The sequence below is a fragment of the Aythya fuligula genome, chromosome 2 (genome assembly GCF_009819795.1).
Source record: "Aythya fuligula isolate bAytFul2 chromosome 2, bAytFul2.pri, whole genome shotgun sequence".
In the NCBI taxonomy this organism is placed as follows: Eukaryota; Metazoa; Chordata; class Aves; order Anseriformes; family Anatidae; genus Aythya; species Aythya fuligula.
Window position 1 is genome coordinate 51,882,623 of NC_045560.1, and position 70,387 is coordinate 51,953,009.

Here is a 70,387-nt window from a genome sequence, read left to right on the forward strand (position 1 = left end):
CCTTCAGTTGTCTGGTTCATTCTGATTATGCATGGCTTATGTGTAACAAACCTATTTAAGGTAAACTGGTTTGCTTAACCTCCAGTTGCTCTACTTCATGCCACTGAAGTACAAGTACTTTTCTTAGCTTATACACAGTCCACATAGCATGAAAAATCCTGCTTCGTTGTTTTTGAGCTTACACAGCATCCTGCTGCCTTAGTTGCTTGGTTACAAATCATTGCCCTTGATGTATTCTTAGAACAATCTTCTGATTTCCTGCGAAGTTTTGATACACCTGCAGGATGTTTTGTTTGTGGATATCCAGTAGCATCGTCTGTTGAAGTGACTGAGATAGAACTCTGTCATGTCACAGTGTATATCTTCCACCTATTAATCATCACCTGTTTATCATGGAAAGTTTCTCTCTTAAATAACTGTATCTGTTCTGTTTCTCTACTCATTTTTCAGTAACGCTTGTTTTCTAACATAAAACGTGATAGGTTGCAACCTTGTGTTGAAAGCTTATGTTATAACACAAAGTATGCCCCATCGCTCATTGACCAGAGTCAGTATTTTACGGACTATTTAATACTGCTTTTATTGCCTTCAGTTACAGTTATATTATAAGAATATTCCTAGTCCTAGAAAAATTCTCAAATATGTTGAAGATTTACTGTATTTCCATTAATTTTTGTGAAAGCAATGCCTCTGACCTAAAAGATGAGAATATATTTAGTTGCTTCAAAATAGATTCCATTCGACTATATATCAGCACAGTTTCATCCAAAGCTATAATCAGAACAGTAGGAAGCTCAGAAAGATCTTTAAGGTCATGAAGATCAGGTGTTGTTTTGTATGCACAATCTGTATGTGCTCTGGAAAGTAATTAACATTTTCAGTAAAACATACCGGTATCATCCCTTTGTTTTCTTAAGGTGCTGGGTAAAGATTATTTTCTTGGGAAAAGGAGCTTAGCTTTGGTAAAATTTTAAACTAATGGAGTAACACCAGAAACAAAACTTATAATCCAGTTGAAAGTGATTTCAAGTTATTCTTGATGATGTTAAAAAATCTCAGAAGAATAAGATCTGGGGATTCTTTTAAATTGCTTTTTTGTTTAGAGGAGTTGGAGAAAAATCAAAGCACGTAATATAGTTTAGGATCTAAATGGGAGTCATTTCCAACTGTAAGGGCTATTGCAATGAAGGTTCAGTCCTGTTCAGACTGAAGGTTTAATGGTCAACCTAGTAAATTGGGTGGTATGTAAATGTGAAAATTGGTCATGCTAGGGAAGAGGTTCAAATATACGATCACAATCCTATGAAGACTAAAAAAGCAAATAAAGCAAATCTCCCTAGTAGGTCATATAGTAAAAGCCAAACTCACTATTCTATAACAAAATACATGGTATAAATCATGTGACAGGCTTCCAGTGATCATAGTTGTGCAAACGTAAATAATAATGCAGTGCATTCTAAACAAGCTCAAAATGGCAGGTGATTTTACCAGGTAAGTTATTAAAATTAATCAAGGCCTCTGGAACTTAATTGTTGTAGTTATCAGTCATAGGCTGTCATGAGGTAAACGAAAGCATAAACTGTATAAATATTTTTTGAAAGCAGATATAAGCTTTCATCAACAGAAAGCTAAATGCTAGAACGGATTTTTCTTGTATGAAAAGTTAACAAACATAATTGGATGACATATTTTAAGGTACCCCTAAAGGAAAGTAATCTGTGTGTTCTGTTCTAGGTTGCTTCCCTAAAGAAGAATGTGGGTCAGTTCAGTGGGTTTCCATTTGAAAAAGGAAGTGACCAATACAAAAAAAAGGAGGAAATGTTAAAAAAGTAATAATCTCTATTGCTACTTAATATAGTCTGACTCATACTCTACATTCTTTCTATTTTCAAAATTTTGCTTCACAAAGTTTATGTTGCACTCCATTCATGGTGCAAACTTTCATCCCTTTCACCCCTCTGTGTCTCACAACCTGTCTTCTTCAAACTCTAAACCATTTCTGCTCGTTGTATATTAAAAGTATGGTATTATTCCTAGAACTGTTGTCAAATAAATGTAGTGATTTGTAGCAACTAACATAACAAATAGGTGGTTTTTTGTTTTGTTTATTTGTTTTTAAGTGTTTCCACTGCAAAAACACCTATTTCAAAAATACAACTTTTTCCTCACATAAGCACCTTCTCTATCAACAGAAGTGGCTGCAGCTTGGTTGTTATGGACTGAAAGGGTTTAAAAATGTAAGCCAGTATAGCCAGTCATAACAAATGGAAGAATTTCAGGTTGCAGACATAAGCCAGGCAGCATCTTCCAGCAGTTAAATGTTGATCTATCATTTATGAAGTGATACTGAATCCTTTTTTTTCCCCTCTTACTCCTACCTCCAGATTTAGAAATGCGATGTTGAAAAGTATCTGTGAAGTTCTTGATTTGGAAAGATCGGGAGTTAACAGTGAACTGGTAACCAGGATCTTAAACTTCTTGATGCACCCAAAATCTTCAGGCAAGGTGAGATACAGATTGCTACACTTGTTTTTATAGCTCTATTCTAGTGAAAAATGCAGTTGTCTCCATTCTTGAAAGTGCGTAGTACTACTACTGCAGACATCCTAAATGTACCTGCTCAAGCTTGCTAAGGATCTTAAGGGTGAGAACTTTGATAGAAGATGCTTACATGTAGGAGCACTTGTCATACACTGTTACCACTGAAAAGCATGTGTGAAGCTAATTAGGAACATCCATACCTAAAGCCCATAAGTGGCTTCTGCCTTGTGGGTGGATGGGACAGAATGCACATAATACATAATCAGGAAAGAAAAAAAAAGTGTCAGAGCAAAGAAATAAAACATGAAAACACAGGAAAATAAACAGATGTACCTGGGCACACCACATGTTGACAAGTGTGTGTAATCACACTCAAAATGGAATTTATTGCAGGGCTGGGAATATTTGCTTTATATATTCTAATGCACTGCATTCAGCTGCCAAGACTACTAAACTATCAGTAATCGTCTTCAACAATCAGTTTTCAATCTAAAATCAATACTTAACTAGTCAGACTATTGCTCAGGAAATTAAATTTATTCCCAGCATACAGTGGTAACTAATAGGAACAAGTCAGCATATTGCCTTAGGCACGCTGGTACCAAGTGACGACAAAATGCAATTTTGTATGACCTGGAAAGTTGTCATCTAACTTGTTGCTAGAAGAAAAAGTTTGCCTTTGTGGGTAATGTAAAAGATTCCTTCTAAATTGTTCTTTCTTGTTTCCCTTCCCTAGTCCTTGACAGTGGAAGATTTGTTCCATTATGGGAGTAAAAGGGATGCTTAGTTTATAAGTGAACTTAAGTTTCATTTTACTCTGATTTACCCCTGTACTATTAATTTCTGCTTATGGTATAAAAGTCACATGTACAATTGGTCTTTTTTTTGTTATGACAATGTAAAGACCTCTGTACTTAGCATTCTTTCACATGATTTGGAGGTATTTATACATTTCAAAACTCACTTTTGTATTCCTACTTGAATAACACATCCCTGTCTCTCAGCCATTGCCAAAGTCCAAAAAAACACCAAGTAAAGGTGGCAAAAAGGAGCGCAGTAGCACTGGAACAACAAGAAAAGCAAAACGCACCAAGTGTCCAGAGATCTTGTCAGATGAATCTAGCAGTGAGGAAGATGAAAAGAAGGAAAAGGATGAGTCTTCAGAGGAAAAAGAAAGTGAAGAGGAGGTAATGAGGATTTTTGTTGTTGTTTTTCAACATAGGGCTAAAAATACTTGTCTGCAATTTGTCACTGTGGTTGTTATCAATTGGTAATTCTTGGAACACCCAAGGTTGGGAGGTAAGTGATGTTTTACTGAATGAATGGCTTGAAAGTGAAACATTGAAAAGGGACCACATCTTCAGTTTTTGAGGGATTGTCATGATTTCTTTGTGCATTAAAATTGGAGAATCAATAAGGCAAAGGTTCTGATTTTTGTATATATATATATACACACTGTACAAACCATTTGCTCTATGTCGTTTAGGAGCAGTCAGGGTTTCAAGTGTAATTGAAACTTATTCTTAATTGTTAACTTAATTCTTACATCATTTTGTGAAGATTTTATTAATATGATTTTCATTTAAAAGAGAAAAAATTCTAGGATTTTTTGAGTGTGTGTCTATGTGTGTAGGGTTTGATTGGTTATCTAGGAGTTAACTTTGAACTTAGTAGATGTCCCTAAGCTACTCAGCTGCATTGTTTCCAGATCTGGGTTCCACATTTCCTCTGGATTGTGTCATAATTTCTCTTTTAAGAGTTCTGTGTCTTGGATCACAAAGGTAAAGGGAGCAACATAGTAAGCAGCCTTACAGAGATCCCTGCAGTCTCCAGAGTGTTCTCACCTCGCTATTTGTAGTTCTTCTGTATTTTCTTTGAAATTTATTTCGGTTTTCCATAGAAGGAGAGAAATTAAATGAACTTTATATTTAAATTCAAGCTATCTTTCTATGTGCATTCCCTTTCAGTCCAGTACTTACAGAATAGGCACACGGAGAGCCATTGTAAGTGTACAGATGCCACTGATTTGTCCTTGTGCCTGAAGCATGGTAAAAAGAAATGAGAAGGAACTACAGTCTCCATCTTATGCTGTATTTTGATTTAGACAGTACTGCCTTTTTAGCTGTAATCAAAGCCCTGAAACAAACAGCAATTAGTCAACTAGTGTCAAAGAAAATTCTTTATGTAAGCTACAGAGCCTTTGGCTATAAAGTGTGACCATTATTTACTTGGGTTGCATTCCCTCTACTGCAGTGCAAGTGTAACCCTAAGTAAATAGTCTGAGTTGTAGAAAATAGTAACAAAAGTCTTTTGTTAGAAAGCTGATGTATGTAACTTCAACTGTTGATGCAAACACTGTCATTTTGACAGGTGCTCATTTTAACTTTAAAGTTTGTTCAAGGAAATTCCTCACATCTCCGTAAAACAAACTTAATTTCTAAATTTCTTCCCCCAGAAATAGTAAGTCAAAGGAGGGCTGAAATGCTAAAAGTTAATTTTATATTTGTTCATCTCTTCAGCAGTACAGTCTTCCTGCTGTGAGGAAAGGAACGTGGCTTTCAGAGCCAGGAGTCTGCTTTTAGAAACTTTTTCAAGAACTCGAGTATTTAAGGAAAAAAAAGTAAACCCTATTGATCTAACTGGGTCTTCTTTGTCTTCTTTCAAAAGGTAGGAGTTAGATGTCTGCCAGGCAATAGCTGAGTGCACTGTAGTCTTTGGAAAATGAAGCTGATTTGCATGAAACAAAAGCTTAATTACTACAAAAAGACTGTTGTGTCAGATCAGTTTGGATATAGGAAATGGTGAAGTAGTAAATGTGTACCTTTGTACAACTTTGAGATGACAGCATTTTAAAAATGCTAGGTTTATGATACTCCTTCACATACTACAGGTTGAAGGATGCAGGTAAGGTATCTGCTTTGTAACCCCATTTCTGTTGGATTCTGGGGCATGGAGTGGCTGAAATAGAGTTAAGAGCCTCTCTTGATTGCAGTTTGTTTTGTTTTTGTTTTTTTTAAATCTTACCTGGAAGTAGAAAATGTCTGAAATACTTTTGTGTGCTGAGGGAGCATAATTTTGTAAAAGCTTAAATGTGAGTGCTGGTTTTAACCTTTGACTTTGTAGCTAGTGATAGAACTTCAACAGAAACTCAGAAGTTAATGGGGTGATTATTGATTGTATTTCCTGAATTTCAACAACGAAGGTCTGAATTCTTTACTTAATCACTGTTGTGTAGTTATATAGTTGCAAGTGTGATTATAAGCAAGCAAGCTGATATAAATAGACATATTCTGGTTTATTGAATACTAGTTTCATGGGTTGTATCAGGTACTAATGGGAAAAGTGGTTGAAAGTTGTATGAACTAATCGTAATTTTTTTAGGTGTGATAGTTTGCTCAGTTGACTACACTGCCATTTAAAATGTTAATTACTTATGAATTTAGTAACTTTAGTTGATTGGTTTTGTTTTATGATGTTCCTTCTCTGTACTCCTGCTCAAGGTTTTTTATTTGTTTCTGTGAGGAAAGTTTTCAGCCTTGTCTGAAATACTATGTAAAGATTTTTGTGTGTTAAGCACGCAGTTTTGTGCCAAAAATGCAATGCACTGATAGTGTCTATATGTATAAAGACATCAGTATGTATTAATGTTCCCAATTTCCCCTGCTGGTAGTAACTTAATGCAGTAACTTTTTGAGTTTATTAATCACAATAACTGGTCAAATTAAGTATTAGCACATGCAGTTCTTCTCAACTAGTGCGAAAAGAATTAGTCGCATGTAGTCCTAGGGAGTGATAGGATCTAGAAATTAATGTGCTGGTTTTTGTGTGTAAGAAGTTTTATAAGCTAGTTACAGCTAACTATGACTTTGAGCAACCTGATCTAAAAGAAAGTGTCCCCGCCTATGTCAGAGGGGTTGGAGCTAGGTGTTTTTTTTAAAGTTCTTTCCAACCCAAACCATTCTGTGCTAGTGAATTGCAAATGGTACGTTGTAGCACAACTAAATTACTGATATCATCAAAAAGTTCTAGCTGTTTGAGTCTGTGTAGAGGAACAACGTGAAATTTAAAAAAATTTGAACATATTCCCTCTATGGTGTAGAGGTAGAAATTGAGTTACTACATTTTACTAGCAATCTGTTGATTCAGTTTGTATCAACAATGGAAATCATCCCTTCTGTTGAAAAGGGGAATGGATTGTTCAGTTAGAAACCACGATTTTAATCTTCCGTTTTCCTTCTTTATAGGCCCCTAGAAAAGCATCCAAAAGAGAAAAGTCTAAAAAGATGACTTCCAAACCCAAGAAAGCTGTGAAGGGTGCTAACGTCAAGAAGGCAGACAGCAGCACTACTAAAAAGAATCAGAACAGTTCTAGAAAAGGTAAATGCTTTAAATCTTTCCTGGTGTGTTGTCTTATAGCTTAACGGAGATGTTTATTAGAAGGCAGGTTTCTTTACCTGGTTATGAAGGAAAACGTAATCTGGTAAATAATGGACTTGCTGCTTGATGTGTCTTTCCTTGAAATGGTAATATTTTAAAAATGTTCTGTTTTGGGTATACCTTTATATAACTTATGTGCATACATATTTTACTTGCCTGATCATTGAAAGTATCGACCTAGTTCTGTCTTCTGCTGGAAGAATATTAGTGAAATTCTGTTAGTGCCTCTATAGGGACTTTAATCTTATAATTGATACTTTATTGTATATCCCGCTGCGTGTGCCTCTTACTCAGCAGCCCAATGTGGTTTTGGTAACATAGGTAGGGGTTGTATGTGCATCCTGTTGCTCTTAGTTTTCTCATATCTGACAATATACATAGAAGGTACACATTCAGTATACCATGTAGAGGTTCCAGCAGTGTTATCAGGGACAGACTGGTTTCTTTTGAAGCAACTTGTCAGAAAAGGACCTGCGTTAGGGGGAAATGGTTCCTACAGGCACTGAGCTGAGCCCTAGTGAGCAGTGTGCCCCTGTGACAAGGAAAGCCAACGACACTCTGGGCTGGTTCAGCAAATGTGTAGCCAGCAGGCTGAGGGAATTAGTGCAATTAATTATTGCCCCGTGTTGAGCACTTGTCAGCCTGCCCTGGGAGTGCTGTGCCCAGCTTTGGGCTCCCTTGTACAAGGTGGGTGCGGACAGCCTGGAGTGGAGGGAGGGCCAGCAAGGTGACAGGGCTGGAGCACACGCTGCAGGGGGTGCTGAGCAAGCTGGGCTCCTCCAGCCTTCAGAAGAGCTGGGTAAATGGGGACCGTGCTGCAGCCTGCGGCTGCTGAGTGGGAGAGGAAAGGCAAGGCAGGGCCAGGCTCTGATCGGAGGTGTGCGGTGAGAGGATGGGAAGCACAGGCATGAGCTGCCATCAGGGACGTTGCAGTTGTATGTTAGGAGAAGCAAAGCCTCACCATGAGGGTGTTCCCCCAGAAGAGGGGCCTGGAGCAGTTGTAGCATTGCCCTTTGTTGGAGGTGTTCTTGCAGGAAGCCAAGCAAGCCACTCCACTGTCCCCATTCCCAGAGGCAGCTTAAACCAGATCATCTCCAGAGGTCCCTCCCAGCCTTAAATGCTCTGACCTGCTATGAGTAAACAGCCGTGCCTCTGTCCCAGTTGCTCTGTGTTACTAATCCAGCACGTATCCGGATGCTGCTGACAGTTCACTTAATGCCAGCACCAGCACACGTATGGTACAGAACACACAGCAATTCAGACCGACTGCCCTGTTTGTCAGTGTGTTGACAGTCACAACTCCCAGTCATAGAGCTATGCTAAACTTCTTTCATAGCCTAATTTCTCAGCAGTTACCTAGCCTGTGCTGAACTCAGTTTTTGTTTGTCTGCCGGTAGTAATAATGTGATTCTGTGTCTGTGTACATTTCATTTTGCCATCACAAATACATGTAAAGCACATCTATAACATATAGCTGTACATTACATAAAGTAAGCATCATTTCTTCTTTATTCCTACTCTATTTCTGTTTTGAGTGTATGTTCACCCTACAAAAACTAAAATGTTAAGTACATCTTTCTGAATGCTCATTCAGTAGAAGTGTTGGCATCTGCTCTGACGATCTGTGCCTCCTCTGGGAGTAGAGGAACTGAGTGGAAGTTAGAGTCACTCAATCTCATTTTTTTTGTTTCTGGAAAGGATTTTAGGAGTCTTATCTGTACTTCCTCTTGGCATAGTTTTTCTGATGGCATGTTTATTTTTACAACATTACAAAATTACAAGACCTTAATGGGCAGCACTGCTGGGGAAAAATAAATCAAAACTCCTTTTTGAAGCAGATAAGTACTGTTAGGTACATAAAGCCTCGTTATAATAAACTTCTTTCTAGTTTGATAGATGAGTGTAATTGGTCCCATACTTCCTAGAGTACATACTGATTTGTAAACTAGTAGTTCATGGACAGTGATGCAGAGTCCTAAATAAAGGTAATACTGACAGCACTAGCTTTGATTTTAAAGCAATGGTCTGGCAAGATAAGCATTTTGAGGAGATCATCTGCATCAGTTGTTTGGGAAAAGTTCTGGTGACTTCTGTTTTGGGAGAAGAAGGCAGGCAAATTTAAAATCTTGTATTACAACTCAAATTATTCTTCATATTTAGAAAGTGAGTCCGAGGATAGTTCAGATGATGAACCTTTAATTAAAAAGCTGAAGAAACCACCCACAGATGAAGAACTAAAGGAAACTGTCAAGAAATTGCTGGCCAATGCAAACTTGGAGGAGGTCACAATGAAACAAATTTGCAAGGAGGTAAGCAAATGATTTTGCAATCTTTTTTTTTTTTCTTTTAGATAGTGAGTTGTCTATAAACAAACTTTTGTGATCGTTTTTTAATCAATTGTGGCTTGTGCTCTGCATAATTTTTTTCTGAAACAGTGTTTTTGCATTGATTTATTTACTTACCAACAGCTACAGCAAGGTGATCCTTAATTTTAAGTTATGCAGCACTGATGCTCCACACAAGAATGGAAATCTCTAAATCAAAATGAGCTATGTGGAAAGTAGCAGTATTACCTCCAAAACTGCTGTGTACAAAACTGCAAGTGTTAGAGCTGTTGACATAGTGCAGCAGTTTTCTACTGTCAAAGGGGGAGGGCTGTGTCCTGCTCTGTGCACATTTTTCCTGCTCACCTTGCTCTTCCTCTATTCTCTTTGAGTCCATTCAGTGCTAACCTGCCACCAAAAGATGAATAGTTGTCAGCTGAGTTAGTGAATTCAATGGGTTCAGCAAAGGAGTCATTAAGCGTCAGAACAGGAGCCAGGAAGGAACGTGGATGGAAAAGGGAAGCAACCACCACGCAGACAATACCGTTAGTTTGGCACTTCTACAGTCATTTAACTCACATGTTTGTTTTCTTGGTACTTCCACAAAGTTATCTTAAGAAAACTAAACCAGCAGTTCATCTTAGGAGAAAACTGTACATTTGTATCCTGTACAAACGTCTGTTCATGTCTACAGTCATTCCAGAATGTCTGAAACTTGTAGTGGAATAAAGTATTCTGCATTGATTGTCAGTATTGGCATCTAGTTGTTGTTTCTGTGGTATCTCTCCACACCCTAATCCTGGTGGTTAGCCAAAGAGTAGTTGTAATGTAGCACTTAAATATGTTGACTCTTATGTTAGTGACTTTGAGGATCACAATTTCACTTTTTTACCAAAAACAAATAAAACCTTTGGGTTTTGTTTTTTCCTATTATTATTTTTAGCTTCCAACCCTAATGCAGGAGGCATCTGTCTACTTAGACAGCATGTAAGACAAAACCTGGAAATTCTTAATTTTCCTGACATGGTATGATAGGCATTCCCATTCGTTTATCTGTTGTGATAATAGAACCAATTTATTTGGTGACCAAACATAAAAAAAAAAAAAAAAAACATGCATTTAATTTTTGTGATGAAAATTAGAGCAGGAAAATCACTTACTATAACAGAGGGAATTTTGACAGTTGTACTACTGTCAATTAAAACACCAATTTTTGGCCTAATTTCATTTAAGCTGCTTCTATTCATACAACACATTGAATTAAAGTAACTTGAGGTTGTATTTTTTATTCTTTTTTTTTAGGTGTACGAAAACTATCCTAGTTATGATTTATCTGACAGAAAAGACTTCATTAAAAAAACAGTCAAAGAGGTAAAGACCCTTATTGTTTAGAAAAGTTTCTATAGTTTTTTGCAGTCTGTTAAAAATTGGCATGGCATCCTTTTACACTGGTTTTAATAGCCTCCTGTATAGTATTGGAGGTACCCCAAACTTCAGTTTCTGATAAATTTGAATAGTTCTGGGGGGGGGGCAGAGTGTTTTCCTGTATTCCTCTCCCTAAAATAACTGGTCCACACCTTTTTTTTGATAGCATTTCAGTACTACTTCATGAGTTTCTTTCATAAGCAGAACTAAAACTATAGTTACAGTATTTTTGACTTCTGACTGTCTGAAAGCCATGCATTTTCTTTTAATTGCAGCCTTGGCTGCAGGTTGCCACACAAGTCATGCACTGACCATGTACATTTATAGATAACACAGGAGGTTGTATAAGCTCTGCAGATGAGAAAGCTCTGGCAATAAGAGAAAGCAAAAAGGATAAAGATAAATAGGTTTTCTTTGCATGTGCCTCTCTTCACATGCTTCTGAGAGCACAGTATGATGCTGCCTTTGAGTTTTTCTTTTTTCATGTGGCTTTATTTGCAGATGTTGAAATAATTCATGGCTGTCTAGAACATAGCTGTACCTGTGTGCTGTGCATACATATGTACGTCATTACCACCAAAAGGCATAAATAAGAGCAATCTGTCTGATGCAGGGATGTTCTTGTTTGTTTTTTGTGGTTTTTTTTTTTGTGATAGCAAAAGTAGAGTATTTTCTTCATAGTCTGATGCTAAAGGAGAGGCTATATGTAATTGGTTTTAGAGAAAGGAGAAAACTAATACACTTCTCATTTCAGTTGATTTCATGATCTGGTTTGACTGTGGGAAATGGAAGATTCCTGATTTTATGTTCCCATGGATTTGAAGATCTGATAGGCACCAGCAAAAGGAAAGTGTCTTACCCTTGTGGTATTTAGTCAGAGCTGATTCTGCTGATCTAATACAAAGAGTGTTGATGTAAATCATGTTGTGTATCTTTTTTTTTTAAACTAAACATGCATTTGATGCAGTTTTTAGTTGAACATACTTAAGTTTTGTGCATGGCAATAAGCGTTCCCTTTTTATAGTTTTTGTACATTTTGAATTGCTTTGTATAATTAGATTCATTAGACATCATAGTTTAGTCTGCCTTACTAGCTTGCAGAAGATTTTAAGATGAAGATGAGAGCTGTTTATCTGTGGATATACATGCAGAGACTGGAATATCGCAGTATTGGTTATTAAAAACTATTTTGAATACATATCCATTCTGAAAATACCAAGAGTTAATCACATGTTAATGTCTTTTATATTCTGATACATTCTACAGATGCAGAGTTATTCTAAATCTGGATTACTGTCTTGCATGTGTAGGCACTGAGACAACTGTTAGAGCATGGTAACTAATTCGCATATAGATGTTATTTTTGTACTTTTAAAAGGCTTTCTGTTGTGTATATAAAGTTATTTCAGATTTCTTTTGTGCAAATCAGTTTTTTAATCTTGTAATCTTGGAGGATTTATGACATGAAATGTCACTGTTCAGCAGTGAGGCTGTGATGAAAAGTGGGATACAGAAGTTTTGTGAAACTACAAATGAGTTGAGGTTTTACAGTGTTTTTCCCATCTTACCTTGTACAGAAATGAAACTGTAGTTTTATACTTAAGCTTTTCAGCATTTAACTTTGTACAAAGACTACAGGTACATTTGTTTCAATGGCTTGACATACTAAATAAAATCCCTCTAAAGTCTACAGGGAAATTTTCAAATTTCACTTTGTACAAAATCTTTTATTTTAGTGTCTTGATTTAATGGCTTAACGTCTCAGAAGCGGGTGTCCAGGATGTGCAGCTGGGAGTCTTGAGAGCTTTGGAAGCCCACAGTGGGGCTTCTGCACCAGGCATCGCTAAGTGTGTGGTTAAGCTCTGTTCCGTGTGCGAAAGCTCTTCTGAACCTGAGCCCTGGTGCCTCAACACGTGCAATGGTACTTTTAAGTCTGCAGTCTTGAACTTTGGCCCACAGCTTTTTGGATCAAGGTGAACTCTTTGCATAAGTTTCTGTTCTTTAGGTTTCTTTTCTCCATACACCATGTTGTTAATATGGAAAGTCCTACACTTAAAATTATGAACTACCAACAGACGCCAAAGTGTGGGCTGCCATTAACGCCATGAGCAAAGAATCCCTCTGACTACAGTATTGCTGGAAAGACAAAGCATATTTTTGAATTTTATTATTGTACAGTTGGGAAATAAAGGTTCATAAGTGATCTAAATTCTGAAAATGTTCAGCCAGTTAGATTGTTAATTATCATACACTTTGAATTTCTTTGCATATAATCATTTATAAGAAGGCTGAATGCAATGGGGGTTTTTTGTATTCAATAAATGTCTTTCACAAAAATGTAAATCAATTTTGATGATACAACATTTGCTTAAATGTATAGTAAAAATTACACAAACAAAGTTGTTGTCTCTATCTCATTTGGTAGAAATACTCAAGCCTGATTCAGCAGGCTTCTCTAAAGATATTTTTCCTGAAGTATGTGTCCTTGCAGCAAGTTATGATTTTATATCTTCTGTGATTTTTTTTCTCTGAAATATTTCAGCATAAAGAAAACTTTGTAAATTTTAATTAAAAATTCCAGAAGTTTCTACTTCTACTAGAAGTCCTGCCTAAAAGTGGTAAGTTACTTGTGTCAAGTTCCGTTGTGATTTCAGATGGATTTTCTACAAATAATTTACCTTCCTTGTGATTGTTATGTAAATACACCAGTCAGTTTTAATTATGTGGGTCAGGAAGTGTTTTTAAGGTGAATAACTTCCAAGTATAAACATTTCTTACAGTGTAAATTATGACAAAAACTTACAAAGGGATAGTGTACTTCTATTTATTGTATATGTGCATTACTTGCCATCTTGGAGTTGTGATGAAGGACTGGAAATTAACTTAGCAACCTTCAAAGGCTGTGTTTATATCTCTTAATTACAGCTAAGTGTAGCTCTCAGCTGAGAAGAAATGTCTGAGCTGTTTCTCTGCTAATTCGTTCCAGTCTGGCTGCAGCTGATAAAAGATTCCAGTTCTTTCTACAACAGCATGGAAGGCTGCAAGACAGTACTAAAAGGTACATAAAATGTCCTGGTTATCCTGATGCTGTTGGATTAAAAACACAGATGATCAGGGCTCTAGATGGTCTACAGAGATGCTGATTTAAAAAACAGTTACTGGCTAATTGCATAAAATTTAACAGAGTACAGTGTTCAGGCATGTACCTTGCAGAAGTATAAGATCATATCCTGACCATGTGTGAGCTTGGCACTTAAAGTTCATGGGACCTGCAGAAGAAGGGGGATGGAGGCAATGAGGTGAGGAAAGGGAGGAGTAGAAATTTGCAGGGTGAGGGGAGAGAGATAGGGGTGTTGCATGTCTTCAGGCAAACAGCTGAGTTGGAGTTATGGGGTGACCAACCCATGGGATACTGCTCAGTCATGTCTAACCAAGACTAACTTGGGAAGACAGCTGTAAGTGCTGTCCTACTTTCTCCAGATGCTGTAGACTAACAGCCTTCTTGGACCTGAACAGGCTGTTCATGGTATCTGTGTTCTTTCTGCATTTTCCTGTTAACAAGATACATGACAAAACAAGATGTATGAATGCCTGCGTTTAGATTAGGCACTGCTAAGCAGGGCTTAAATAAGCTTTTTGGAGCCCAGTGCTTAATCTGGCCAAGTAATGCAGTCAGCACAGGGATTGCAGGAAGGTTTATTAGATCTGTTGCTGTTTTGGAGAGAGGGTTCCTCATAACCACTCAGGTAGAATTAATTATTCCTGCTTTCAAATCAGTTGTGTGGTAAATGTGTCAGTCATGGAATGGTTTCAGTTGGAAGGGACCTCTGGAGGTCATCCGATCCAACTCACCTGCTCAAGGTGACTTTAATCAAGTAGCTCCTACTGAGTCAGATCGAAAGCATTCCTGAAATGATTGCTTTTTTTTTTTTTTTTTACATTGTTATTTCTATTATTGTTATTTTGGTTCCCATCACTTAGGGAGGACAGTGGAAAAATCTGTAAGGTACCAGAACACTTTGTCTGAAAACTTGCAGTAAGAAACTTGGTTAAAAAAAAAAAAAAAAAGGAGTTTTCTCTTGCTGAAGAATGTGAAGAAACATCTTGAGTGTTACTGAGTGTGTTGTTGTTCCTCTTCAGAGAAATATCTCCTTGCCTTTGAATTCAGAAATGATTATAAAAGTGAGTAGCTGAAAGCTGTATGTCAAGAAGTCTGTTCAGTTGGACCTTGACTTGCAGGAGAAAGGGGCAGACATGAGCCTCGTAAGGATCAACAGAAGCAGATGCAGCATCTGGGACGTAATAATGCCTTGTAACAGTGTGGGTGGGGACAGACCGGTTTCTTTCTAAGCAACCTGGCAGAAAAGGACCTGAGATGGGGCAAGTGGTTCTCAGAGGCACCGAGCTGAGCCCTAGTGAGCAGTGTGTCCCTGTAACAAGGAAAGCCAATGACACTCTGGGCTGGTTCAGCAAGTGTGTAGCCACAGGCTGAGGGAATTACTGCAATTAATTGTTGCCCCATGTTGAACACTTGTCAGCCTGCCCTAGAAGCAAAGCTGCACTGTGAGGGTGTTCCTCCAGAAGAGGGGCCTGGAGCAGTTGTGGAATTGCCCTTTGTTGGAGGTGTTCAGGCAGGAAGCCAAGCAAGCCACTCCACTGTCCCCGTTCTGAGAAGCAGCTTAAACCAGATCATCTCCAGAGGTTAGATCTCCCTTCTCACTATGATTCTATGAGAACAGATGAAATATTTCTCCTTTAATGAGAAATTTACTATTGGAGCAGCTTGCTAGTGCAAAAGCAATTAAGTGTTGCTCTGAAACATCCCAGTAGGTGTAGGGTGGCAAAGTAAAAGAGTAATAGGCTCATGCAGGTGCAGTTTTGCTGAAATTCAAGGGTGTTAGACAAAGCAATGAGCTTAATGTTCTTTGCCTAATGAAAGAAAAACAGTCTTTTGAAAACAAAGAAGAAGAATGCCCTCTTAGCTATTCATAAAACGTTCATGGTAGTACTAGTACTTTTTATAGTAATAAAATATGCTGTCCTGGGGGAATCTTACCATCTCAAGCCCACACTTGGTAAAAACCTAGCACCTTACCTGTTCAGTGTGTAGGAGGATGGCAGCATTAACAGATTTGCCTCTCTTTTTCACCTGACATTGTTCATGGGACTGCAGGCAGTCCTAATCTCACTACTTATTTCACTCTCATTTCTGAGATAGCTCAGCTGCCTAAACCTAACATGGAAAAAAAATCCTTTACACCAGGTATTTTATTTGAAGGACAGTCATAGGAGGTGAAGGGGGAAGTGTGGTGAAATCTACTAATTATACTTAAATACTAGTGCTACTTTTAAAATTTTCTTATGTCTTAAAGATTGTCTTTCTTAGAATGAAGCTACCATTCTTCAAAACCAGTGTCATGCATAAAGAAAATAATTTCCTGGAGGGGACTCAGCATTAGGAGAAATAAACAGGTCATCAAGGTACACGTTGAACTGCGAGGGCAAAGCAGTGAACCTGCCATGCAGTAGTGCTTTCACTGTGTCAGAGCTACAGGTGTTACTGCTTGAAATAAGCTTTTAAAGAAGACAGGATTTTTTTGTCTCTTGTTTGTTTGAAGTCAGTTTTACCCCCAAACAAACATCTAACCCCGCCCCCCCTTCAAGCAGAACAAGGTAGGTAACTGTTATCAGCATTTTTCACTGGGCAAACATTTCGGGGATGCCTTGTTTGTATTTTAAAGGTTTGTAATGCGTAGTCAGGCTTCCACAGCTGTATGTATGCTTCTAGTGATCTGAGCTAGTAGGAATGTTTCAGGACTGTGACTTCACAAAGCATTCATGCTAGTTATTCAATGAAAAGCAGTAAGTGTTTCTCTGGTGATCGTGTAGCTATTTTAATATCATAGTCACTGCTTCTGAACAGTTGTCCTTTTACCCTAAATTTTGGAATTATAAGGGAAATAATTTGATATGAGCTTAAGTACTTTGTAAAGTTTGGAGGCAAAAGATACTATTTTGGTATTGTCCAAGTAACAGCAAAATTAGTAGTTAGTCCTGTGCTACAGCTGAGTTCTACTGAGGAATTGTTTAGCTGTAAGAATATGCTAATATGAAATCTTAGAGCAATATCAAGTTTAACAAAAATGTAGGCTTAGCCACTAGTTAAATTTCAAGAAAGAAAACAAAACACATCACAAGTGCCCTGTGGATACTTTCCAGTTTTATTCTGCTGCCATAACATAGTCACACAGAAGAGTTGAAGTGTAACAGATCATGCTCTGCATTCAAATATTTTTGATAACATTTAAACAAACCTCAAAAAAAATTCCCTTGTTCTTTATTTGCAGGGAATAAATTAATTAAACACAAAAGTAAAACACATACATGCTTGAAATAAAATTTGACATAGGAAATTAAAAAATTGGGGGGACATTAATTAAGAATGAAGCCTCAGAACCAGCCTGATGTTCTTATATATTTTAAATCACCATAAGCTAAAGTGGAACATATTTTATTTACTCCTCAAACTTAAGTGCAGTACAACTCTGTTTAAGTGCCTTGGCACAAAAATAATATACAAATAATTAATAGACTAGGCCATTGATAAATGCATCATTTCTTATTTTTTCTTAATGCTATAAGAAGTGTGCAGCAGCTGAAGCCAAATGTGACAATATTTGTTCCTGTCCATCTCTATTTCCTAGAGTGCATCACTTATCTACCTACAGAGCCTGTAGGTAGATTTAAAACCCCAAGTACAAATTAACAGGATGGAAGCACATGCCTAAAATAAGCATGTTCATGCAAGCTTTCAACTGTAGAAATGGAAGCTGAGCTCAACTTTCCAGGCAGTTCGTTCTTAAATACACAGTGGGCTTATATGCTCTTATGGAGCTGACTGAAGTTTAGACCAAAGTCAGCTGTAAGCAGCCACTGAATTAATGTCTTGAGCTCATAGTAATAAGCTTTTTTTTTCCTCACATTCACAAGCTCCACTCCTATTAATGTTTTTGCATGTAATAAACTGGGAACTCAAACATATACAGCTCTCAGTCTTCCCTAGGTGCTCTGTAAGTGGGCTTGTAATATGTGAAATTAACAAAGTGCAAATGATTACCAAAAGCAAAATCTGACATTTGATTATCTTTCATCCTCAAAGGATTTTGTCTTGCTTCTTATAGCCTTTAAATTACAATTTAATACTTGGAAATACTTTTTAAACTGTACATATTAGCCTTTATGTAGAGAAAAAATTATGAACAGTTACACTTTCCCTATTAATCCATATAATTCAGCTTTAAGAAGCAGAACAGAATATATATCTGAAAAACATCTAGTTATATAAACATCTTCACCTTGTAAATTAAAGATTAAATAAAGATATTTAACAATATCCTTGCTACTCTAAAAACAAATTTTAGGTATTTAAAAAGAATTGCATTTATTCAGTAGGATTTTTCTTATGGTTGCTTTTGTCTTTTTCAATGACAGTTTTATGAAAATAAGCACTGTAACATAAAAAAAAAAAAAAAGCTTTGTGTCACTCTTACATGAAGAGATTAAAAAATGAAAAAGCCTATGCTTGAGAATGAGGGAAGGAGAAGAATAAGTGCTTAGTGGCCTTCCAGAAACATGAGCTCTGCAGTAAAGTTACATGGAAGGCATAATGGAACAGAACTAAGAGTTGTTGGTATTTTTTTTTCCATTACTACCATTTTAGTGGAACAGTAATACAATAGATATTCTGGTTGTGTCTGTCCTACTTCTATTAAAAAATACTTTGTCTTCCCCATCTCATGGAAAAGCTATTAGATAGATGCTTAGCCCTTACTGAATAACTCCCACAAGTTGCTTTTAATAATACTTTAACAACAAAAGAAAAAAAAATCAAGTCAAAGTGCAAGCCACCTGGTTTCAGCCCTTCATAAAGTGTTAATATTTTCCCTCATTCATCTTAACTTATTTTTTAAATATAAAAGCTGAATGAGCCATTAGGAACTTAGAGTCCTTCTTTACTCCTTGCTGTACACTCATGTCGGTAGACATCCTCTACTCAGCCCAAGTGAATTTGGAGTTTTGTTTTCAAAATTATTATAGAAATATAATATTTTTAAGATGTCCTATTTCTAAATGATCAGAAGCACTAAGGAAATCTAAACTTACCCTATTGTAACAAGGATTTCTCTGAGTAAAACAGGGAGAATATTTAAAAGAAGTTTTTAAAATTATGTAAAAGTTTATTTTTCCTTTCAAGTTTTTATAAGGTATAATAACCTTACTATGATTGCACTGTAAACTGTTCCAGCAGTCTGATTTAAACAAACTTGATATTCCAAAGCCTAAGTGTTGGAGGCTAAGAAACTGAAAAAATACTGTAGAAGAGGTTATTGATTACAAGTGGAAAGAATGATAGTTGAGTTCATTCCTACAGTAATTCTAGAATTTGTCTAGGTTATTCAGGTTTTTGGGAGCAAGTTTGAACTCCTCTGAGCATAATTCACCTGAGAAGCACAGTTAGTGGAAAACTTGTATTCTCGTTACTAACTGCCAGCATTTTTAATGCTGTATGTTAACTTAGTCTTGTTTTAATCTGACCTTCTGAAATGAAGATCTGCAATAGTGTGACTTGAGCCACACAGAAAAGGACTCACAACAGAAGTTCTGTTAGTTAAGCTGTGGCCAGGGACTCCAATGTCACTCTTGCTAGTAATATCTTAGCTGGAAAGAAAAAACAACCCCAACAATAAGTATTGTTAGGGCTTGGAAAGGGGAAGCAACAACAAAATAGGAAAAGGAAGATGAAGATTTTATCTTCAGGTACCATATGCTATTAAAGTACCATTTAGAAAAAAGACAGCAAATAGGAAACTTGAAGATAGTTTTATCCACAGAAAACAATTTAAGATATATCTGTAACCACAAAATTTCAGTACTTAAAATGCTGCTATTTTGCTCGCTTCTCGAACCCCACTCAAGTAAGCTCCTGTAACGGTCTGAGGAAAGTGCCTGTTCGTGGCCTGTATTAAAAAAAGACAAAGTGACTTGTTTCTAAAACTATTAAAACAGCTAGAATTTCAGTTTCTAAGATCAGTTATGTTTTCCTTAAGCAAATACTGACATTTTAAAATGGTATGGAAAACTTGAGTGAAAGTATTTAAGAGGAAAGACGTGATTTTTGGCAGCATCAAGATCTGCAAGCAAGTCAGTCTGTTTTATTGTCTGTACTTCAGCGAGACATGTAACTGCTGGTTCAATATAGAAGGCACCTGTGCCATCAGCAGCGTGCATTTGTTACATTACCCACAAATACAGTAACAGCAAGATAATTTGACTAAAAAGACAAGTGGAGCATGTTGCCTTGTCATTTTGTTCTTACGGTTATGCAGTTTGCTCCCAACCTCAGATACTTGGCAAGCTTCCTGTTCCCAATAATAGGAATTAAAGAGGGGTCTGTGTCAAAATCAAGAAACATCAGCGTATTTGTGTAATAGAATATTTATATGCTACCTCTAAATTAATAAGCGTTGGCTAACAAAAGATGATCTTTCATAAATAGTTCCCCAATAACCTTAAACAAAGATACTTACCTCACCAGCAAAAAAAACTTTTCCTTGTATGTCTTCAGCTATAATGTCATAAGCTTCACCGCTGCCTCCTGTTCTTACGAAGCTGTATGCCATCTGGAGCCATGGATCTTTGCTCCATCGAGTAACAAAAAACTTTACTGGGTCTGGAACCTCCTGTGTAATCAAGGTAAAGCTTATGTGCTACACAGAAGAGCTCCTATTTGGATAGCTTTCCATAATCTTTAGAGAATGGCAGTATTATTACAACACAGATTGGATTAAATTCCAGAATTAAATTCTAGGCTTCCTTTGGTGACTACTGGCATAATTTTTTTTACTAGACATGTCTGATGGCTGAAACATTACAGTTGCACTGTTTTGAATGCAACAAATCTGGATATTATATCTAGAACTACACAGAAAAAGAATCCTGTTAAAATAATGCATAGTCTTGCAAACATGTAAAATACCAGTATCAACATCATTCAGTATGTTTGTGTGTATAACATAAGCACTTTACATCTTAGTAAGGCACAATGCTTTGCATGTTCTAGCTTGTTAAATCTCAAAATATAATCTCCATTTTGTGGATTATTTTATTCCAATGGAGAAATAACATGTCTAAAATCAGAAAGTGAGCTAGTTTGAAAGCTAGGTTCAGGGAGAAAACAGAAAACTAAGGCCATAGTTGAACCTTGAGAGTAATACCATCTATTCTTTGTCACACTACAGCATGTAAATTCCACACCGTTCTACCAAAAAGAGCCTGAACAACTGTACGAGGGCTCGGTTAACTACAGCTGTGTCTTACTCGTAAGGAGTTTGTGATAAATAGACAAAAATACCTCTGTCTCTTGCACGACATCTGGTATCAAAAACAGACTATTCCGTTCAGGTAGCACCCAAAATACTAGAGTGCAAGCAATCGAAACAAGAGCTGGCCAAACAGCTACATATGGCAAGTTGCATGGACATCCCAGAATTGGTACACCCCTAGAAGCCACCTCATCTTTGCAAATCCTGCAGCACTGTGGACAGATGGCTGAAATTCACAACTGCTATAAACCACGGGAACAAAGAGGAGAGAATTGTCCTTCTGGGCTAGTGCCAAAACCCAAGACCTGTTTGCTGCCTGTATGTAAAATAGCAGGTATGTGGACTTGCATTGCCATGATTCTAGTAACTGTAAAGCTGTCACCAAAAGTTTGTTCAGCAGGTAAAGGAAAGCTTTTGGATGCCAAAAATCTTTCCAGGATTGTTAGTCCAAGCATTCCCTGAGACCTAACTGCTCAGAGTAATTTAACTGCAAGATATTACAGTCCATTAAATAGAGTGCAAATAACATTACTAAGTAATAACCTTCTTCTTGCCCCAGATTTATCGGACTTTTCCTATTAGTGCTTATCCTGATGATGAGCTGGTGGGGAAGTAAGGGAATTTTTACTCTATTTCTTTACAGTCAAGCTAGAGGGCCCTTGACTGATCATCTTGCTTGTACCTCCACCCCCAGGTATCTCAGGAAAGGCTGTTTCTTATTAAAAGAATAACCTTCCCCCACACAGACACCTGCATCTAATTTCAGTGGCTTTTTATGCTGGAGGAAAAAAAAAAATTATTATGCTTAGAGCTTTTATGATGTATTAGAAGCAGGGATAACCAACAAAAAGTTTGGGAAAAAAATGACAGTTTAGGAGTGTATTACCTTCCTGAAGTACTGATTTATTTTAATTGTCATTTTTAAAAGCACTTTGAAGGCAAGTTCATTTCTGGTGTTCTATTCAATACGTTTTTTCCTTGGGACGGATCTAAGAAATCTCAATATGTATTTTTTAGACAAGAGACCAACTGTTGCTTTTACCATATCTCAAAGGATGCATATGTCCTCAAACACACAGAAAAATTAAAAATCAAACAGGGAAACTTTGGTACTTTAAACATCAGGTAACACAATCAAAAGCTTTGTCTGTTGGCAAGTTAATTCACGGTTTTTAAGAGAAGAGGCTTCTCTTACCTGCTCCTTAAACAGCTCTCGAAGTACAGTCATACACTGCTGCAATACTTGTTTATCATCTAAATTCTTAATGGTTGTCACAGCATCTCCAGTGACCACTGACATTAAAATGCTTTGTTTGCCCTAGAAACAAAACATTAACATATTGCATCACTTCAAAATTACTAGTTTAGGTACCTGGAGTGCTGCATCCAGGTGTGGGGCCCCCAGCCCCCACAGAAGGATGTGGGGCTGTTAGAGAGGGTCCAGAGGAGGGCCACAAAGATGCTCACAGGGCTGGAGCACCTCTCCTGTGAAGAAAGTCTGAGAGAGCTGGGGATGTGCAGCTCTTAGAAGAGAAGGCTCTGGGAAGACCTCACTGCAGCTTTTCAATAAAGGGGGTTTATAAAAATGATGGTCAGCGACTTTTTGCTTGATAATTTTGTAGATAATGATAGGAGGGGGGGGGGTTAAAACTGAAAGAGGAAATATGTAGATTAGAAATTAGGAGGAAGTTCTTCACTCAGGGTGGTGAGGCACTGGCACAGGTTGCCCAGAGCAGGTGTGGATGCCCCATCCCTGGAGGTGCTCAAGGCCAGGCTGGATGGGGCCTTGGGCAGCCTGGGCTGGTGGGAGGTGTCCCTGCCCATGGCAGGGGGGTTAGAACTGGGTAAACTTTAAGGTCCCTTCCAACCCAAGCAATTCAGTGATTCAAGGCTAAGTCCTTAGCATCTGATTCTGGCCAAAGAAAGGAAAGCTCAGTTCTCCTGATGCTTCCTTTCATTTCAAGAAGTTTGCTATGATTCATTGGAACAGGCTGCCCAGGGAAGTGGTGGAGTCACCATCCTTGGAAGTCTTCAAAAGACGTTTAGATGTAGAGCTTAGGGATATGGTTTAGTGGAGGGCTGTTAGCGTTAGGTTGGAGGTTGGACTTGATGACCTTGAGGTCTCTTCCAACCTAGAAAATTCTGTGATTCTGTGATTCAGTAATTTCAAAGATTAAATAGTGACTATAGAATACCACAGGCTGTCAAATCTATTAAATTCCCCCTCTTATCTATAAGGCAATTCTTCTGTTACTAAACTTGATAGCTATCAGAGAATAGTTATCTATTCTATTAGCTGTAGATAGCACACTGAACCTCACGTAGAATGAGCTCCTAAGTATTATGGAGAAAACTTCTTTACAGAAAACCATATACAGGTATTGATATTGTAGTAACAGAGTGCAACCTTCACAGGAGAGTTCTTTTTTTGGTTAAGTCATGGGATTACAGAGTGACTTTTAACTGATGCCAAGTAATAAGCAGCACTTGTTAAAGCATGAGAAATTGTGTGTAGGGTGCCTGCTTGGAACTGTCAGGGAAGGGAAACTGTGTCAATACACTGGTTTGAATCGTTTTTGAAATCAATGGATTTGGCCTTGCAGAGCTCAGTTTCATGCAAAACCTATTCTTTGTTTTCTGCTGCTTCACACAGCCATTCAGGCCACTGCAAGCCAGTAGCTATTAGTAAACTGGCATCAACTTTTTTAGGTTTAAGTAAGGAAACAAATGTCCTAAACTGGAAGTGACTGGCAGACTTTCCCATATTTGTTCATCTGCAGTTAGGTGTTACACACTTGTTTTCAGAATAGCTTTACACTAAAAACATTAAATTTACTTGTATATTATTTTGTAGACAAATCTGGGAAAACGCTGCCATTTATTACAAAGTATAAATCAACTTTTTCTTGCTAAGAAGTGATTACACTTCTTTTAAGAGTAGCAGAAAAAAAAAAGTGAAGCTTTCAATTTTCAGTAACTATTGTACCAAGATTACAAACTGTATTTCTAAAAGGACAACAGAAAATACAGATGGTGTATGATACCTCTGGATCCATGTCATAGAAGACGCTAAAAAGTCCACGTTGGCTGGAATTGGGTGGAACGTGGCCAAAAAAATCAGCTCCTTGAATTTTACTGTCCCAAAATCTATAAGGAAACTGCAAGGCGATCTAGAGAGAAAGAAAGAGAGAGGGAATCAAATAATTTCATACTACAGAACTCAAAACTGTTCTTTTGCCCTTTTCCACTCAATTAGAGGCATACAGATCTGTAAGGGGGTCTCAACAAAGACTGTATGGGCCTGTTCACCCAGGGGAACAAGGTGGGAAATAAAACTGAAGTCCCAGAAATTGAAAACAAAATCAAGTTCACAATTTAATTCACTATGGAAAATGCTCAAATTCGGCAGAGTTTTTACAAACTTAATGCAGAACTCAGAATTACCCACAATGGATGGAGATCATTGAATCTTGCCTTTAGATTTCCACACTGCTATTGTCTGGTTTCTGGCATTACTTCTGTTACTATTTTGTTCTAACCACAGACCTTACAAGGGATCTTTTCACGAGCAATTGTCTTTTTGCACTGGGAAAATGTAGATTTTACACTGGTCAAATACACAGCTTTCAGTATTCATCTGAAGTAGTTCATATATTTGTTAGGTCAAAAGGAATGGGAATAAGAAAATATTATGAGAGTTTGGGAATATCTAAAATCAATGTAAGGCTTGCATAAAAAGTTTAAGCTGTGAAGTGATTCTGCAAACAATTTCTTTTAAAAAACAGATTTGAGTTGGGAATGCTATGAAATACATTTGATCCTTGCTAGCATTTTTCTCTTCTGAGCATTTTAACAATGTACAGCGTGCAGGTTAAAAAAGAAATGAACACAACTATTTCCACTAAATTTCTCAAATAGTAGAGAAATAGAGAAAAGAAGCAGCTCTACAAAATGTTTCTTTCCATGCTTCCTTTCCCTGTCCCACCCCCTCCAAAACTGCATGTAACAGATGCGTCACCGAAGATTTTTGGCTAGAGAATACAAGGAAAACCAAATGTCTAGGTGAACTCTTAGAAATGCACAGCAAAAGCAACAGGGCCAAAGCAGCCAATGTTTCTGTGAAAAGAAGCTGAAACATACTCCAAATTTCCTTACCTTCTCAATGACTCCTGCTCCCAAACTGTTAATAGCTTTAATTTTTTTTTCTGACAGTGGAGGATTAAACTGAATGGCGTTTTTCTGAAGAAGGGCCAGTGGTACGGTCACTAATACCTGAGAGAAATAATTACAGTCACAATAGCAGCAAAAGCTGAACACTGCACTTAAGCCTAATGGCATCCTCTTAACTGTCTTGGATTTTTCATGTAAGATGCAGCATAATACTCACCAGACGTCTCAAGATTAGTGTCTGATCTTACTGAGCATTAGATTCAGGTGAGAACAGGTCCCTCAGTTCACTCACTGGCTTTTAAGCTGCAGTCTGCTGAATTGCTTGTATCACTGGCTAACCATGCTGCTAATTTTAATACCTCCTGTAAATTATAGTCATTGACTATCAGATTAAAAGAACTGTCTTTCTGAAAGGAGGAAAGATGTGTTTTTGTTGTGTTTTTGTTTTTTTTTTTTCCCCTTCAGAGATTCCCACTCTTTAAATTTTGTTCAGCGACACAAGTGATGACAATCCAATTTTGATCACATTTAGGTATCGTTTTTAAAATGCCTAAAATATAAATTATGCAGCACAAAACAGATGGGGACACAGGAAATAAGGGTGACTGAGAAACATGGGTTGTTGAGTCCAGCATCCCAAAGGGAAAAGTTTCATGGGGTAGACTTACATGTCAAGTGGGGTAAAGCTGAGTAGGGAATGGAACAACAACAAAAAAAAAACATCTGCCATCCTAACTGTCACTTCAGAGACCAGATAAAAATCTATGTGATTCACATTTTTATAGTGCTAACTTTATAGACCTTAGCTCTTTAAATCAACTAGTACTCAAAACTCAAGCATGTGGAATGAAAAATATATTCTGGGACACGCAAATACAGGTCATTGGAATATACAGGTGAGTTTTCATCTCTGAGAGAGTAGAAATTAGACTAGAGAGTCTTCTGAGGAAAAGGGAGGGGGAAAAAAAGTACAGGTCCTGTGGTCAATACTGCTCTTGTGTTCTCCAAAATCCATAAACTTGAAGCATATTGGTTACCTTTTGGGTTCTCCACACTGTTCCTTCTGCAGTAGTGACCTGTACTTCTTCACCCGAATAATCAATGCTCTGTACCTATTGAAAGGCAAGTGCAAAAACATTATGCTACAAAATCTATATGTGCAATATAAAGTCAGACAAGAATAGCTAATATAGCACCAGTCTGCAAACTAGTTAAGTACAAATATCCACAGAAATATTGAAAGAAAGGAAAAAAAGCTTCTATGTAGCTGAAAAAGAAAAATCATGATTCTATCATACCAGCTTATCACATTATGTTTAAGTACAGATGGTCCTCAGAGAGGCTTTCCAGAAATAGTATAAAGTGTTCCTTACTAGAGAGTTCATTACTGTTCATTACAGTATTCTTTAAAAATTCAAGTTAGTTAAAGTGATTTTTTATTACTGTATACCTTTGACACTGCATTCATCAAATACTATGATTCAATTTATATAAAATTATTAGACTGCACTCCATTTAGACTACATTTAGACTGTAGAAATACAGCTGTGTTTTCAGTATCAGAGATTTAATATAAGTAGTATTACTTGATGCTAATGGCAACATCAATAATTTAAATTCTGATCAGTCAGAAACTTAACTTGTCCTCTCTTTTCTTAAAGCTAAGCTGGAATAACTGCAGCTGCAGATTTACCTGGTCGAAAAGAATATAAAAGATACGATGTGGTGTGTCAAAGTAAAGCAAGGCAAGTACTACTTTAACATTTTCCACACTTACTGGGAAATTCAACCGGATGTCCAGTCCTTCTGCCAGTGTATCAATCACTGTAGAATACCCCACAGTTAGAAGAGTGTGATCTCCAGCAAACTGGGCAAAAAATTCGTTATGGTCCCACGAGCGTGCAGATACCTGTGGGCAGAACATAACTAGCTGTCGCTACTGGTGAGGTGACATGGGTACTAGCAGAAGTCACACAGCTTAGAAGAAGCCACCCTAATTCCCTTCACAACCCGAGGAGGGGGGAGGAAAGCACAGCACAATAATATATTGCAGTGCTGACAAAAATAAACTGCGTATTTTTCTGAAAACTCTAAATGGCATGTAAATTGCTGGATTAAGAAAAGTAATAATATGAGTTGGTCACCAGCACATAATTTATAGTTCTGCTTAGGACAGGAAAAAAAAAAAAAAAAAAAGAAGTGGTACAGAAATTCAGGTGGATAGTAGTTGATTTATTTCAGTTTTCTCTCTCCAGCAAAGCAGCCAGATTTTACAGCCCTAAGACTTCCAATAAAAATTGAAATACTTCCTACCATGAGAGGGAAATGAGATATTAAAAGATCTCAATATATTTTTTCTCTAACTTTGCAGATTTTTCCATGATATCTTTCACTGACAATAGTGATATTTGCACTAAGCAATCACTACTTGGCAGTTAAAAACCTGAAGCAATTCTCCTCAAACTGCTATTGAAATGCCAATTCCTAACACTGCAATTGCATTTACCTCATGTTTTGATTTTCAAATCAACAAGAAGATAAGTTTTAGCATCTGTCTTATTTCCCCTGGGTGCTAATGAAGTGGAAAAGCTTGACAGATCAAAATATTCTCCATTGATTGTCCTGGTATAACACTGTCTTGCAGATTTTTGTTATTTCTTATATGCTTCTCAGTTCCGATCAGATTTGTGCATCTGCACACATCAATCAGCTCTCCCACTACCAGCATAAGTTTGACCCTAAACATCTCTAACCCAAGCAACAGGATTGAGTAAATAACACACTGCAAACATCATCATACTTTGATATTTCCTGAACCTGCTTGGTTAACTCTGAAGTCGCGAGGAAAGCCAAGTATCACATAGGCAACAGAATACCTAGGAGTGGTGAACTGGGGCCACCGTCATGGTGTTGGAACACTTCAGAAGTTAAATGCTTTTATTCTCAAGATACCTAGCAAGGTAGAGAAATACCTCAGTTTTTAAACACAACTGAGAAGCAGAAGTCACACACAACATCTGAGGCCGAGTAACTCTTGTGAATTCTACCACCCAGATTCTCAGCAAAATGCCCTGATTCCACTGCACCAGCTACTCACAACTTCTAAAGTTAAAGAGGATATCGCTGCAAGCACCTCGTGAACTCCCTTTAGATTACTTAAGGAGGTGCTGGAATTTGCGTCACGATGCTTTTAAAGAACGGGTTAGGGATATAGGAATAGTTTAGGGCTAGCTGATTCTTCCTTGGGGCCACGGATGAATCAGATAGCTTGTCAATGTCACTTGCAACGCTATTTTCTATAGAGCTCAACCATGTCAAAAAACAGCTGTCAAAACTCACCTGAGAGAGATTGCTGCCACAGGCGTACTCCAAGTTACTGAGATGGAACTGTAGTACTTTTTCTTCCAGCTCACTGAACTGGATACCAGACTCCTGAATGAAGGCTTTATAGATCTCCTGTATTTTCTCTGTAAAAGAACGTGTTTAAAATAAGAATATATCATGATTCATCAGAAGTCCTACTGCATTTCAGTATGCTATTCTCTGGATCACATGATTTTCAAGCTTACTACTAGTTTGGACTAAGATCTTTTTCGTCTCCCCCAGAAAAAGAAACACAAGATCCTTCTGGTGATAAAATGTAGCTCTGTTGCTTAAACATAGGTTTCCCTACTAAAATCTTTCAAAAAGGAAACATACATAATTTCAGGAAAAAAGGAAAAAGAAAAAAAAAAAGGTTTAAAAGATTTGTTTTTTAAAGGGCAACAGCATAGTCGGGATAGTCAATTGAGACAGTAGAGAAATTAATTGTTTAGTTATCAATGTACAGTTGAAGATATTTCAAGGAAAAGAGCACTTCAATATAACAGAGAATCCTTGCAAATAAATAATTTTTTTTAAGTTAAGGAGATGAGAAATTTGATCCAGAGTTCACTGAAGACCACGGGAATTATTAATTCTGCCTTACTGAGCCCACAGTGAAAAGATTTGGGATGCAATCATTTCCAAGCAAGTTTTATTTGTTGTTGAATATACTTGCATGCTGTAAGTGGGAGGCATTACCAACAGAGATGGGGACATTCTTGGCAGTAAAAAGCTTTGATCAGGCTCTTTTTTAGACAGATTAGTCATGATGAATAAAACTAATGGCTAGCTATATCCTGCTTTGGTAAGAAACAAGTCTTTTGAACTGCTATTGCCATTAGTTTTCTGTATAAAAAAAAAAAAAAAAAAAAAAAAAAAAAAAAAAAACCTACATCTTGAAAACAAGATATTACATTAAAAGTAATACAAAATTCTAAAAGCCTTCAAATTAGGCCTCCTTAAAAGTTACACGTGACATTTTAGTCTCTGTGTATATGGTAGTCAGTCAATTTCCCTTCGTCCTCCTGAGAGTCACATTATCACTGCTGTATTTAAGGTCAGATGTGCAGCCACACACTTTTAAAAAGGGCCAATGTAAAAGACAATTTAATACAAAACTCTGAATTCTGATGGTTATGAGCACAGCCAACATCTTCACTTTTAAACACATCTCCCACTTACCACCAAGAGGAACATCTTGATGTTGGGTTTTATCTTTTCTCCACTCAGAGACAACATCTAGGATGGCATTGAAATGAAAGTCCATACGTTTATCAATAGTGGGATCTGTTATCCTTCCACCTTCCTGGATCAAGTCACATTTCTCCCCTAGTTTGTGCATTTTAATGCCAAGCTTAAGAAAAAGACATTTTATTGCTTTTTAAATATGGAAAAACTACAGTGCCTAGCCTGCTCAAAGTTATTTAAAGAAAGGTGAATCCCTCAGATTTAAGCGATGTCACTCAAAAAGCATCCATGACTTTAAATAATTAGTCAGATTAACTCAGACTCTCATCCTCCTAGCACTGAAATACCAACAGCCCTTCTATCCCTTAATTGTCAACAAACCATGTCTCCCCACTCCTCCATCCTTTTCTATATCGTGGATTCTCTGAAACCTAGTCTCCAACTTCCCCATCAAGTCAGGGGCTAGAACAGAGTTGTTGGGTCTGTTCTCAGTCACGATGAACCAGTTTCCTTCATTTTTACCTTGCCTTATCTTCTTTTTGCCATTGAAATCAGTTCTTCTCCACAGCTTTCTGGTAACTTATCCCCCAACAGTTCCCTACGAGTCAGGAATCAACAGGATGCATCTCGCCAGATATTGCCCATTTTGTTAGCAAACAAGCAAAGAAAGAAACGATTTTGAATTAAACCTAGTATCTTGCTCTGCTTGTCCAGCTTGTATCAAACACCCAACAGACCTAAGTCAGAGAACAGACTGTATGTTCCACAGTCGGTCTGGAGAAAATAGCACTAGAATAGCTCTAATTTCTTCCTAGGGCCTTGTTAACTTGAACTGCACCCCAGGGTTTTTTTGCATACCCTCACATATCTCCAAGGCTGTTGCTCACCAATGCAGATCAAGATAGAGCTGGACTTTGAATCAAAGATGACATCAAAGACCACATGGGAATGGGCACCCAACGTGTATTCAAAAGTCATCGCTCCTCACCTCATAACTAAAACGTGACTTAGAACCAAAAAATACATTTTTGTTCTTCATGACACTGTAGAGCACTACACTGTTAGAACAACACGGGCTGGATGCGCATGTCTTCCTGAACAAACTCCAGATTCAAGGTCCACTTGGGGAAATCCTGCTTCCTACTCAAACAATCAAGCTGCATTGCTTCTGCAGCAGTAGCTAGTAAACTTATTAAGTGTTATTTGTGCAGAATCAAACTAGAAATACAGAGGCCAAGCCGAGGCAAGTCTATCATGGACACAGGTATTACAGCAGCACAGCAATGGCCTCCCACAGTAAAGCCCTTCTCAGCTCCGAGGATTTGCCTGTACTAGAATCAGCGGACTACCAGGAGCCTTTTTACATTTTTATCTCCAGACAAGGGCAAAAATGTGGTTACTTCTGGTTCTGAAGCTGAAGCCACCCTAGCTAGCTTTACATAAGGTGCCTGAGATCGTTCCACAGCCCTTGTCTGTCCCCAGCTGTTACCAAAGATAGGATAGCAATGTGGAGTTTACTTAAAATGCAGAAGAGCATTTTAATCATGTCATGAAAAAGGACTCCCACCCTTACCCACCCACCCACGCCTGGCTTTTAACAACACTTTTGCACTAACGATAATGCATGGCCACGGTAGGGAACCCACTTGCTCACACATTAGTGCCATGGGGTTGTTGACACATCCGTTGACAATTTGGGCGCCTCTTCCAACGGTGACTCCCGTGAATGTCTTATCATCCCACACTCGGCCACCAATTCTGTCCTTAGCTTCTAAGACAATGACCTGTGACAGAATGCAGTTTAGGAAATTGTGAGGCATGATTATAATAAACATATCTGCTCAACTGCAGAGCAAGGCGGAAAACAAAGCAAAACTGGACAATCAAACTAAAATCCATCAACACTAACAATCTTAACACTATTTTTGTTTCTTGATATAGCTCATTTATGCATTTAAATTTTAATGTAAAGGTTATTCTTTAGGATATATATACACACATAAAATAACTGATACTTTAAAAAGCAACCGTAGTTTAAAAAAAAACAACAAAAAAAAACTTTTTTTAAAAAGGTAAAGACATATTTGGAAAATCTAAAAATTGGAGTTCAAGGTTTGCTAGAGACTTTTAAATACAATTATCTGACTACAGTGTCCACCTTAGGACCTCTATAAACCTTTTGGAAAAGTTTATTCCTGTGGTATTCCGAGAATACTTTATTGTCATATTTCTGTCATTTACACATACTTTCTTCAGCATCCACCACTTATCATAGTCAGACACAGGATACTGGACTGAATGGATATTTTATCTGACTGAATATGTTTATTATTATTATTTACTTTTATTATATTTTTGTCTTTAGATAAGTCTTTAATAAAAAAAAAAAAAAAAAAAAAAAATCAATCTGTCCAGAACAGCAGAAAGCAATAGGAAAAAATAAAGACAATGTAAAAAAATAATTACAATATATTTCATATATTAAAAAAAATGTCCTGCCAGTTGATAATTACATATTTTACTGCAGGAGGGCTTTCCACAGGACTTGATGGACAATAAGGCTGCACTGCAATTTGCTCTTCAACAACCAATGAATGAGATAATGGCGCAATAGGATCTGGGGTTTAGCTTTAAAAAAAAAAGTTTAGGAAAGTAACGTGCTCATTCATTTCCTTAAGCATCAGTCCTGCAACATTTCATGCACAAAGAGTCCCACAGATTTTCATAAGAACACTCTAATGTGTTAAATTATGTCAACATGTAAATATTGTGGGATCACACCGGTAATGACAAATAGGAGGGGAAAGGGAGATGCACATTTTTAAATTAAAAAACAAATAGGTACATTAAATTGCACAAAGGAGAGAAAATGTCCTCTCTTTTAAACATCCATCATCAACAGTTTTACTATTTGGACATGAATATCCCTGTCTTCCTTATGCTCCCAACCCAAGTCTGTGCAAAATATTCAGTACTTGCTTTGCTGGATTAGAAAATAAAATTTTGCTGGATAAAAGTAAATGCTGTCTTTAACAGCAGCTTTACTCAATAAAACCCTAGATTTCACAAATTAATTAGAATGCCCTATACTTAGATGTTTATAACAAGAATATTGTTATGCTATTATATTTTCAAACATTTTCAAAGCAGAAGTCTGTTTTTTTCAAGTAATGTACTCTCAACTTTCTTACCTTAATTCCAAAGTTGTGCAGTTGTCGAGCTGCTGCTAATCCTGCTGCACCAGCCCCAACAATAATGACAGATTTCTAAAAAATAATAAAATACTTAAATAAATATAAATAGTCAGAGCTAAAATAGAAGTGATCATTGCACACAATTCTTGCTAAATTTTAAATACCCACAGATTTCAGAATTTAAGTGGTCTTGTCCTCTAATGTAATCATTTAGAAATGATACTGCATTTAATATACAGAAAAGGCCAATTGTAGCTTTGAAAAAAAGTTAAAGTTTTTAGGCACTTTAAATTCAGATGTCTTGATTTCTTTTAACTGGAACAGCTGAAGTTATCAGGCAACTAACATGCTTTGTAACAATTTTAATCACAAATTGGGTTGACCAATAAAAACTATTTTATAAATTGTGACCACACAGAAATATGCTTTCCATATGTAAATCAACTTACTATTTCTAGGAGGTAATCCATTACAGAACATGTTCATTCTACAAGTTTCTGTGTGCTGTCATACAGATTGCTACTCGTAAGGATGTACCCTTTAATCATAGCTCTTGCAACCAGAGAAGGAAATTCGTGTTATATTCTATGGAATATAATATGGAAGCTGTGGTGTGCTACAGCATTAAGCCACAAGAAGAACCGAGGCATACTGAATGTGGTTCCCACAGTTCCCATCCATCTAAAAAGCGAAAATCCACGGGACTGGACTTCATAGATGTCTGGGTGAATACAAACTGTGCTGGCAGACTCCAGTGTCTGTAATTTCCATAAGCACTGAAGGCAGATGTGGAAGGATCACGTGAAAAACAAGCAATATGTTTGCTTTTAGATGCAGTTATGACTTAAATGACAAATAATGAGAAAAAAGAAAAAAAAAAAAAATACGCACCATGTAGTTTTATAGCATTAATAACACAGGGATTTTTACAGCTACTTACATTGTGGTATTCTTTAGGAAGAAGATACTGGTCAGGACTGACTGATAAAATCCCTGTATTAATTAGTCCTTTCCTCGTCATAAAATAAAGTATCCTCTCCATTTCCTGTACACAGCGAATACGCACAAGCCCCCGTACAATGATATGATGGATACATTTTTGAGGAGTAAGAGCCTCCTGTAAAAACAAAAGACACAAAAAAAAGGAAATGTTGATAGCCAAATATATTTAATATTTTCACATTGGCAGCGTATTTAAACTGTAGACCAGATGTTAAGGTTAATCGTGACTCAGAGAGGTTTCTGAGAGCATTTTCAAAGCAAGTTTTATGGAAGTTTCTTGCTAGCCAGCTGTACAGACGAAGGTAACAATTTATCTCTTCCAACCTTCCTGGAGATAGAAAGCTAGATGGACACAGAATAAAAGCATGAGTCTAAAAGAAACTCTTGCAAACTCCACAGTATGCTCTATGAATACAGCAGTGGCCTTGAAATCCATCACAGACTGCAAAATGAATCTACCTGGTGGCAATGGTCAGTGGCATTCTAGTAAAATCCACACCGAAATAGAATTCAAAATAAAAAAATAGATCAGTATCCTAAAGCTTCATATTAATCAGGATATCAGTATCTGAAAGCTTCAGTATGTGAAATTCTAGCTGGCTTTTGAGTTCATTTATATTGAATATGACAGAGGCAACGCGACTGAAGTAGCATTGTAGTGTTAACATAAATGAAAAGACAATCATGCCCTTGTCAAATGTTCATACAAAAAAAATCTCCAAAACCTCCAAAAACACCTCAACACATCCAAAACATTGTTTAGAAATGTCCAAGCGTCCCTTTAAAAGCTAATAGCTGGGCAGACTTGAAAGTTTTAATGCTTATAACATTTTTATATGTGCTGCAAAATAAGCTAGGCATTAAAACTGGAGGGGAAAATAAATTAAAAAAATGCATAAATAATAAAAAAGGAAAAAAAAGTCTTAGAAATGTTTTCCAAAAGGACAGGAACAGGTTTTCTGGTGTACAGGATATATCTAAGAAGAGAGTCTAATCCCTTTGCTCTCTTCCCCTCAAAATCTCCACATCCCATAGCAGTAGCCATTATTTGTAAGCAAACAAATTAACTTCTAGCATGTCTTACCTTGCAGTTTGTGTACCACAGAGCCAAAATCAGGTTTCTCAAGGCCAAATACATGGTCGGGTCTCGTGAATATTCTGGGAACTCATAGAGCTCATCCAGTTCCATGACATCCGGCCTCACACAAAGTGCTTTCCCACATTCATTGGGCTGGTAAAAAGGCTGGAAATATTTGTTCATTCCTGCAACTGAGTAAAGACACATGGAGAAAAAAGAAAGAAAAAAAAAATGTCATATTCCATTGTATCTTTTTATCCTTTTCCCTTTACGAGCAGCGAAGCATCCCAACCTCTAGCCACTTTTGGAATGATTTCATTCGTATCACTCTCCCCTCTTACCCTCCAGGCTGTGTGGTGCTAATTATTGTCCTGGTACCTGATGTGTCTTGGACCTATCAGAGCTTAAGTTTTGCTAAAGAGAAACACTGTGTGCCCTCAGATGCCGTGACAGGTCCAACATGGAACAGGATCTGAATTCAAGTCCAAGGTCTAGCACCACTGTACCCCTGAACCACTTTCATCTTCAGCTCCCAACACCACCCAGGGTGAAGAGTAACTACAAGTAATCCTCCTCCATGTGCAGCAATGGTAGCTCTGCGTAATGAAGTTGGTTTTCTGTTTGTTAAGCAGATAAGCATCCATTCAATAGAGTAGTGGATTTATTTTCAGCACCTAAGGACAGCAAAGGATGCTAGGATGAGACAGAAACTGAACTTTCCTCAAAGCACTCCCTCTGAGCTAGCATTGAAGTGCATCATATGGATGAGTATGGGAATTCTGCATTACCTTTTTCCGTGCCAGGCCTATTTTGCAGATCAGCACACCCAGGCTATCAGTCTCACAGAGATGTTATTAGCAAAAAAGTTAACCTAAGCTGAATCCAAGTGCCTTAAGAAACCCAATCCTTTTCTCCAAACCCCAAGGATCGCCAATATCAAAACTAGCAGAATCACATTTTGTTTTTATAAATCTTTGTTTCCTTAAGAAAGCAAATGATTGCTAAGTACCCACATACTAATTTCCCATTTGTATTAAAAAAAATAACAGGTACTAATCCAAAAGCCTACGAGATCTGTGATTACACCTTAAATAAACGCCATGAGAAATGTGTTACCTTTATCTTACACACAAATAAATTGCAACAAAGAAGTACAGAGGCAGTCACACAGAGAGGGTGTATTAGTGCTGAGAACAGAACCGGTGTTTCTGAGTCAGGAGCACTGTGTGCCTTATAAACTCGGTTATAAGACAAAATTCATCACACCTATTTAAGCAACAGAGCCCTGCAGATGGCTCTTACCAGTCAAATTAGGCACGCTCTTTAGGTGCTCTAACTTCACAAGGTTGGATTCACCAGGTAAACGATTAGTGCTGGTACAGGATGGACTCATGCCCACGCAGTCTGGATAATATGCAGCTAGAAAGGGAGCTGCCACACTGTCTTTCAGCAAAGGAGGGAGTATGAGCATGGAGTACCACCAATGGTCTGAAACTTCAGCCACTCTCTGGCCAAGCGGAGAAGTGAAGGAAAGAGGGGAGAAGAGAACACGTCAGTACTTTGAAAACGTTGGAAAATGAACCAATTCCCCCCTCCCTCCAAAACTGAGACCAAAAAGCACTAGAAGTACCAATCTCAGAATGGCAAGTCAAAAAGACATTTTCTCTCCCTCTTTCCCCTTCCTCAGCCTGACACAGAAAACCTGCAGTCTGAACATCTTCCTCAGAAACAGAGCTGAACCTTCACAAACTCCACGCCCATGTGGAAAGCAAACAGATGAGACGTACCATGATGATAACCTATGCCTCATCAGGCCCTTGAGAAAACATTTACAGTCACTTATGCATCCAGAAATCTGAACTTAGAAAAGTCTAAACTGTTCAATTTTATTTAGATTCTGCTATCCCCATCCAAGACCTTCTAAAACCCTAACAAATGCTAATGATTCAGCCTTGTTTACAAAGCAAACATGCATTAAGGAAACAAAAGCACCAAGCTCCTCCAAGAGTCAACAATAATCTTGGACAGGTGTCCTGAGCCAGAGGTACCTCAGAGACACTTGCCAACAACATCTTATTGAACATCAGATCATCCTCGATCTGAAATGCGGGGTTACACGGTCATAAAGTCATTGTAACACCAACACACATCAGGTTTTGTGTGGTGGGCGAGAGGAGAGAGAAAACATGGTTTGGTGTTCTTTTGCAGCTTTCAAAAAGAGGAGACTAGTCTGACTAAAGATAGAAAGCACCTGGAAGACAGGGAAATTTGGGGGTGGGGATTGTTTGTTTGAAAGCTGGCAACTGAATGCTGTTGTTTTGCCTGATCAAAAGAGAGGATTAGGAGAAAACTTTGAACCACTGATCACAACCCAAAGACACCAAGAACCACCTGAAATCTAACTGGTAGCGAGGGAAGAGAGGAAAAAGATGAGAAAGTGGAAAGCCCGAGGCTCTGTTGCAAATAGTGTTTGACAGTTTCCTGAGCAAAATGCATAAATGCTACTAAAATTGGCCAAAGGACAAAGAAAAGACATATGCCATGCTTTAGGGCTGGTTTTATATTCTAGAATAAATGAGGAGGAACAACCACTACTCACCAAGTCCTCAGGCATGGAACACTGGTCTGAGCCCTCCGTCTGAAAGAAAAGTCAATTGAGTCAGAGCTATTCTTAGGCTGTGCGACAAAAATTCAATATAAAACAAAGCAATTTGGCTGTGGCACAGTTCCTTAAACATAAAAACCAAACCAAAGAATTCATTAGTGTTAGCTTTCTGTAGCACAGGCGCTTGTATTAGTAAAAATAAATACTAGAGAAATGTATAGTTAAAAACACAACACACCATGAAACCAAAACACCCTAGAAAATGTTTCTCATTTGTTAAATAAAATAGTCTCTACTGACCAGACGTTAAGATATAGGTCTTATTCCATGAAATGGAGTGGAACACTGAAACAAACAAATTGGGGAGGGAAAGGGGGGAATTTAGAGAGAAATTCTGGGAAGATTCCACATTTTTCAGAGAGAAAATCTTCCAGTCTAGACTATAAAAACAAAGTTCTCTCATTTATTTTAAGAATATCACAAAGTTCCAAGATGAAATGCCAATCCTTTCACATGGTCAGTGTTTTCATGTTATGTTTTTAGCTATAACAATTCTATGGCACTGTAAGGACTCTCAAATTTCAGGAGTTACCTTCAGGCCAAAACTGAATATTCTCCATTTAAAGCCGCATGACAAACTTGCTAAAAATTAATAAAAGCTCATTGAGCTTTTCAAATGTTTTCCTCAATAGTAAAGTATGGCCAAACAAAACAAAACAAAACAAAACACATATTTTGGTGTATGTCTATTTTATACATGCTGATAGTCTTTTAGTAGCTTTAGAATGAGTGATTTTACAGTTGACTGCAGACAGAAAGTATTTCAGATGCTTCTTTCTTGATATTTTCACTCAGGAAACAAAAAAAAGCCAAACAGCTTGTAGGCTTTTAAGCCATGCGGCTCTCCAGGCCATCGGACACTTGTTTCGAAATTAGAAACATTAAGCAGCAAAACAAGAAGTAATTTATGTCTGCAAACAAGAAAAATGTACTTGTTAGTTTCAGAATGAGCAAAAGTCTTCTATGCTACCTTGGTGGAATTGTTTAGTTTCATACCACATCTGTATGTTTTTGCTATCTGTGGTGTCAGCTGGATTTCCTTTGTCAGCTGACGCCATTTACCACATTCTGGCTTCGTGCACTGCACCTACAAGTCGAAAAACAAACATGTTTTCACTCGTTACTGACTGATTACAGATAAGGTTAATGAAGCATAACTAGCTGATCAGAAAGAAGGTAGACATGAGGAAATTGTTAAACACAATTGTTAAATTCATTCTCCTGTAACGCTCAGGACATCAGTAAGACGTTTGGTATACGTAAACATAAATCTTGGGTCAATCTCCTGTAAGACTGTATTTCAATACAGAACCTAACTCCAAAATTGATTCAATACCCAGTTACACTACTGTCTGCAGTGGGCTTTCCAGGTGTTGCTGCAAAAACAGATCATTTACTATTTCAAAAATAATAATATTTTTTAAAAAAAAAACTTCCTTCTATTCCCGTATCTCCTCTTCTCCCTTTACCAGGGAAATTATCTTGAGCTTTTCCCAAGCCCTCTTATACTAGAAAGCCCATCTGAAAACTCAGCTGACATACTGCTTGATCATACAATATCAGAAAGTCTTTCAGGGCAAGAAATCAGGAGAAGATAGAAAAGAAGGGGCAAGGGGAGCTCACTTAGGCATCAGAACAAAACCGCATACCTTCTCAGGCTACCATCACACTGAAATACACCCTCTTACTTAAATCACTCTCTGTCTTACCCAGTAAGGAAGCTGTTGATCAGCCATGAAGGCTTTTGGACTGGGCTCGCTTTTACCATTACTTGTCCAAATCCTTTTCCAGGCAGTATATTTCTCATAACCATCTTTATGGCTAAGAAGAAAGAGAAAAGAATATAGCAAGCAGTCGGAAAACTGAATGATCTATTTCATTTTAGGCAACAGTGGTTATTTTAAAATTAAACATTTTATATAAGGACAGAGAAATAAGGCTGCAGAGCTCTATATTTTCCTATTAAATGCAGAGGAAGTCATGGCTCTTATGATAGCAATAAAGAGCATCCTGACCGCTATGTCCTCTTGATAATGAGCAGACTTCCTGGAATCTGAAGTCTGAAGAGAGCTACAGGTACTGCTGAGCACACAAGTACCCGAGAGCCTCAGTAGAGATGGACTCGGCTCCCACACAAATGGAAAGGAGCTTGGAGCCTGAAGTGCTCTCTGAGACTCCAGACACTGAACTGCAAGCGTGAAAGCCACTCGCTGATTGTGGTCGTACACAGAGGCAAGTTCTCCTGAATTCACATTGTAGCGTGAATCTGCTAACTAAGAGAAAATGGACGTACTTAAAGCTCTTCTCATCTTTTAAAATTCTCTGCTGTCATTTTAAAAGGGAGGAAAGGTTCAGAATAACTGTCCCTACAAAACACCTTGCACAAAATAACTGGTTTTGTTCCTGCTACATATTCATGTAGATGATTAGTCCATACAACACCTGCAGTTTTACCACCAACAGCTAAGTGTAACTTCCGATCAAGCAAGCACAGAGGACAAGACTTAGTATTATACATATGTATATTAGGTTTCAGCACTTGTATCATCTGTCAAAATTTAGTAAGAACTGAAAAGGCACAACCTTAATTGGCCAGTCTACCTTCGGTAATAGTGGTCAAAGCATTCATTGCAGAAGTGTTCCCCACAGGAAAGATGATACCATCTCGATGTATAACCATTTTTAGCACATCTGTAAAACAAGAGACATAGAAATAGCTTTATGAAACATTTCAGAAAAAAAAAAAATCTCTTGACAATAGCACATTCTAGAATGTGAACAATATCTTCAGGACAAGCCAGGCCATTATGTTCCATTCATGAAGGCTGACTTGCACGAGGCACTACAGCCACACTAATAACAATAACGAGAAGATCATTTCAATTGTCTCAGACATTTCCAGTTTCCGAACTAAGCAGCACCAGATGCAAAGGAGGCAAAGCATACACAATACACAGTTTTACAGTTGGTCTGGCTTCCAGCAACTTCCCTCCAACAATGGTCCACTGAGCCTTTCTTTAGTAGCCTTTAAGCAGATGGTTCCTGGACACGAAATAGAGTTGCTTTTACACTATGTACAGCAACACACAAAGCATTTTCCAAGTGTCCTTCTCTGTAGGAACTTTACCCTTCTTTTGCCTTTTTATTTTTTATTTCATTCTGATCTTAGTGCAGGGGTGAGAGGAAGTCATTTCAATGAGCATTTTTCGTGTATGGGTAATCGATCGATTCATAAGTGATTACATCTAGTCCCCAGAACAGCTGACAGAACTATACATGCAAATCTGAACGCAAAACAGATGTTGCCTGATTTTTTAACGTGACCAAGTTGGCTGCAATTTTAACCCAACGAGAGGAAACCCTGAGGAATCCGTTACACATTCTGGGCATGTATTCCTGATACACTCTTGGAAAGAAATATCCATTACCAAAGATTATATTAATTACGCAAAGCGATCACTCTTCACTTAGAAAACTCTCATTAAACTCAATGAAATAATTCAAACTCATGAGGTAAAAAACAGTGGCCTAAGCTACTAACTGAAATAGCTAGAAATGAAATGATCTCATGTCAAATAAATGATACTGAAAGCATATATTCTAGGGGAAAGATATATATCTACCACAACATTAAAATAACACTTCAGAAACATGACTATGCGATATCTGTTGTTTCCTAAATAAAAAGCAAATCACCAACACAGATTTCTCAGGTGTCTGAATTATTTTACATCATTGAAGAATAAATAAAACAAGGAAAGTGTGCCCCAATTAGCTAGGGAGGGGATGATGCCATGTAATTACAGTCTGCCTACTGCATACCGAGATATAATATCTTTCTCATTGCAGATACTGAATGCACAGTACTGACAAGATGCATCTCCGGGGTAAGAATGCAAAAGGACTGTCCAAAAGTCATGAACGACTTGAGAACAAAGAGTTCAAATAAGCACGATTGTCTCCCAAGACCTAAAACGCGAAGCTGAGACTCTCACTTCAGACTGCAAAAACATTCCAAGAAATTTCTGCATTTGTCGGTTTCTGCAGTACATGATGGTTTCATTTTCCATCTCAAAAGCACGTTTAGCTTCCTCAGGCTACCCTTGCATGCTCTCAGTTTCACAGAAGCAAGGTGTGTTCCAGAAGACACCCTTAATAGCATCAGTAATCTTATTCTAAGCTAAAGACACGCTGTATCAGATTTAGTAACTTGTGCAGAAGAAACATATCCACAAAAGGATAACTGTGGCACTTACCTGGCATCTTAAGTCTCATCTTACTACCATTCAATATTCTGTCTACATTTAGAAATGAAGGGATATTTCAGAATGCAATGAAAATTCCAAATTTCAACTGCAACTTTAGAGAAGTCTATGAAAAATCAAATTAAAAAGGAACAAACCTTTCAGCTGCACTGGCAAAGCAAACGGGACATGTTGCGGTGCATCCAGCTTTTTCACACTTCCTATATTTCTTCTCTGACGCGTCGTCGTCATCGTCTGCTGCCTCAGCCGCTTTCTTCTTCACCTAATAAAGAATAGCTGAAATCTGACCAGAAATGACACGGTTGCGTTTTACACACAGTGGTGTTCAGATAGCTTTGCAGGTTGTGGCATAGCATTGAAAGTTTAAAACGATACAAACAAAACTTTCTGAATCCATTGTGAAGTAGCTGCAGCATGAAACAGCTGTCAAAGTAGGTCAGTTTTTCTACCAAAAAAAAAAAAAAAAAAAAGAGTAAGGATGGAAATATCATTTAAAGCTAAAAATGCCTTGCCCTAGCTTAACTGATGCCACTGAAGAAATTATAAGCAAAGATTCTAGTTCAAATCATAGTTTAAGCTCCATCACATGTTAATGAGTAAGGCCTCAGGCGTTCCTTCTATTTCTCCTTCAGAAAAATCTCTTCTTCATATACTTATTGATATTAATTAGTGGCAATCTTCTCTGCACATCAAATAAAATATTAGGGCCGTGGGGGGGATGACTCCAGATACAAAGCTGTATACCATATGCCTCTTCTAGGCCTCAAAGGTACTGCATATTGTGTTGTTTTAGGTCTCAGTCTCGATTGGCAGACAGCCTTGTTTGGCTGCACAGAAAACTCTGATTGTATTTTTAACACATCAAGAATTTACTAGTTACAGCGAGCATTCCTCTTTTCTGAATACTCTTCATAAATAAGGAGCTTTGACTATTTCTTCACATAGTTAACAAATTCTCCCTCTCCCTGGATAAATACTCTGAGATGATCCACAGTAAAGCATTCTTTCTTTATAAACATAAACAGGAAAAATAAAATAAAATAAAATAAAATAAAATAAAATAAAATAAAATAAAATAAAATAAAATAAAATAAAATAAAATAAAATAAAATAAAATAAAATAAAATAACCATGTGTTTTAAAATTGTTATAAATACCTGTCTTCCAGAACTCCTCAGAGGAAGGTTGTCTGGAGACTGGTCTGAAGAACATGTCTTTTTCTTTGTTCGTACCCTTCCAGTTGACATTGTACTATTAGACCTGGGGGGGAAATAAATAAATAAATAAATAAAGCAACAGTTAAGGAAAATTTAAAATTAAATTGATTAAACTTGCAGAGCTGTCTAATCACCACTCTTAGAATGCTACTTCAGTCAGAGTTACCTAGATAAAAATCCGTTTACCTCAGCTATCAGTTCAGGGGAGAAAGGAGAACGAGGCACTATGAGGCACTATAAGATTGAACAACAATCTTATTTTAAACTAAATTCAGAGTTAAGATTAGATCCTGGAGTACATCCTGACAGGCTATTCCAGATCAGCATACCCTGGATTTCAATAATCTGATTTGTGTTTGCTTTACGTCAAGATCTGGACTGGAATTAGGGTTGGCAAAGTGAATAGACATCAGTCCATAATGTAAGCTTTGAAATACCAGTCTCCACAATGCTCTTCCTACTAACTACTGATTTATTGGTGGCAAGAGATTTGCACTGCAAAGCACTTTTCCAAACAGCCTGATCAAGAGATGTTTAATGCCAAGTGAAATACCATTTCCTAGACTCTCCTGTCTCACACCCTCCTGTAAAAAGGCATCAGAATGCAAAGCCTAAACAGCTGCATTTGCATGGCAATTTTAGGCAACTGGAATATCACAAACTTAGTTATTAAACATACTTTGGGAGAAAAAAAAAGAAGTTTAACACCACAAGATAGATCTATACTTGTCTTTAACTACATTGGTGGGAAAAGGAAGACCATAGTTCATCATGCAAGCTGGAAAGCATGTAGTGTGAGAAAGCATGCCAGAGATATGAAAGCACATTTAAAATGGCATTATCAAAGGCGTTCTTTTTGCAGGGGATAAAATAAAATAAGGAAAGCCTGGAGGAAGAATTAAAACTAAATGCACTCCACCACACAGAAAGGAAATGGAAATAAAACCCTTGTACTACAGCACTGAGTCACGAAGGTTATCTTGTTGCAGTAGGGACTAGTTTGCAATTTTTATTTTTTTATTTTTTGAATATTTCTGGAATTTCTCAATTCTCCCTGTTGTTCCAGGCCGCATCCTCCTCGTTCAAGCTGGGATGTGCTAGCAGTAGCTACGTTCACGAATTTTGCCAGAAGTAAAGGTAGCAGGAGGAGAGAACGAGCACCTTTACGAAGTTTCAAATGAAGCTGACATAAATCAAGTAAGTCGCTGCTTTATTCTGCCCTCAAGACAGAGGGAATTGATTTGGGTGCAGAAGGGAAGGGAAGATTCACACAATATATGTGAGAAGGGAAATGAGTTTGGACAAGCCAATACAAAAATTAATATTTTTTTTCCTATTAAATATATATATATATATATGTGTGTGTGTGTATATATATATATGATTAGAGGGGAAAAAAAGGCAATGTTTACTCCCCCACAAAGCCAACAATGTTCCACCACAGCTTCCCCCACTGCACAGGGGTGGATGAGGATGGAAGGAGAGACAGGAGAGCCAACTGCTGGCATTTGCATGACATTTCCCCAAAGCACTGTGTAAAGCCCCAGGAAACGGTGCCTGTTCTCCTCTGGGGCTGTCCCTCTGGGTCCGGGGCACAACAGTATGGCTTTGTATCACCTTCGTGTATCCTCCTGGTGGTGGACACTAACTAACCTTCCCTAAATACTGTTGCCTTTCGGGCAGAGGCTCTGTCCTCCCCGCTGGCCCTGGCTGGTCTGCAGGTGGTCGCAGGAGAGGTGTGAGGATCCCAGGAGGCACACCGGTGCTGTTTCCTTGCATTTGTGACGGTGGGAGGGGGAAAAAATGAGAGAAACGAGGCAGTTATGGCTCGCTCAGAAGTTCTCTGAGGATGTTGAAGGCTCAGGCAGGCCTCGGGTTTGGCAGGGCGGAGGCTGGAGGTAAGGGAGCCCGAATATATCTGCGCTGTCAGTGCTGCCCAGGGACGAGGAGGTGGGCAGGAGGCGACCAGCTAGCTGCAGGAAGGCCATTGTTATCCAGCTGCGTGTCACTTCGTCCCCAATTCCCCTCCAGAGACCCCACCGGCCTCACCCCACAACCCCCGGCTCCTTGGAGAGGGAGCAAACAGCGCGCACCTCACGGAGCTCGGGGGCTCTGCGCCCTGTGAGCGGGGTCTTGCTGGCTCTGCGCCCTATAAACGTGGTCTTGCTGGGTCTGAACCCTATAAACGTGGTCTTACTGGCTTTGTGCCCTATAAATATGGTGTTACCGGCCAAGGAAACGCGCCCCATGACAGGGGAGAGGGGGACACACGGCGTGCCCCTCGCGGCAACATTTCGCCCTGCCTGGCCTATAGGGGAAAGCCCCGCGGGGAGTTGACAGCAAGTTTGGCTTGGGGGGAGGAAAAAATAATAATAATAAAAAGAAAAGAGAGGAGAAATAAATTAAATAAAAGACAGGAAGAGAGAGGGGAACGGGAGCGAGGGGCCGCGCACACCTCCACACAGCTCGGGGCGCCGGCCCCAGCCCCGACCCCAGCCCCCGGCCCCGGCCCCTGCCAGGTGCTCACCTCAGCGGCCGGAGCCCACATCCACGCGTGTCCGCGCCGCCTCCTGCTACAGCTGAGGGGAGAGGGAAGGGGAAGGGGAGAGGGAGAGGAAGAGGGAGGAAGAGAGAGGGAGAGGGAGGGATGGAGGGGGGCGAGGAGGTGAGGCGGGGGCGCGCTGCACCTGCCCCGCCGCCCGAGGGGGGAGAGGGGGCACTCACTCACCGCTGCGGCCGTCCCCAGCGCCATCCTCCTCCCTCTCCTCCTCCTCCTCCTCCTCCTCCTCCTCCCTCTCCTCCTCCTCCTCCTCTTCCGCTCAGCACAGCGAGAGGGAGGCGCCAGCACGGCTCGGTGCGGCCCGGCCCCGCCACAGCCCCCGGTCCCCAGCCGGGAGATGGAGCGGGAGGGATGGGGCTGGAGACCCTTTTGGGGAGGGGGGCACTGCAGGCAGCGCAGCGCTCTGGCAAAATAGAGCAGGGCTCGTGTGTTGTGCCGGCTGACCCTGGTTTCTCTCCTTCTCCCACAGCCGCTGGAAATGGACGGCGCTGCTGGCGTGCCCGCCGAGCTGCAGGGCGGCCGTGCCCAGGCGGACAGGGTGCTGACGGCGCAGGACTGGCTGCACAAGTGGGAAACGGGGGCGGCCGCCTTCCACAAGGAGCACGGGCACCCGTACGGCACCGCCGCCCCCGCCCCGGCCAACGGGGAGAGGGGCCCGGCCAACAAAGCCCCCTAAAACTGCAGGGGTTGTGTAGGGAAACGTGGGGAAACAGGCGCTGCCGGGACGTTAAAATAGCCCCGTGACATCCACTTGTTAAAAAATAGCAGAAAAAAAAAAGAAAAAAAAATCGTTGCATTTAGAGATACTGTGTTTTAGGTTGGATGTTTTAGGTTGGATGTTAGGAAGAACTTCTTTACCGAAAGGGTTGTGAGGCATTGGAACAGGCTGCCCAGGGAAGTGGTGGAGTCACCATCCCTGGAAGTCTTCAAAAGACGTTTAGATGTAGAGCTTAGGGATATGGTTTAGTGGGGACTGCTAGCGTTAGGTCAGAGGTTGGACTCGATGATCTTGAGGTCTCTTCCAACCTAGAAATTCTGTGATTCTGTGATATTCCACCTTAAATCACGTTTTAAAGTTTAGGCGACCTGGCTAAAAGCCATAAGTTCTCTGCTGCAAAGGCTCCGCGCTGCTGTCATGAAAACGGGGCCTAAAGCAGCACTGGGGCAATTATTGTGCCCTGGGAGAAAACCCAATTATTCTCCTACAGGAGAAAACCCAATTATAAGTTCTTGTAACCAACAAAACTTACACTTCAGGCGTGTATCGATGATTGATCCAGGGGCTTAATCATCATTCTGTTTAAGCTGCCTGCCGTGGCCCGCTTAGAAGTGGGTAAGTTGGGTTTGTTTACCCGAGAGGGCGAGCAAACAGAAACCAGGACAAATTTGCTCAATAGAAATGAAGTTCACTTTCCGAGAAAATGGAAGGTGAATGTTCATAGCTCTAGCTTTTACTTCTAATAGCATTCCTAACTGGCTGTGTATCCCATCGTGGAGTTTGCGTGTTACCTTGTAGCGCCTGGCTCTTGGTGGGCCAACGCAAAGTGAAAAATGTCTGTTCTTCTGCAGGCTGCTGAAGAAGTACCTGGACATGCTCTTAAGTGGCAGGAGTGGACTGAGGATATTTTTCCCACTTTGTGGTAAAGCAGTAGACATGAAAAGGTATGAAACGGCACAGGTTACAACAGCAAAAATCTCAGTGATGTGGGGAGGGAGGGAGGGAGAGGGGGAATTCCCAGCCCTACAACAGCTGGCGGCAGACTGGAGGCTTGCTCCGTTTCATTTGCTGGCACTTGGTTTAGTGGTGTAAATGGGATGGCTGAGGAATAACCTGAGCATCCCTCTGACCGCCCTGAGTTCAGCCTGGGGAATGCCGGATTTGTGACAGACAGAGTGGCAGAAGCCGTGCCCTAATGGCTGCTTCATTTTTTGGCGATGCCGGCTTAAATGGCTCCTGGTGAGCCTGGTTGTGCCAGAGCATGTGCTCATGGGACCATGCGGCATGTCACACCTGGGAGTTTAGGTGATTTGGGCTAAATACTTCTTTTTTTTTACGTTTCTTTATGTTACTTTCAATAGTTGTTGGCTGGGTTTTAATTTATTTTTAGGGGCTGTGTAAGCCTGTGCTGCTCCCTGGGGGTAAAGGACACAAGTCAAATCCACCCCAACTGATCTACACCCCCCAGTTAGCCCCAGTGACCACAACTGGTCATGGTGATGGGTTCTTAAGCTGACCACAGGCCCCGAGGCATGCCACTGCCTCAGTGAGGACCCTCACCCTGCTGCCTTGTCACACTGAGCGCCACTGCCAGGGCAGTCTTCCTTTCCACTGCGCTCATAGAAAGTAATGATTAAGCGATGGGATATAAATAAATCTGCTGAGACCCCATCATCCCCTTAAACTCTGATTGTGCAGGGGTGGTGTTCAATAACATGAAAACTCCAGAAAGAGGAGACACACCAGTGCATCCTAGAACCAGGCTTGAGCAAGCATTTCTCTAGCAAATACATATTGAGGTGCACGTACAGTAACGGCCTGAGCTGTGGGCCTCAGTAAACCTGGGACCTCTCTGCTGCGTGCAGGCTGGCTGACCTGGGACACAGCATTGTCGGCGTGGACATCAGCGAGCAAGCGCTGAAGGAGTTTTTTGCAGACCAGGGCCTGCCTTATTGCGAGGAGCCAGTCCCAGGGATTGCGGGAGCAAAGAAGTTGCAGGTATGTTTCCTGCGTTGCCAAATGGTCTGGTGTGGTCAGCCACGCAATGCAGGCATAACCGAGCAAACAAGTCCTTCTGCTTTTATGCCACTGTCTTGCTGGTAATTGTTCATTTCTCCTAATGAGGTCTGAAAAGAAACACTGGGTTGTAGTTTTGCACTGAGAAGTTCTTGTTTTGAGCTTATTACTTTGTCTTTCTTTTCACATAACTTTGGAAGGCCTGAATATGAAGTTTAGAGGATAGCATATTTCAAAATAGGACAGTCACATGCCTTGATAGATCAGAACCTCTATGGAAGGGATCAGGAGGTGTACCTTGGTTTAAAAAAAAATATATTATTATCTTCATGACACTTAAGTGTATATTTAAAGATGTAGTTTGCTGATGAATGTCGTTTCTCTTTCTTTTCATCCTAGAGTACCTCTGGAAACATTTGTCTGTACTGCTGCAGTATTTATGATTTGTCCAGGTAGGAGTCCACAGTGTGTTCTACAATTTTCAATAATCAAATATGTTCATACTGTCAAATTATTTTATTTGAACCAGATCCTTTCCAGAAAACTCTTATTAACTTGTGTGAAAAATGTGAATAGCCAATATCCAACAAAAATTACCCCTGCTGTTGACCATTAGGTAAAGATGGCAACTAAATATCTTTAAATGGGCTTGTCTAAGCTGTCATCTGAAAGTTATAGTAAACTATGTTTGCTTTTGCAGTAAAAACAAATTGCATTCAATATTATTGATTGATTCTACAAGGCAAAATCCTAGCACAATCCCTTACTCAGAGTAGCTTAGTGAAAGTGAAGAGAATATACCAGAGGTGTTGTCTTAGACAGCTTTTCCCGTAATTAAGTACTAAATATATTTTTTCCCCAAATTATTTGATTAAAGTATTCATGAGTAAGCTGTACCCATTGGTTATGTGCCCCATGCTTTACTTATACTTTTCTCAGTGGGCTTAGAGTACTTAACATCCCTCCAGTTTATGTCCCTTTTAAAATATTGTCAATCAGTGACTGCACGTGCCTTTAAAAACATGGCTCAACTTATTAAAATCTTCTTAAGGATTTTAGTGCTAAAATGTCCTTATTTCTTATTCGTCCTTTATCAGTTACAAGACACAATGGAAAATGCAAAATATTTCAGCACAGTCCACGCTACTGTCTCCAGAAAAATATTTCAGCCCACTGTTCTCTGTGGCCTCAAAGTCACTTCTCAGATCTTGGGGTGGCTTTGCACCTGACTTCCTGCTCAGCTGCCAGCTGGTGGGGAATTTTGCAGAGATTACACAGAGTTGTACAGAGACTCTCATGGCCTCTAGCATAGAAGACTCTGCCTTGGACAGTAATGCATCTGGTTTATTTGTCCCCAGAAGACGTTCACAATAGGCGCGTGTAAGTCTGTCCTGAAATGTCCCCAGACCTACATCAGTGCTGGGGTAGCTGGAGACTGGAGAGCATGCAAGAAAGGGATGCTTCTGGTTTTGAAATGTATCTTGAAGGAAGCTGAAGATGCCCAGTGTCCTCTGCTGTAGTTCCTTCCTCTTGTATTTCTTACTCTGACACAATTTACCCTAGAGTTTAAGGTTTTGGTGAGGTTATGTGTGTTCATACAAACAACTGTCAGTAACAATTTGTTCCCTGGCTGTTCAATTAGGAGGAGGAGGTCAAGTCTTGATCTTTATGTGGATGGGCTTTTCAGGGAGTCAACATGTACAGGAATAATAGGTCGCTTAGGACACAAGAACACAGTGCTTGCTTTATGGTCCCCTTTGTATTCATTACTGGAGACCAAAGTCCCCTAGAAAATAGAGTGCTGCGAAGACTTCTGCTGTTGCAGCCGTTTGGTTCAGAGTGTGGATATAAGGAGTCTTGCAAAAATGAACACCTTGGAACGGATGGGCAGTATATGAAAGCGACTTTGTAGATACTGCCTGGTTTCCTCCTCACCTTTCCCCCATGATGTAGCTTCTTGCTGTGTCGAGTCCTGTAAGCCCCTCTAGCTGCGAGCTGACAAGCTGCCCAGGGACTGCTCGAGCTTCTCGTCTGCAGTTTTTGAAAATTTTTGTTCTAAGTTCGGTAGCAGGTAGCATGGTAAAATCTCTAACTTCCATCGTAATACGGTGGAATGATACTACGAAGTAAACCAAAAATAGGTAATTAGTGAAAACTTCAGTTGCTGTTAATGGGCCCAGTAGATAGGTCTGTCACTCACAAAACAAATTGGCAGGTATGTGTTCTGGATGTGTGGTTCTGTGCTGGGTGCTGCTCTGACAAAAGCACAAACCTCGTTCCCTGCAGCAGTCAGCAGATACCTGTGACTACAAAAATGCACACACAGTTCTAGTTTCTATGTACAGACCATTTGATTAATTACCCAGTAATTATGGAAATTAAACTTATTTCTCTCTTGCCGAGGCTGGCCTGCAAACAAATCCTTTTGATCTCCTCGCCTGGCATTCATTAGGGGAAAACTCAGATCTGCTTGTGACCTTTGTCAGAATGAGACATTTCAAAGGCTCTTGCTGGTTAAAGAGTAACAGGAATTACTGCTTTTTGTGGGGACTCTGGGAGGTGTGTTAAACAGTTATGTTACACAATCATCTTACGTTCTAATACAATTATAGCTACCAGACTATAAATAAAAATTGCTTTAACCGAAACTACTAAACGTGTGCAGGGATAGCAATTCGCAACGTTATTACCAAAAAGAAGTAGGATTTCTGTGGATATGTGAATTGCTGTTTTAGATGCTAATTTCTATTAATCGTAGTAGTATCTAGACTGTCATCTCTCATGCTGCATGTCGTATAAACTTATAGCAGGAGACAAAGTGAGGCTGAAGTCTGGTACAGTGAAAGGTAGATCTGAGAGGACTGCTTCCTAATAGCTTAGCTTCATCCTGATGGAATCAGGACGAAAGGAAGCCGTGTACCTTTCTTCCATTTTCTCCTGGCTTGGTTCTTCTCATAAGCAAATGGGATGTAGAGGCAGGCAGGGAGCACCCAGATGTTCAGGAGCTCCTGAGATCTGGGTGCCAGGGAAAGGCTGCAGTGTGGGGCTGCCCACGGCCTGCGATGTCTGTAGTCCCTGGTGAAATCCATGGGGAGCAAAGTACCTGCAATGCCTGCGTGGAGCCACCGCCACTGTTCCAGTTAGACCAGATGAGAGGTGGAAAGAAAAAAGAGGTGCAAAAAAACTGCAGGGGTTTTCCTGAGGTCTTGCAGCAGACTCGTCTATGCAGAGAGAACAGCCTGCAAGTGTCAGAAAATGAAGTTTGTCACCTGCCCCCTCATCCCCACTGCCTGTTCAGCTGTCTCTTTAAAACCCTCCTTTCTTATAAGAGACTGCTTATTTAAATTAGGTGCTTGGTCTTGGCAAGCTTTGAGAGGAGTCAGGAATCTGCAGTGTTATCGTGTCTGATCGCAGCAGAGCGGGAAGTACAGGCTCAGCTTCTAGGTTAGACGCCAGAAACTCAGCGATGCCATTGCAAAGAAACGAGCAGCAGGGCAGGGAGAAGTGAAGACAGAGGTGATGCAATTGGACTCAGACACTCTCCCAGTAGGCAGAAAGGTATTGCAGACTTTTTTTTTTTTTTCCCTCAGTAAGTAAATGTATTTCAGACTTCCTTTAAAGTTATGCAATTTACTTTATTTTTACTTTGCTCTCTAATTTCCTGGTTTAATAATTACCAGAAACAAGGCTTTTCCTGCCTGTAAACATCCTCATCTCTAGTGTCACCCTGACTGCTCTTAACACCCATGAGTAAAGGCATTTTCCAATAGTCTGGGCTGCTTGCAGGCTTTAAGTAGTCAGTGAAGCCGTCTGCCAGAATATTCAGGAGCAAAAATGATGTCTGTCACAGTGTTAGACTGAGGCAAGTACCACAGTAACTTCGCTTTTCTAAGATTAAACAAATTGCAAACTGAGGCTAACTGTCCTGAGCACGTGGCTGGGGATTGGGGTGTTTAAAATTACTGGGTGTGCTGCGCTCAGCAATCCTAAAGCAGTGAGGTGCCTTCCTTACCCTGTGTTTGAAATCATGTGTGGGTCCTAGAAGGAAACCATGAGTTAACAATGTCCCAAATGTATGTCAGTGCTGCCTCAGGGGTCACGGCACGTTGTGACTGCAAAAACACCAGACTTGTATCCCGAAAGTGTTTAAAAAGTGTTTCTTCCCCCTGCCTTGTCTCAGCACACCCTGGCAGTGGGGAAATGCCAAGCAATTCCAGCACCCCGTGCTATCTACCATGGCAGGACCACACCAGAGGGCTTCTTGCCACCCAGCTCATAATGTTCTGGGTTGTGAGAAGGCTGGATCCTAACAACAAATCGGGTCTGCACAGCCAGCTGGAGACTGCTGCCGACTGCTCAGAAGTATCTGAGTAAGGATGAAGGTGCCTTATCAGTATTTTTAAGCTTTTTTCCCTCATCTTTCTGTAGTGCAATTGTTGGCAAGTTTGATGGGGTTTGGGACAGAGGAGCTCTAGTGGCTGTGAACCCATGCGACAGACCACGGTTAGTAAATTCGCTTAGCAGTTACTCTTTCCTCTAATGTATCCAGTGATGCAATTTTGTTACCTTCTGCCACCTGTCGAGAAGCCCTCTTTCACTGAGCAGAGTAACCTAAACAAGTTTTTTTTCTGCCCTAAGCATCAGCCACAGCTGCAGAGCGTGGTGCTCTAGATTTGTGAGCTTCCTTCAGGAAGCGGCCCTGCCTCTTGGTGGGAAAATATGTGGTTTGTTGCAACCCAGAAGCAGCAGAGCTGCAAGTCTCATCTGAATGTTATTATTTCCTTTTCACCCCATCTGCGTCTCTTCCCTCTCTTCATCTTCCCCTCACTTCTCTTTACTCCAATTTTTCATTCTTGCCTGCAGCAAACCCAAACGTAGTTTGACCCTGCTCCCAGGATTTTTGAATCAGATACTTGAATCCAAATAATTTCATTCTGAATTCAAATAATTTCATAAATCGGTCTTGTGTTCTGTACTGTGTTCTAGACTGTGACGGATGAATACGGTGTTGGTTTTGAGAAGAACATGGGAAATAAGAAATGCTTTTTTATCAAAGTGTCCCGAAACCTTTCTTTGAGATGTTTCATGAATTTCATGCTCGTGTATCTCTGCTGAGTTTCTGTGCGGGTCAGTTTGACTTGTCTCCACGCAGGACTACATGTTACTTTCTTTGGTGAATATTTTGAATGCTGTGTTTCAATGCTTGTGCAGTTCCAAAATAATAAAGTATCACTATCTCCTTTTAGCTATGCCAGTCTGATGATCTCCCTAATGGAGAAAAATTCTTCTTATCTCCTCGTTACTGTTTTATATGATCCAAACAAACACGAAGGTGAGAACTTTGCACTGTTCATGTTTTGGTTTTGCATTAACAAGAATTGTGTAAAGATGTATTAGATATATAGTAGGATCTTCCTCAGCTTTTTTAACAAACATGGTCTGCAAACATGGCCTGCATATGCCTGGAAGAGGTGGAATTCTGTATGGCCATGAAGTGTTTTTCCTTATTATAACTTTTATTACATGCCAAAGTTTAGTTTTTATTATATTATTGTTATCATTTTAATCACAAATTCACAAAAGATAGATTTCTTGCTGCTTTTGATCTCTCCAGCATAATTACCCTTCAGGGAGAAGGTCTTGTTATCATTAGCCACAATAGCCTAATTCACTGCTCTCCCTCTCACTATTCAGCTTTTAGCTTTAATTATGCCGTTGCACTATAAAGGGATTATTGGCCCGATTCACACACGGCAGCAAGAGTGGTTGTATCCATGGTGTGTTTGTGACCTTCCCTCTTCTGACAACGTGGCTGCCTTGGCTGCAGCCTGGAGGTACTGCAGCAGCAGCAGCACCTGAAGCTGCCAGGGGGTCCACCAGGGTGCCTCCAGTTCTCCTACGTGGTGTTTCTGGTTCCTGCAGGTGGTGCTGCTCACAGGGGCTGCGGCTGGCTCTGGCTCTCCTGTTGCAGTACAAAAGTTTGTCTCCTCTCTGATTAGCTTCACCGTTTCCTTTCCAGGCCCACCGTTCTATGTTCCTGAATCTGAAGTTAAAAGCTTGTTTGGTAAGTCATGGTTCAGCTCACCCCCAGGATGTTTTCCAAAACACAAAAATGGGTTTGTGTGCTTCTGTCTCTGCAGCGAGTGACCAAGTCATGTGTTTGCTACTTAGATAAGAGATGGAGTCATGGAAAAACAATGAGGGAAATAAAAATCACGTTGCCACAAGGTTTTTGCTGTTAACACAAATTCCCACATTTTCAAAAAATACAAGGAAAACCCTAGATGCAGTCGCTGTCTCTTTTCTCCCCATGACTTCTTTTCATTCCCCCAGGATTCAGACTGCACACTGTGGTCTCATGGCTTCAGTCTTTCTCGTATTTGACAGTTTCATCTTTCTCTGCACCTCATCACCATCTACCCTGGTTTTAATGCAAGGCCTTTGCATATTAGTTCTAAAGCTTCTGCTGTATTTTTGTAGCCCAAGAAGAAAAGTAAAATGTCCTGCTGTAGAAATGCTAGATGTGCAACTCAAATCCATTAACATATATATATATATATCAGAGTTGTGTCAGGGAATTTTCAGTATTGCTCATGATATGCTTTGCTATTGCACTTCTTTTAATCTTACATCTTTATAAGACCTCTGCAGTGTCCGTACACAGTGAGTCATTGGCAAGGACAGTTTTATTGGTCTCTTTTGCAATAGGATAAGTTTTCCTCAGTGCATTTGTGTCACACAGTTAGGGACATCTGTACATAAGGTTTTGTCTTCTGCCAGTTTGTTTTCTTCACTGACTTACCATTCAGTAATTTGTTACTCTTTCCTCCTTTTCAGGCAACCACTGTGAAATTAAGCTTCTTGAAAAAGTCAGTGACTTCTCAGAAAGACACAGGCGATGGGGACTGGATTATTTTCTGGAGGTTCTGTATATACTAAAGCTTGTAGCTTGATTAAAATCCATTAAAACAACTTACCTCCCATCTAGCTTTCATTTTTATCTCACTTTTTAAAATGAGACACGTTTCGGGACACTCTTAAAGCAGGCTTCAGTGTACAGAAAAATGTCTGAGAGACATCTTCAGTTTGATTTTGCTTTCAAAGGCAACTCTCCTACATAACTGACTTCAGTACCTTAAGATGTGCATAGCTTTTCTTTAACTTCACACACAAGCAATTGTTTTTTGAGCATTTCTTTTGCAGCAATTCAAATAATTAGGATTAAAAAATAAATAAATGAGGTCCCTTCTCTGTGGCTGCCAGTAGCTGCTGCCTGTGTGTAGCTCTGCAGGTCCTCCTCGGAGGCTCGTGGCCCTGGAGTAATGGCAGCTGCTGTTCAAACGCCGCTCACCTTGCACCACCAAGGGCAGCTGGGCAAGAGAGGCGGGCAGCTGGCACGTTTTGCTGCTCTCTGTCCCCGTTACGATTACAGGTTGAGAAACGAGCTGGCAACGAGCAGGCAGGAAGTCTTGGCAACAGCCGCCATGGGGGAACAGTAATCGAGTAGCGAAGAGAGGAGGGAAGTAAATGGCTGACAATGAAGGAGAGAGTCCAGGAAGAAAATGTTCCTGCAGTTGCTTGCAAGCATGGTGCTGCTTCTTCCAGAGCGCAGCGACCAGCAGGCAAACTGGCAGGGGGCTGCAGGGCAAGAGGAGTCAGAGAAAGCCTGTGGGGCTTCTGCGTGGTTAGCTGAACACAAACCCTTCTTTGCAGGTCTTTGATCATTGCCATAGGGGTAATATTGCAATTTTTTAAATTACAGAACTGGGGGCTCTGAAAGCTCTTTGTCCTGGCCTTGGTGGCTTATTTAAAAAAAAAAAAAAAAAAGGAAATGTATGATTGCAATGTAGTATGTTGCCATTTATTAAGACTAGAACAAGAGGAAAAGCTACGTGCGTTTTTAATGTTGCAGTCCTAGAGCTGCAAGTGGGTCTGATGATTTCAGCACAGCTGTCCCCAACCTACCGCCTCTCCCCCAGCCCACAGCTCTCGATATTGCTCACAGCCACTGGGAGCTGCTTCAGCACCAGGTCACCAGAGAAGAAAGAGATGACAACGATGCTTACAGTGCTACCTTCTCGTAGCCTGTGGGCCGGCGTAAGTTGGGAGCTGCTGGCTTTGGACGTTTTCACTTCAGCACAGTTTGGCAGCTACCAGGTTAAAGCATCTCCTCTCTTTCTGTCCAGATTTTTTTCTCCAGGTGTGAGAGCTGTTAAAACTGATCTCAGGTTTGGGGAGGTGTTGCAGCTGTCCCAGGTGCTCAATGATGCTGACCCTGGGGTCCTGCGCAGTGCTCCAGGAACGAGGGCTCGGTCGTGCTGACAGGGTGTCCTGGTAAAAGAGCACGTGCTGCCCGTGCTGTGTGTGGGTGCGAGAGGGAAAAGTGGCTGCCAGCACTTTTATATTAAAATAAAATTAAAAAAAAATAAAGTAAAATAAAGCGAAATAAAGCAAAATAAAATAAATATTTCCCTCACATTTTCAAAATCTTCCCAGAGGGGCAAGGGGAATCGCATGCAGCGGCGACTGCTTCCTCGCCCTGACAGAGGCACAAACAGCACCAGCAACCCTGAGGTAACTCAGTAGCTGGACATGTGTATGAATCTGATGCATGTTTTATGTGTATAACTCGATTTTATTGTGATTTTAACAGAGACTTTTGGTATGGAACGGGAACCCTGTGACAGGCACACAAACACTCCCTCCCAAAACTGGGGCTCCCCGGCGATCCTTAAAACACCTCGGCGCGGCGGGAGGGGAGGCTGAGGGCTGGGGGCTGAGGGCTGGGGGCTGGTGCCGGTGCCCGCCATCGCCTCAGGGAGCAGCCGGGGGAGGCGTGGAGGCGGCGGGGCCGCGTCCCTCCGCCGCCCGCCCGCAGGGGGCGGCCGCCCGGCCCCACAGCCCCGGCATGGCGGCGGCGGCGGGGGAGGCGGGCGAGGCGGAGCTGGGCCTGCTGGAGTGCCGGGTGTGCTTCGAGCCCTACGGCCCCGGCGGGCAGCGGCGGCCCCGCAACCTGCCCTGTGGCCACGTCCTCTGCCGGGGCTGCCTGGGCGCCCTGGGCGGCCGGGGCCGGCTGGAGTGCCCGTTCTGCCGGCGGGTCTGCGTGCCCGCCGACACCAGCGACTGCCTGCCGCTGCTGCAGCTGCTCGAGGTGCTGGGCCCGGCTTGTGGCATCCTCCCGGCTGCGGGCAGCGGGGCCCCGGCGCTGCGGCTGGCCCTGGGCGGCTGGGGAGCTCTGGTCAACCCCACGGGGGTGGCGGCGTGCCTCAAGTCCGGGCGCTTGGCGGTGGCCCACGACGGCAAGAAGAGGATCCACGTCTATGGGCACAGCGGGTCCTGCCTGCAGCGCTTTGGGGAGCGCGGCGAGGCGGGCTGCGACGTCAAGTACCCGCTGGACGTGGCCGTCACGGCCGACGGGCACGTGGTGGTCAGCGACGGCGGGGACCGGGCGGTGAAGGCTTTCGACTGGGAGGGACGTGGGGTGCTGGCGGTGCGAGAGGGCTTCTGCCTGCCCTGGGGCTTGGACGCCACCCCGGAGAGCGACGTGATCCTGGCGGACGCCGAGGCAGGGGTGCTGTACCGCCTGACGGCCGACTTCGGGAAGGGCGAGCTGAAGAAGTGCCAGGTGCTGCGGGCCAAGTTAAGCAGCCCCAGGGCGGTGGCGGTCTGCCGGAGCTCGGGGGCGGTGGTGGTGGTGGAGCACCTGAAGGGCAGGGGGCCCAAGGGCAACAGCAGCCGGATAAAGATATTCAGCGCGGACATGGATCTGGTGGGACAGATGGATAGCTTTGGCCTCAACCTCTTCTTCCCCTCCAAAATATACACCACGGCCGTGGCCTTCGATAAAGAGGGCCGCATCGTAGTGACAGATGTCTGTAGCCAGGCCGTGATCTGCTTAGGGAAGCCTGGGGAGTTTCCCATCTTCAAACCTCTAATTAGCCATGGGCTTTCGTACCCCATAGGACTGACTTACACGGCAGACAATTCCCTCGTGGTGTTAGACAGCGGTGATCACACGGTAAAAATATATAGCTCCACCTGAATGGGCCTAGGTTTATACAGCTCTGTCTGCTTTTGGCCACAAAGCAAGCAAAGTCCTGGTCTTACAGGTGTGTAGGGAGGGGGTATTTTGTGGACTTGACTTGAAGTGAAGTTACCCTCTTTAACCAGCACGCTCTGCTTCCAGCGTAACTCGCATCAGATCCCTTGCCTACCCACAGGAGACAACCTCCCCGCTGCAGGCCAGTCAACAGTGAATCAACCAAGCGATTTGGCATTTAAAAACTATTCCATGCCTTGACAAGCAAATATTCATACTACTTTTTGCGAAATAATAGCAGCGTCTGGAATGGAGTAATCCAGGACTTGCAGCTGGGAGAGAGAAGGATGCATCTTTTGGTTACCGTCATCAGCATCTTGTCTTCATTATTCTTCGTTAAGCATGAGAGTGACAGAATGGTTTCTGTAGGATTTCTGCATGAGAAAGGAGACTGACTGGATGAACTGGTGGAGAAATGGCAGATTCGGCTCAGGGTCATTTGATCCAACCAAGGTGAATTGCAATAGAGGAGCTATCAGCAATTAGTGAGTTACAGGACGTGGATTGGCTCTCAAATTTTTTTTTTTTTTTCTCCATATTGGGGAAATGCACTTCTGGATGCACTTTTCTTCATATTAGTTTATTACCGCCTTTATTAGAGTTGTGCAGAAGCAGCTGCATTTCCTGTATAATGCATGAGCCTGTGTCTTCATCTAGAGGTAGCCATGTGCATGGGCAGCTTTCCCCAGCAGCCTCTCTGAGTATTGGTGTTTAGACCACAGGTACTTCTGCATATACAAAATAGAATTGGCTTTGTCACTAACACAGGTACTCTTGGGAGATTTCCAACACTACCTGCATTGGTCTCATAATTAATTTAGTACTTTTGCACCAGTCTTCAAGATTCAGTCGAAAACTGAAATGGTGTTGAGGAGTAATAGCAGGGAAAGGGGAACATGAGCCTTGCTTTTTCACAGCTTCCAAAGGAGGTTTTCTTGATAGTGAATACACAGCAGTTTAGGTCATTTTATATTATCCTGAAAGCAGTTTCACTGTGGACATGAGTTCTGTTGCCTTATTGCACCATGGAAATTGAGTTATAAGGGAATTACTTTGAGAAGGATTTAACGCACCCACTAGAAGTCACTGCTGCATTTTTAGGCATTTCTGCTCCTAAAGGAATTGTTTAGGTGGTTCAGCACTAAAAGGAGGTTAGATATAAATGTAAATGCTTTATGAGGTAGAAGCAAGTAGATCAAAATTGCATAAAACTTTTTGGTCATGTATGTAGTGACTGAAAGCATGCATATTAACTAAAGACACTTGAAATTCACAGGTAGTCTTTCTATTTTGATCTGGCTTTTGGTCTGGCTTTTTGGGCAGTTAGTAACTGCATGTATTGCTGTACCAGAGATATTCCAAATATTTCAAACTGAACCATTTTTAGCCCTCTAATTCAGACAATGTATTAATCTGTCTCATGTTACCATTTATAAAAGAGAGCAAACAAAACTATTACAGCTATATTGCAGCTATTTGTAAAGGCTGATTGAACAGTGACCTGCCAATAAAGTGTGATTTGCTTACTCCTATGCTGGGCAATTTATTGAAAGTTTCTAACTCCTTTTTATCACAGTTTTCTCTGTTACAGTTCAATTTCTGTGTTGTAGCTGCTGTATAGGTGGTTTCTTTTGTTTCCTTTGGAGATATCCTGCCGAAGTTGTAGGGTGATTTGTTGCTGTTGGAAAATACATGGGCCTGCACAGCTGGTCTAGTGCCAAGCCACGCAGCAAGTGTCTTTGGTGGGACCAGAAATATCTCTCGGATATTTTGCAGTAGGAGGTATCCTGCCCTGCCTAGGAGCCCTCCTGAGGGCTTAAGAAGGAAATTTACTCAGAGAAGCAGCCCCCTGGCTTATATATGCCTTTCTAGGTGCCAAGACAGCTGTCTTTGAGGGATATAAAAACAATTGGATAACACTTCCTTTGGGGAACCTCTGTGTTTCAAAATGCGTGTAATACCGTGTATGCTTTATTCATACATCATTATTAGTTTATCACAATAGCAGTTGTGGGACCCGGACACTTCCTCTGTGAGCTCTCATCTCCTCAAACCTTCCTCTGCACCAGGAGCTTGTTTTTCCTGCTGATCTCATGGATGGGCAAGTTTCCTAGTGCCTGCTACCATGTAGGAAGCTTACTAGCAGCTGAAATGCTGACTTTTGAGTATTTGACTCATGTTGTTTTAATATACACAAAATCTCCCATTTGTTGCCCATTCTTCTCCTGTCTGCTTTGATATATAGCTAGAAGTCACTTGTTGTTTGGGTTTTGCGTTATTCTACCTGCTAGGGCAAACCAGCTGTCTTCTACCTAGTTTGCCCCACACCATGTCCTGCATTCTCTGATTTACTGACTGCAAGCAAATGCATTTTTTATTTTTATTTTTTTATTTTTGGTGAATGATGCTGTTTTCTTTTTGCTGTAAGGCTTGGTATTCGGCATTGTTCAGCACTGCATCAAAGAAACCACTGAATTCTGTTTTAATTCACTTGATTTGGGCATGCAAATTAAGAAGCTTTAAAAAAAAATACATTAAAATTATGTTAAAAGCCTTGAGTTTTTCAGGGAAAACCTGAAATCTTTCTTTAATCACACAAGAGGATTTAAGAGAGAGATCCACCAATACGCATATAAGAAACTAAGAAGTCTTTTTTTTTTTTCTTGCACTTACCTCTTACTTTTTTTTCTTACTCTTGCGTCTTACGTTATGCATTTATGCACATTTCCCCATAGCCAATTTAGATACCTGTTGCCTTCAGGGTGATAACTTAATGCCGTCTGCTTTTCAAAGACCTACAGAACACGCATTGCGTCTGTCTGTCTGGTAATTGGTTGGAATTTAGTCAAATATTTTAACTGAACAAAAACTTGGGTTCTGGGGGAAGGATGGAAAAGGATGAGGGGCTCCTGCCTGAACAGATATAATTAGGCAGATGATGATTTTGGGGTTCTACTGGGTGTATTGAAAATGGGGATAGCGAGATGTGTTCTTTCCCTCGAAAAAGAGCGCTGGGATTTTCACCTATAATATGGGATTGTGTCTCGCTGCTTTACTGATAATCATCATCGCTGCTATTTAATAAAAGAATCTGACCTAAGCTTTGCATAATCCCCTGCACCACATATTTTAATATTATGGATTGCAAACAAATGTAACAGACAGTATTCCCCTGCTATAGGTTGGTATGTCTGCTGCGCACACACACTGCAATTTCTGTTTGGTTTATTTTTAAGCTCTGATCTCAGATTGCTTTCGTTGCATATAAATATACTTGGGTGTGTTTACAGTGTTTAGCAAGGTGTCAGAGGAGTTTCACAGATGTGAATCAAAACTGTGTCCTGTAACATAACTTTTGTTTCATTTTGGTTTTGCACAAAATATTTTCTGATAAAGAATATAATTATTCAGCTTGGTGAATTAAAAGAAGAAAGAAAGAGGGAAAAAAAAAAAGTATAAAAAGTATAATTTACTTTTGGCCTTTGGCTATGAGTTCCCTCAAGCCACATTGCTGTGCACATCAGTTTGATGTTTATATTTTCATGACATGTGTCCGTAACATCCCCGTAGCATTTTTTAATGGGGACTTATTTCAAGTAAAGAGGAGAGCTCCTGTAATGTCAAGCCCCAAAACCACCAAGAGTTTTATAGAGCGGTGTCCGTCAAAGTGGCGACCTGAAATACAGGAAGCCTCTCCTTCCTAGAAGGGTTGAGAGAGATAAAAAAAAAAACAACTTTTCTCCATGTGACTGTGCTGGAAAAAAAAAATAATAATAAAGGTTAAGAGAAATATAGGAAGGCAAGTTATTTTTCTGTAGAGTGCAATGCCACCATAACCCATGTTCCATCTTAGAAAATTATTTTCGGTGTGGTGAAGTTGCAGAGTTATGAAAGATGGAGCATTATGGAAGAAAAAGCCACATTTTCTCAAGTTCCAAGCTGGTTGGGTCTGTGCAGCACCAACCCCCTTCTTCTGAGAGGTGCTGCCAGTTCTGGAGTCACTCATCTGGTCCCTCTCTGTCTAGCTAAGTCAGTGCTGTCCAGCTTAATTAACACTGGAGGAAGGCATACCTGGGCTGTGTTCCTCCATCAAAGTGAGCATTGGCCATACTTCATGTCCATATTACATTTTCAACTTGATTATCTCAACTAAATGTGCTAATAATAACAGATTTGTATGTGATTCTGTCACACAAATATGCAGGTTTTCTCTGGAGTGTTTCCCTAATATAACCAGCCCGTGATTTTCCTGGACATCTTCAAAGCTATTGAACACAGGAGAGGTTTTTGGTGAGCAGACGATGCATTGCATGGATGCCTTTTTTCCAGTCCAAAGCTTTCCAAGAGATTTAGAGATATTTTTGAACTTGGCTTTCCAACATCTCTGTGATGCAAACACAATACAAATGCTCTGGCCCTGCAGTTGCAGACGAGAGCTGAGAATCGAGGGAAGCCTTTGGCAGATGAGAGGCTAAATCTCAGACTTCCCATTACAAGGTTGGTGCCTTAATAAAGGAGGGAGAGTCTGTATTTAATTATCCTCTTGTTGGGGAGCTGCCTTCCCGATCTTGTAACAAGTTTTGACATTTTACTGATGGTCTCATTGTTACTAACTCCTTTGTTGTTTCCTACACATGATGGAAATTCATACTTTTCAAAAATACAATGTATTCCTAGATAATTGCTTCCAGCGTGCTCCACGAGGCTGCGTGGTTACAGAGCTTGGATGTGCTCTGTAGGAAGGTGTCCTGCTATGAAGCCCCATGGCAGTGATCGAGTGACTTCATTTGGAGGACAGAAAGGAGGAGAAGAGATTAACTCCGAAAATGAGAAAAAAAATAATGAAAGGTGTCCGTGGCTTAGGCAGAAGGCAAACACCCACCAAATCGGAGCACACCCATAGTTCCAGCTAAGGGAATGCATTCTTAAGGCATGAAGCATTTCAGCCTGGAAAATGGACAGGAAGATAAGGGCAGTCACCTCTTCATTAGCATTGAACTCTGGCAGGGGGAAAACCTACTTCTGAACAGATTTCACAGCCAGAATTACGCGCTTTTCAGATGGTAATAGTTAAGAGAGCAGTCTATCACTCTAAACACAGGAAAAATCTGTGGGAAATGAAGATGTGGAGCAAATTGAGCATTTTAGAGAAGTATACTCCCTATAATCAAATAAATACGTAACATTTTTGTGAAGACCCTTCTTAATGTAGGCAATTTTCGTTCCTTCTTCACAGGTGAGCACTATATGGAGCCGTGTGTTAAGGTAAGAACAAATTCTGGTTTTATGCAATATTTTGTTTTTTAAATCATGAAAATACTTCTTGTCAGGAGACTCTGTAAAGCATTTTTAATACTCTACACCGATATGCTTTGTAATTAACAAACCGTAGACAATATTAAACAGGATATAGGTCTAGAGAGGTAAAACTATAACTTGGAAAATGAAGCAATTTATTTTGAGAAATCTGTAAAGATGTTAAAATATACATGTGTCCTTTATCAGAACTTTAGTTAAAATTTATAATAGAAAGAAATAGTGAAAGAATTGTCATACCTACGTAATCACAAAAGGTATTTACTGGTATTTGTTCTGAATGTAAATAGATAAAAGACAAAATACACATGAAACTTTTACTGCTCACCTAGCATGATTTCCCAAATAATGGGGACTATGGAATTTAACCAGTATTTGCCAGAGTTTAGTAACTAGTGACCTGTGGTGAAAGGAAGAAACAAGGACCGCTTGTCTTGTACTATCACAGACTGAGAACTTAAAGTGAGAAGGAATATGATGTCATTAAAGATATGCTTTATAAGAAATCTGTCAAAAAAGTTAGATGGAAGTATTAAAATTTTAAAATAGCCTTCTTAGAAAACTGTGTGACTGTCTCCTTTGGGTGTCATAGCCCTTAATTAGGTAGGAAACAGGGCTCTTCAGTGAGCTCTGCATCAGTTTCCACTCATCTTACAGCACGATGTTATGGAGCCTAAAGTATTTCAAATATGTATGTTATTCTTTTTCTGTTCTTATTACTCCTTACAGTGACTTGTTTGAGTTGAGGCTCAATCTGTCATAAATAGTTTATATGTGCAGTGATGAGTACTTCAAATGGAATTGTCCATATAAATAAACGATGCAGGACTGGGCTTGAAGTCAGGGAGATTTGGGCTAGTGCAGAGGTTTGCCCTGGAGAAGTCTTTGCAGCAGACTTTATTATGACAACTTCTGGGAACACTGGGTTGTTGGTGTTTTTTTTTTTTTACATGCTGAAAGCCCTGTGCATGTTTAGAATATGTTATAACTAATTATGACATTCTTTCAACATCAGAAATCCTTTGCAAAGCAAAGCTAACATAATGGCTTAGCTTTTCATGCTCATTTCTGTGTAAGACACCGAAAGCCTTGGCTGGTTCCTAACAGTCCAGCTGACTACGGGGATCGGTGCAGCACCTCCCTTTCGGGACATGGGGTTGCTCAGTAGCCTGACAGACCTGGGACAAGGCTTACTCTGAGCTGTCAGCAGTGGAGAGCTTGTACCTGGACTGCTCTTGCCAGTCTTGAAGAGGAGGTTATTGGCAATTGCCAACAGTTTGAGAAGTTGCCCTGTTTCCCTGTGGTGGAGACCACACGGTCGGTTCCACCTTCAAGAAGACTATGGGAAAGGACTTCCAAGGTTGCAGGGCAGTTAGACACTTCTTTCACATTCTTTCACAAAAATAAATTACATTCTTTCACAAAAATAAATTAATTAATTAAAAATTGAGGTTGCCCCAGGCTCACAATTAGAACATGTGCTCTATTTAACTCTCTCTCTCTCTTTTTTGGTGGTGATCATAAAGCTGCTCAGTATTTGGATAATATCATAATTAAAGTGAAGCCAATATTGTTCTTCCCACATTTCTACCATGTTGCAATTGCTGAGATAAAAAATTAAAACACCCATTTAGAAATATGTAAACTGAAGGCAGGAGATTTTCTCTTTCTTGTATCTTTCACTGGAGAAATAAAAGCCATGCAGCTGAATTATTTTCAGACATACGTATCGAGCGATAGACAGTCACTCTTTCATTTGTGTTGAACTTGAGTCTCAAGTCTTCTTTTTCTTGATGAGAAGTCTTTTTTTATTTTCTGAAATTCAACCATGTTTTTCCTATGTCTGACTTTTGCATAGACCTCGCCCATTCTCCATGGTTCAATGTTTAGTCCCTTGAAATGTCTCCCAGAACCATATTTCTCCTTAGCTGCTGTTTAGTCAAGCTGTGTGGTCGATACATATGCTCACGCCACTTTGACTTCAGAAGAGGGATTAATCCACCCAGAGGTTCAGTCCGTATTTTGTTTTATTTGTGTTTCTTTCCTAAAACAGCCTTTCATCTTTACTGTCAGACTGAAGGGAGGAAACCTCGGATCACAATGTGAATGGTGGGAAAGGACGTAAGTCATTCAGGCAACGTGTTCTGGAGACAGGCAGGCAAGTTTTATTAAAGGATGCACGAGGGTGGAGGACTTTACAGTTAAATTGTGTGCAGAGCAACAGCTTTAGGAACACTTCTACCCCAGGTCCTCTTGTGCAGCTTTATTTGTGATAACGATTATGGGAAAAACTCAATTAGAAGTCAACAAATTGCAGGTCACTGGCTTTTTGGGGTTGTCTGTGATAGCAGCAGTCTGGTCCCAGTGACCCAGAGGTCTTCCCTGTAGTGGATTATGTAGGCAAGTCCCGTATATTGTCAGAGTTTCCCTGTCAAATGCTGGTGGAGACAGAACACGAGAAGCCTGGAAACCTGTGTTGGCAGCCTGTGCCTCTAAATCTATCTCCTTGAAAAAATGCACACCCAGTGGTTGCACTGTTTGGCAGTCTTCAATCGAAAATGAGGGCATGACTTTATTTATCTTTTTTGATTATTGGGTGATTGTATTTGCTATGTTTTCTGCAGTCTGGGGAGAACTGGCTGGAGAGACTGATTGGGTGTTTTGCTTTTTAAATAAAAGACCTCTCTGTCTTCTTATGCACTTCAAGAGCACCTTCAGCGCTTGTTTCTGCCTTACACAGGAACTGTTAAACTTAATGGGAATCTTCCTGTTGATTTCAGTAGGCAGCAGAAGGAGCCAAGATCCGTCCTTCTGTTTGAACAAACACAGTGCCACCCACCTCCTCTCCCTAGGCTTTGACTCACTCAGCTTCCTTACGTGCAGACCTCCCAATGCTCCCTGTTCTCCTCTCTAATCCCTTTCAAGCAATAGCTTCTTTTCTTCTCTGCACTTTAGAGAGATGCACACGTTTGGCCAGAGCATGTATTTGCAGGCATCATGAAAAAATAATTGCGTAAGGAGAAATTTTGGCTTGGCCAGCACCATTACCAGCCCAGCTTGCTCAGTAAGCACGCTTGGTGGATGCACTCCTCCCTCCCCACCCTCCTCCTCCTCCCAGGAGCTGCAGGAGGGGCAGAGCCCAAGTCCCAAGCCCAGCAGGCGGGCAGCCAGCAAAGCTTAGCTTCTCTCTGAAAGCAGCAAGGGGACTGCGACCGAGTGCCAAAGGGCTAGTGGTAACGCTGCGCTCCTCTTCTGACAGGCAGTTGCCACACATCAGGGCCATTTATATTTACAGCTTTCTGATTCACCCCCCCTGAGCCTCTGCAAACAGAGCCTGAGTGTTGCTGTGGGTTAGGCAGCCTGCTAGCAGCATCTGCTTGCTATTTGAATGGACGCTGAGACTGCAGACAGGGTTTCTTCTACCTGTAATAAGACAGACATCTGCACTGAGCGAATGCATGGCAATGGTTGTGATGCTCTGGGCAGTGCCCGTGCACAGGACCCCTGCTCACTGGTGTCCTTAGTCCCCATTCGGGATTCACAGCCACAAACAGAACGGCAGGGATCTGCTGGAGGGGTGCTCGCATACCAGGCATTCCTTGTCCCAGTGATGAAGAGGGGTGAGAGCTTGTGGGGCAGGGGGAATAATAGGAGGGTTGTCCTTCCCTTGGGTTTGCTGGGGCCTGCCTACTGATTTGAATTGTAAATAATGTTAGGAGCCAGCTGTGGTCGTTTGTTGTTTCTTAGGATAAGCATCTGATTCCTACAAAACATATAAAGGGGGGGAAGAAGGAAAAAATATAAATCTCTACTAACTTAACAGCAATCTCTTTTCAGAAGTTAGTATTTATATTAACAACATGTAGCAATATCAGTTTATATTTCCTCCGGAACTTTACCATCTTGCTTTTTTAACAGTACAAATCTTTTTCCTTCCCTTTCCTCTACCTATAAACTATTCTCATCACCATGATGTTGGAAGGCTGTGCAGAGGCATGTGTCTGCTCAGGTCAGCAGGACAGGTTCTCAGCTGTCACAGGCACCTGAGACAATCAAGCTTGGTCTTAAAATTAATTAGATGTATTGCTGTGGTCTGAGTGAGCGGTCGTGCGTTGTTCTGGGGGCCAGAAGTCAACTCACTTACAGCCCGAGTGGGTTCCAGGACAGGATCACAGGATCACAGACTGCCTGAGGTTGGCAGGGACCTCTGGAGCTGATCTGGCCCAGCACCTAAAGGAGGACGCCCAGGATCACGTCCAGGCAGCTTCTGTGGATCTCCAAGGAGGAGACTCCGCAGCCTCTCTGGGCAGCCTGTGCCAGCTCTGTCACCCACGTGCACAGCACAGAAGTGCTGCCTGATGCCCAGAGGGATCCCCCTGTTTCCAGTTTGTGCCCGTAGCCGTTTGTCCTGGCACTAGGCAGCACCAAAAACAGCCTGGCTCTGTCCTCTTAAATCCCTTCTGGGATTTATAGACACTGAGATCCCCCTCAAGCCTTCTCTTCCCTAAGGGTGAACAGTGCCTGCTCTCAGCCTTTCCCTCTGGGAGAGGTGCTCCCGTCCCTTCATCATCTTCATGGCCCTTCACTGGTCCCACTCCATTAAGTCCATGTCCCTTTTGTACTGGGGAGCCCGGAACTGGTCCCAGCACTCCAGATGTGGCCTCACTGGTGCTGAGCAAAGGGGAAGGATCACCTCCCCTGACCCGCTGGCAGGACTCCTCCCAATGCAGCCCAGGATAAAAGGGCCGCGTGAAAGACAGTTTACATCCATTTTTTCTTGTGCTCGTGTTTTCTTTGAACTTAAGTAGCACCATGGTTTCTAACTGGCTTGAAAGGAAGCATAAACAGCCGTATCCCCTCTGTCTTCATTTTGCTAGACTAAACAAACTGAGCGTTTCTAGTCTGCTCGTGTCTGATAATATTCACCACTCGCCAGTCCTCCCAGTAACCCTTTTGTGGGTCTGTTCCAGCACGAGCTCCTCTTCCCTACGTGATGAGCACCGGGCCTGTGGTGAGCTTTCCAGTTGGAGCCTCAGCGAAGCTTTTCACAAGGTCATCAGCACCTGCTCTCCCACGGGAGAAAATATCTCCAGGGACACAGCCACACACGGCTCTGTCATGGTATCATGGGGGTGCGCTCTCCCTGCTGCAAACAAATTTTCGGAAGGTTTTTGAGTCAGGGAGGAGGTGTCCCCTGAGGTGAAAAGGGGATGGTGTAGTTGTTTAACACCAAGAGCAACACAAATGCAAAGAAACACATCAGTGTGTCATTTCTTTCCCTGAGAGTTAAGGGATGTGAGCTACACAGCCCACAAATAGCTGTTGGAGGACTGAACTCTTTGTTACCTGTGCCCCGGGTTTTGCGGGGATGTCAAAAGGAGATGGGGAACAGAGCTCCCTGCACCCTGTTCTTATCCTCTGCAGAACAGAAACGTGGTTAAATGTTAAAATTAAGCAGGTACCCTCACTGAGGGCTGGTCTTGCCTGCTGCGCTGTGCAGGGGGCTGAGGTTTCTAAAACCCTATTGCACTGCTGTATCAGAGGCGGAAAGAAAACGTCTGGTCTGATCAGAGGAACTGCTTTTGATGCGCTTTCCCTCACAGCAAGGAACATTTGAGCTCGAAGGGGACACGACTGCGTCTGCCTCAGGGACGTTCAGTGCAGTTGTTCACCTCCAGCCCCAGCCTGCAGTCTACTCACTCGCTCGGGGTGGGTATGGAGGAGGCGTTCGAGTCCTAACAGAGGCTTGGACCTCCTCCAGGTAAAACCAAACAGATAATGCAGAACACATGTGAATTGCCCATACGAACAGATTTAATCCATTCACCACTGAAAGAGTCTGCAAGCTAGCTCTGTTCAGAGTGGAGTGGTTTTGACCGTACTGCTTGTGAATAGTAACATCCTACACGGGCATGTACATGTATTTTTAATCTGCAGGGTGATGTTTAGGTGCTTGCATTCTGCATTTACTCCTCATATTGGCAATTAAAACTGCTTCTCTTTCTGAGTGTCAGAACAGCGTCTGTCACTGCCGTCCCTTGCTAGGCCCAGCATGTTGCCATAAATGTGTTGGACATAAAGGATGGTTTTCATGCCTCCAGCAGTGTTTTAGAGACATAGTCAAAACAGATCTCTGATAAGGGAGAGGTGGCAAACATCCAGCCTGACATCCATCTTGAATTTGAGAGCAAAAAGGAAATGGGAAAGGAGACTGAAAACCTAGCTGAGGACGTTGGGTAAAACCCCGCTCTCATGCACTCTGTTGAAAATTCAGTGTGTTGGTCCAGTGGGGTTATCTGCAAAGTCTAGCAATGCATGAGACAGAAATTTGGTTCCCAGTGTACAATTATGGGCAGGCACTTGCTTCCATAGATGCTCTCTAGATGTCTGCATTTTATTTAATGAAAAATACAAGTTTGTGTATGTA

At 40.7% G+C, this 70,387-nt stretch overlaps 4 protein-coding genes across 6 annotated transcripts in view; 3 read left to right on the plus strand and 1 right to left on the minus strand.

The window, feature by feature from the left end:
* Positions 1–12,445, plus strand: part of DEK (DEK proto-oncogene) — an 18,265-nt gene extending 5,820 nt beyond the window's left edge. Inside the window, exons 5-11 of the mRNA XM_032182905.1 lie at positions 1,735–1,829; positions 2,385–2,505; positions 3,546–3,728; positions 6,786–6,918; positions 9,139–9,287; positions 10,605–10,673; positions 11,482–12,445. Of these exons, the coding sequence (XP_032038796.1) occupies positions 1,735–1,829; positions 2,385–2,505; positions 3,546–3,728; positions 6,786–6,918; positions 9,139–9,287; positions 10,605–10,673; positions 11,482–11,493 (762 nt within the window). The 3' untranslated portion in view covers positions 11,494–12,445. The remainder of the gene's footprint in view (positions 1–1,734; positions 1,830–2,384; positions 2,506–3,545; positions 3,729–6,785; positions 6,919–9,138; positions 9,288–10,604; positions 10,674–11,481) is intronic.
* A 5,840-nt stretch (positions 12,446–18,285) lies between these two features.
* KDM1B (lysine demethylase 1B) lies at positions 18,286–46,024 on the minus strand. Of its 2 annotated transcripts, XM_032181002.1 has the most exons (22): positions 45,980–46,024; positions 45,779–45,830; positions 43,192–43,294; positions 42,172–42,296; positions 40,371–40,460; positions 39,479–39,590; positions 38,740–38,856; positions 37,704–37,742; positions 36,407–36,611; positions 35,111–35,295; positions 33,965–34,141; positions 33,022–33,096; positions 31,477–31,614; positions 29,825–29,996; positions 28,619–28,746; positions 27,057–27,188; positions 26,317–26,391; positions 25,265–25,381; positions 24,154–24,279; positions 22,305–22,427; positions 20,315–20,467; positions 18,286–19,744 (listed from the first exon to the last, which is right to left on the minus strand). In XM_032181002.1, exons 3-22 carry the CDS (start codon positions 43,279–43,281, stop codon positions 19,661–19,663), a joined length of 2,463 nt encoding a protein of 820 aa, XP_032036893.1. In that variant the 5' UTR covers positions 43,282–43,294; positions 45,779–45,830; positions 45,980–46,024; the 3' UTR covers positions 18,286–19,660. The 2 variants fall into 2 exon arrangements, with proteins under 2 accessions (XP_032036893.1, XP_032036894.1); XM_032181003.1 differs by lacking the exon at positions 45,779–45,830 and having other exon boundaries at positions 45,980–46,023.
* TPMT (thiopurine S-methyltransferase) lies at positions 44,397–55,521 on the plus strand. 2 transcript variants are annotated; one of them, XM_032181005.1, is made up of 9 exons: positions 44,397–44,448; positions 46,281–46,423; positions 47,381–47,473; positions 48,395–48,527; positions 48,945–48,997; positions 52,974–53,048; positions 53,792–53,877; positions 54,565–54,609; positions 55,383–55,521. In XM_032181005.1, exons 2-9 carry the CDS (start codon positions 46,290–46,292, stop codon positions 55,496–55,498), a joined length of 735 nt encoding a protein of 244 aa, XP_032036896.1. In that variant the 5' UTR covers positions 44,397–44,448; positions 46,281–46,289; the 3' UTR covers positions 55,499–55,521. The 2 variants fall into 2 exon arrangements, with proteins under 2 accessions (XP_032036896.1, XP_032036895.1); XM_032181004.1 differs by lacking the exon at positions 44,397–44,448 and adding an exon at positions 46,080–46,105.
* A 346-nt stretch (positions 55,522–55,867) lies between these two features.
* On the plus strand, positions 55,868–60,176 carry NHLRC1 (NHL repeat containing E3 ubiquitin protein ligase 1). The gene is made up of 3 exons (XM_032180728.1): positions 55,868–56,040; positions 56,420–56,642; positions 57,199–60,176. Exons 1-3 carry the CDS (start codon positions 55,868–55,870, stop codon positions 58,585–58,587), a joined length of 1,785 nt encoding a protein of 594 aa, XP_032036619.1. The 3' UTR covers positions 58,588–60,176.
* Positions 60,177–70,387: the final 10,211 nt, after the last annotated feature.

Bases quoted from the DNA above. Each gene is read 5' to 3' on its own strand.
- NHLRC1 (XM_032180728.1), top strand. From the start codon at position 55,868: ATGGCAGCTGCTGTTCAAACGCCGCTCACCTTGCACCACCAAGGGCAG. The intron at 56,041-56,419 runs GTAATCGAGTAG...TATTAAGACTAG, and splicing joins ACAGCCGCCATGGGGGAACA to AACAAGAGGAAAAGCTACGT. The intron at 56,643-57,198 runs GTAAGTTGGGAG...TGATTTTAACAG, and splicing joins CTCGTAGCCTGTGGGCCGGC to AGACTTTTGGTATGGAACGG.
- KDM1B (XM_032181002.1), bottom strand. From the start codon at position 43,281: ATGTCAACTGGAAGGGTACGAACAAAGAAAAAGACATGTTCTTCAGAC. The intron at 39,591-40,370 runs GTAGACTGGCCA...CTTTCTTCTTAG, and splicing joins TTTGACCACTATTACCGAAG to CCATAAAGATGGTTATGAGA. The intron at 27,189-28,618 runs GTGAGTTTTGAC...TTCTGCCCACAG, and splicing joins GTGGCAGCAATCTCTCTCAG to GTATCTGCACGCTCGTGGGA.
- TPMT (XM_032181005.1), top strand. From the start codon at position 46,290: ATGGACGGCGCTGCTGGCGTGCCCGCCGAGCTGCAGGGCGGCCGTGCC. The intron at 48,998-52,973 runs GTAGGAGTCCAC...ATCTTTCTGTAG, and splicing joins AGTATTTATGATTTGTCCAG to TGCAATTGTTGGCAAGTTTG. The intron at 54,610-55,382 runs GTAAGTCATGGT...CCTCCTTTTCAG, and splicing joins TGAAGTTAAAAGCTTGTTTG to GCAACCACTGTGAAATTAAG.